Source organism: Eschrichtius robustus, chromosome 11 (assembly GCF_028021215.1).
Source record: "Eschrichtius robustus isolate mEscRob2 chromosome 11, mEscRob2.pri, whole genome shotgun sequence".
NCBI lineage: Eukaryota > Metazoa > Chordata > Mammalia > Artiodactyla > Eschrichtiidae > Eschrichtius > Eschrichtius robustus.
This window is the reverse complement of record NC_090834.1, coordinates 108,897,471-108,965,647: the sequence shown is the minus strand read 5'-3', so window position 1 is coordinate 108,965,647 and position 68,177 is coordinate 108,897,471. Positions and strand designations below refer to the sequence as shown.

Sequence of the window (68,177 nt, the reverse complement as noted above, 5' to 3'; positions counted from 1 at the left end):
TGCTTCCCACTAGCCATCCATTGTGGTTTTAATTTGCATTTTCCTAATGTTGAGCATCTTTCATGGATTTATTTGCCATTTGTATATTTCCTTTGGTGAAGTGTCTTTTCAAATATTTTGTCCATTTTAACATCAGGTTATTTGGCTTCTTATTATTGCGTGGTAAAACTTGTTTATATATTCTGGATACATGACTTTTGTTAAATATATGTATTGTGAATATTTTCTCCCAGCCTGTAGCTTGCTTTTTCATTTTCTTAATAGCGTCTTTTGAAGAACCAAAGTTTTTAATTTGATGAAATTTGATTTATCAATATTTTCTTTTATGGTTAGTGCTTTTTATATCTTAAGAAATATTTACTTACCCCAAAGTAATAAATATCTTCTCCTATGCTTTTTTCTAGATGTTTTATTGTTTTAGTTTTTACTTTAGATCTAAGATCTATTTTGAATTAATTTTCACTCTTTTGTCCCTGATAATTGGTAATTTGTATCTTCCTTCTTTTTTTCCTTAATCAGTCTTACTAGGGGTTTATCACTTTATTAACATTTTCAAAGAACCAACTTTTGGCTTTGCTAACTTTCTCTGTTCTTTGTGTATTTTCTATACAAAAGCATGAGTGAAGAGCATTAATTTCTGCTCTTCACTATCTCTTCCTTCCTTTGGGTTTAACTTGGTCTTTTACTAATTTATTTTATTTTATTTTTGAGATAGTATTCACAGAACATAAAATCCACCATTGAAAAGTGTACAATTCAATGGCTTTTAGTATATTCACTATGTTGTGCAATCACTGCCACCATCTAATTCCAGAACATTTCCATTACTCTATTATCCGTCAGTCCCAGTTTCCCCCGCCAACCACTAGTCTACTTTCTGTCTCCATGGATTTGCCTTTCTGAATATTTCATGTAAGTGGAATCACACAATATGTGGACTTTTGTGTCTGGCTTCTTTCACTTAGCATAAGGTTTTCAAGAATCATACATGTTGTAATTACTTCATTCCTTTTTATGGCTGAATAGTATTCCATTGTGTGGATATATCATATCTTGCTTATCCATTCATTAGTTGGTGGACATTTGAGTTGTTTCTGCTTTTCGGCTATATGACTAATGTTGCCATGAACATCCATGTATAACTTTTTATATGAACATATGTGGGGTATATATTTAGGAGTAGGATTGATGGATCATATGGTAATTCTGTTTAACTTTTTGAGACACCACCAAACTTTTTCTAGCTTTTTTTTTTTTTAAATTTATCTATTTTGGCTGAGTTGGGTCTTCGTTGCTGCATGCGAACTTTCTCTAGTTGTGGCGAGCGGGGGCTACTCTTCATTGCAGTGCGCTGGCTTCTCATTGCAGTGGCTTCTCTTGTTGCGGAGCACGGGATCTAGGCGCGTGGGCTTCAGTAGTTGTGGCACGCAGGCTCAGTAGTTGTGGCTCGCGGGCTGTAGAGCGCAGGCTCAGTAATTGTGGCGCACGGGCTTAGCTGCTCCGCAGCATGTGGGATCTTCCCAGACCAGGGATCGAACCGTGTCCCCTGCATTGGCAGGTGGGTTCTTAACCACTGTACCACCAGGGAAGTCCCTTTTTCTGGCTTCTTAAGGTAGAAATGTAGAATATTGATTTTAAACCTTCGTTTTTTTTCTGATATGGGCATTTAAAGTTATACATTTTCCTCTAAGTACCTTTTTAAAATTAATTATTTATTTATTTTTGGCTATGTTGGGTCTTTGTTGCTGCGCGCGGGCTTTCTCTAGTTGCGGAGAGCAGGGGCTACTCTTCGTTGCAGTGTGTGGGCTTCTCACTGCGTTGTCTTCTCTTGTTGCGGAGCACGGGCTCTAGGCATGCGGGCTTCAGTAGTTGTGGCACAGGGGCTCTAGAGCGCAGGCTCAGTAGTTGTGGCGCACGGGCTTAGCTGCTCCTTGGCATGTGGGATCTTCCCAGCCCAGGGCTCGAACCCGTGTCCCCTGCATTGGCAGGCGGATTCTTAACCTCTGTGCCACCAGGGAAGTCCCTCTCTAAGTACTTCTTTAGCTGCACTACACAAATTTTGATATGCTGTGCTTTCATTATTGTTCAGTTTAAAATATTATCTAATTTCATTTGTTCTCTTCTTTGACTCATTAGTTATACAGAAATACGTTCTTTAATTTCTAAACATCTGTGGATTTTCTAGATATTTTTTTTTCTAATTTAATTCCATTGTGATTAGAGAGCATATTCTATGAGATTTTAATCTTTCGAAATTGATTGAGATTTATCTTATGGCCCAGGATATAATCTAGCTTAGTGAATATTCCATGTGTACTTGAAAAAAAAAAAGTTCTGCATTTATTCTGCAATTATGGGGTGGAGTTTCTTTAATGTCAATTATATCAAGTTGGTTGATTGTATTGTTCTGATTTTCTAAATCCTATTGCTTTTTTGCCTAGATGTTCTATCAATTATCAGTAGAGGAGTTTTCAAATCTCTGACTGTAAGTGTGCATTTGTCTGTTTTTTCCCTTTAGTTCTGTCAGCTTTTTATTTTATTTTATTTTATTTATTTTTTATACAGCAGGTTCTTATTAGTCATCCATTTTATACACATCAGTGTATACATGTCAATCCCAATCTCCCAATTCATGCCCCCACCCCCCCCACCCCCTGCCGCTTTCCCCCCTTGGTGTCCATATATTTGTTCTCTACATCTGTATCTCTATTTCTGCCCTGCAAACCGGTTCATCTGTACCATTTTTCTAGGTTCCACATATATGCGTTAATATACGATATTTGTTTTTCTCTTTCTGACTTACTTCACTCTGTGTGACAGTCTCTAGATCCACCCACGTCTCTACAAATGACCCAATTTCATTCCTTTTTATGGCTGAGTAATACTCCATTGTATATATGTACCACATCTTCTTTATCCATTCGTCTGTCGACGGGCATTTAGGTTGCTTCCATGACCAGGCTATTGTAAACAGTGCTGCAATGAACATTGGGGTGCATGTGTCTTTTTGAATTATGGTTTTCTCTGGGTATATGCCCAGTAGTGGGATTGCTGGGTCATATGGTAATTATATTTTTAGTTTTTTGTGTTTTTTTTAAACACTTTTTTTTTTTTAAATTTTATTGATTGATTGCTATGTTGGGTCTTCGTTTCTGTGCTAGGGCTTTCTCTAGTTGTGGCAAACGGGGGCCACTCTTCATCGCGGTGCGCGGGCCTCTCACTATCGTGGCCTCTCTTGTTGCGGAGCACAGGCTCCAGACGCGCAGGCTCAGCAGCCGTGGCTCACGGGCCCAGTTGCTCCACGGCATGTGGGATCTTCCCAGACCAGGGCTCGAACCCGTGTCCCCTGCACTAGCAGGCAGATTCTCAACCACTGCGCCACCAGGGAAGCCCTATTTTTAGTTTTTTAAGGAACCTCCATACTGTTCTCCATAGTGGCTGTATCAATTTACATTCCCACCAACAGTGCAAGAGGGCTCCCTTTTCCCCACACCCTCTCCAGCATTTGTTGTTTGTAGATTTTCTGATGATGCCCATTCTAACCGGTGTGAGGTGATACCTCACTGTAGTTTTGATTTGCGTTTCTCTAATAATTAGTGATGTTGAGCAGCTTTTCATGTGCCTCTTGGCCATCTGTATGTCTTCTTTGGAGAAATGTCTATTTAGGTTTTCTGCCCATTTATTTTTTTTAGTAAATTTATTTACTTTATTTATTTATTATTTTTGGCTGCGTTGGGTCTTCGTTGCTGCATGAGGGCTTTCTCTAGTTGCGGCGAGCAGGGGCTACTCTTTGTTGCTTCTCATTGTGGTGGCTTCTCTTGTTGTGGAGCATGGGCTCTAGGCACGCGGGCTTCAGTAGTTGTGGCACGCAGGCTCGGTAGTTGTGGCTCACGGGTTCTAGAGCGCAGGCTCAGTAGTTGTGGCGCATGGGCTTAGTTGCTCTGCGGCATGTGGGATCTTCCTGGACCAGGGCTTGAACCCGTGTCCCCTGCATTGGCAGGTGGATTCCTAACCACTGCGCCACCAGGGAAGCCCTTCTGCCCATTTTTTGATCGGGTTGTTTGTTTTTTTAATATTGAGCTCCATGAGCAGTTTATATATTTTGGAGATTAATCCTTTGTCCGTTGATTCGTTTGCAAATATTTTCTCCCATTCTGACCGCTGTCTTTTCGTCTTGTTTGTAGTTTCCTTTGCTTTGCAAAAGCTTTGGAGTTTCATTAGGTCCCATTTGTTTATTTTTGTTTTTATTTCCATTACTCTAGGAGGTGGATCAAAAAAGATCTTGCTGTGATTTATGTCAAAGAGTGTTCTTCCTATGTTTTCCTCTAAGCGTTTTATAGTGTCTGGTCTTACATTTAGGTCTCTAATCTATTTTGAGTTTATTTTTGTGTATGGTGTTAGGGATTGTTCTAATTTCATTCTTCTACATGTAGCTGTCCAGTTTTCCCAGCACCACTTATTGAAGAGACTGTCTTTTCTCCATTGTATATCCTTGCCTCTTTTGTCATAGATTAGTTGACCATAGGTGCGTGGGTTTATCTCTGGGCATTCTATCCTGTTCCACTGATCTATATTTCTGTTTTTGTGCCAGTACCATATTGTCTCGATTACTGTACTTTGTAGTATAGTCTGAAGTCAGGGAGTCTGATTCCTCCAGCTCCTTTTTTTCCCCCTCAAGACTGCTTTGGCTATTCGGGGTCTTTTGTGTCTCCATACAAATTTTAAGATTTTTTTGTTCTAGTTCTGTAAAAAATGCCACTGGTAATTTGATAGGGACTGCACTGAATCTGTAGATTGCTTTGGGTAGTATAGTCATTTTCACACTATTGATTCTTCCAATCCAAGAACATGGTATATCTCTCCATCTGTTTGTGTCATCTTTGATTTCTTTCATCAGTGTCTTATAGTTTTCTGAGTACAGGTCTTTTGCCTCCTTAGGTAGGTTTATTCCTAGGTATTTTATTCTTTTTGTTGCAAGGGTGAATGGGATTGTTTCCTTAATTTCTCTTTCTGATCTTTTGTTGTTAGTGTATAGGAATGCAAGAGATTTCTATGCATTGATTTTGTATCCTGCAACTTTACCAAATTCACTGATTAGCTCTAGTAGTTTCCTGGTGGCATCTTTAGGATTCTCTAGGTATAGTATCATGTCATCTGCAAACAGTGACAGTTTTACTTCTTCTTTTCCAATTTGTATTCCCTTTATCTCTTTTTCTTTTCTGATTGCCGTGGCTAGGACTTCCAAAACCAAGCTGAATAATAGTGGTGAGAGTGGACATCCTTGCCTTGTTCCTGATCTTAGAGGAAATGCTTTCAGTTTTTCACCATTGAGAATGATGTTTGCTGTGGGTTTGTCACATATGGCCTTTATTATGTTGAGGTAGGTTCCCTCTATGCCCACTTTCTGGAGAGATTTTTTATCATAAATGGGTGTTGAATTTTGTCAAAAGCTTTCTCTGCATCTATGGAGATGATCATATGGTTTTTATTCTTCAATTTGTTAATATGGTGTATCCCATTGATTGATTTGCATATATTGAAGAATCCTTGCATCCCTGGGATAAATCCCACTTGATCATGGTGTATGATCCTTTTAATGTGTTGTTGGATTCTGTTTGCTAGTATTTTGTTGAGGATTTGTGCATCTATATTCATCAGTGATATTGGTCTGTAATTTTCTTTTTTTGTAGTATCTTTGGTTTTGGTATCAGGGTGATGGTGGCTTCATAGAATGAGTTTGGAGTGTTCCTTCCTCTGCAATACTTTGGAAGAGTTTGAGAAGGATGGGTGTTAGCTCTTCTCTAAATGTTTGATAGAATTCACCTGTGAAGCTATCTCATCCTGGACTTTTGTTTGTTGGAAGATTTTTAATCACAGTTTCAATTTCATTACTTGTGATTGGTCTGTTCATATTTTCTACTTCTTCCTGGTTCAGTCTTGGAAGGTTATACCGTTCTAAGAATTTGTCCATTTCTTCCAGGTTGTCCATTTTAGTGGCATAGAGTTGCTTGTAGTAGTCTCTTAGGATGCTTTGTATTTCTGCGGTGTCCGTTGTAACTTCTCCTTTTCCATTTCTAATTTTATTGATTTGAGTCCTCTCCCTCTTCTTCTTGATGAGTCTGGCTAAAGGTTTATCAATTTTGTTTATCTTCTCAAAGAACCAGCTTTTAGTTTTATTGATCTTTGCTATTGTTTTCTTTGTTTCTATTTCATTTATTTCTGCTCTGATCTTTATGATTTCTTTCCTTCTACTAACTTTGGGTTTTCTTTGTTCTTCTTTCTCTAGTTCCTTTAGGTGTAAGGTTAGGTTGTTTATTTCAGATTTTTCTTGTTTCTTGAGGTAGGCTTGTATAGCTATAACCTTCCTTCTTAGAACTGCTTTTGCTGCATCCCATAGGTTTTGGATCGTCATGTTTTCATTGTCATTTGCCTCTAGGTATTTTTTGATTTCCTCTTTGATCTCTTCAGTGATCTCTTGGTTATTTAGTAACGTGTTGTTTAGCCTCCATGTGTTTGTGTTTTTTACGTTTTTTTCCCCTGTAATTGATTTCTAATCTCATGGCGTTGTGGTTGGAAAAGATGCTTGATATGATTTCAATTTTCTTAAATTTACCGAGGCTTGATTTGTGACCCAAGATGTGATCTATCCTGGAGAATGTTCCTTGTGCACTTGAGAAGAAAGTGTAATCTGCTGTTTTTGGATGGAATGTCTTATAAATAGCAATTAAATCTTTCTGGTCTACTGTGGCATTTAAAGCTTGTGTTTCCTTATTAATTTTCTGCCTGGATGATCTGTCCATTGGTGTAAGTGAGGTGTTAAAGTCCCCCAGTATTATTGTGTTACTGTCGATTTCCTCTTTTATAGCTGTTAACAGTTGCCTTATGTATTGAGGTGCTCCTATGTTGGGTGCATATATATTTATAATTGTTATATCTTCTTCTTGGATTGACCCCTTGACCATTATGTAGTGTCCTTCCTTGTCTCTTGTAACGTTCTTTATTTTAAAGTCTATTTTATCTGATATGAGTATTGCTACTCCACCTTTCTTTTGATTTCCTTTTGCATGGAATATCTTTTTCCATCCCCTCACTTTCAGTCTGTATGTGTCCCTAGGTCTGAAGCGGGTCTCTTGTAGACAGCATATATATGGGTCTTGTTTTTGTATCCATTCAGTGAGACTGTGTCTTTTGGTTGGAGTATTTAATCCATTCACGTTTAAGGAAATTATCGATATGTATGTTCCTATTACCTTTTTCTTAATTGTTATGGGTTTGTTTTTGTAGGTCTTTTTCTTCTCTTGTGTTTCCCACTTAGAGAAGTTCCTTTAGCATTTGTTGTAGAGCTGGTTTGGTGGTGCTGAATTCTCTTAGCTTTTGATTATCTTTTGAAAGTTTTTGATTTCTCCATCGAATCTGAATGAGATCCTTGTTGGGTAGAGTAATCTTGGTTGTAGGTTCTTCCCTTTCATCACTTTAATTATATCATGCCACTCCCTTCTGGCTTGTAGAGTTCCTGCTGAGAAATCAGCTGTTAACCTTATGGGAGTTCCCTTGTATGTTATTTGTCATTTTTCCCTTGTTGCTTTCAATAATTTTTCTTTGTCTTTAATTTTTGTCAGTTTGATTACTATGTGTCTCGGCATGTTTCTCCTTGGGTTTATCCTGCCTGGGACTCTCTGCGCTTCCTGGACTTGGGTGGCTATTTCCTTTCCCATGTTAGGGAAGTTTTCGACTATGATCTCTTCAAATATTTTCTCGGGTCCTTTCTCTCTCTCTTCTCCTTCTGCGACCCCTATACTGTGAATGTTGTTGCATTTAATGTTGTCCCAGAGGTCTCTTAGGCTGTCTTCATTCTTTTCATTCTTTTTTCTTTATTCTGTTCCGCAGCAGTGAATTCCACCATTCTGTCTTCCAGGTCACTTATCCATTCTTCTGCCTCAGTTATTCTGCTATTGATTCCTTCTAGTGTATTTTTCATTTCATTTCAGTTATTGTATTGGTCATCTCTGTTTGTTTGTTCTTTAATTCTTCTAGGTCTTTGTTCAACATTTCTTGCATCTTCTCAATCTTTGCCTCCATTCTTTTTCCGAGGTCCTGGATCATCTTCACTATCATTATTCTGAATTCTTTTTCTGGAAGGTTGCCTATCTCCACGTCATTTAGTTGTTTTTCTGGGGTTTTATCTTGTTCCTTCATCTGGTACAAAGTCCTCTGCCTTTTCATTTTGTTTATCTTTCTGTGAATGTGGTTTTCCTTCCACAGGCTGCAGAATTGTAGTTCTTCTTGCTTCTGCTGTCTGCCCTCTGGTGGATGAGGCTATCTAAGAGGTTTGTCAGTTCTGTCAGCTTTTATTTCATTTTTTGTAGCTCTGTTACTGGGTGCATATACATTTAGGATTATATCTTCCCTCCTCAATTGACCCTTTTTTGATTATGAAATGTCTCTCCTTTTCTCTGCTAATTCTCCTTGTCGTGACATTTCTTTGTCCAATATTAATAGAGCCATATCAGCTTTCTATGTGCACAGGATATCTTTTTTCATCCTTTTACACTGTGTCTGTATATTAAGATTATACCTCTTTTAGATATATACAGGTTGAACAACACAGGTTTGAACTGCAGGGTCCATTTATACACGGATTTTTTTTCAGTAAATATGTACTACAGTACTAAACGATCATCGGTTGGTTGATTCCGTTGATGCAGAACTGAGGATAGGGAGGGCCAGCTGTAAAGTTATACTCACATTTTCCACTGCAGGGAGGGTTGGTGCCCCTTACCCCTGCATTGTTCAAGGGTCAACTATAGTTGGGTTTTGACTTTTTATTCTGACTAGCTCTGTTTTTTAATTGGAGCATTTCTATTTAATGGAATTATTAATACAGTTGGGTTTAAGTCTGTGTTAGTTTGCAAGGGCTGCCATAACAAAGTACCACGGATTGGGTGGCTTAAACAACAGAAATTTATTTACTCATAGTTCTGGAAGCAGGAAGTCTGAGATTACCGTGTTGGCAGAGTTGGTTCCTTCTGAGGGCTGTGAGGAAAGGATCTATTCCAGGCCTCAGTCTCTGGCTTGCAGACAACCATCTTCTCCCTGTGCCTTCACATCATTTTCTCTCTGTACATGTCTGTGTCCCAATTTCCTCTTCTTATAAGGACACCAGTCATATTGGATTAGGGTCTACCCTAATGACCACATTTTAACATAATACTTCCGTAAAGACTCTATCTCCTTGGAAAAGTAGGATATAATAACCAAGGACAGGGTTTATTAAAATAAAGCTGTAATTAGTATTAAAAAAAAATTGTTATAACAGCAGAGATTGGCACAACACTGTAAATCAACTATACTTCAATAAAAAGAAAATAAAATCAGAAAAAAGATTATATATCTATCTATATGTATATGTATCTGTATATCTGCATGAAATAAAGGAGTTTATCTTTAATGAAGCTTAAAAAAACCCAAAACAACAAAGACTCTATCTCCAAAAAAATAAAATAAAATAAATTTTTAAAGACAAAAAAAACAAGACTCTGTCTCCAAATAAGTCACATTTGGAGGTGCAGGATTTCAATATATGCTTTGGTGGGGGACACAATTCAACCCATAACAAAGTCTATCATCTTGCTATTTGTTTTCTATTTGCCCCATATGTTCTTTTTTTATTATTGTATTTTAAAAATTAATTAATTTATTTATTTTTGGCTGCGTTGGGTCTTCGTTGCTGCACGCAGGCTTTCTCTAGTTGTCGCGAGTGGGGGCTACTCTTTGTTGCGGTGCGCGGGCTTCTCATTGCGGTGGCTTCTCTCGTAGCGGAGCACGGGCTCTAGGCGCACAGGCTTCAGTAGTTGTGGCACACGGGCTCAGTAGTTGTGGCTCGTGGGCTCTAGAGCACAGGCTCAGTAGTGGTGGAGCACGGGCTTAGTTGCTCCGCGGCATGTGGGGTCTTCCCAGACCAGGGATTGAATCCATGTCCCCTGCATTGGCAGGCGGATTCTTAACCACTGTGCCACCAGGGAAGGTCTGCCCTATATGTTCTTTTGTTCCTCAGTTCTTTTCCTGACTTCTTTTGAGGAATTGAATATTATTTTTATATTAATATCATACATAATTAATATTATAAATGTAATAGTATTAATTTTTAATATAGATATAATTGTCACACATTATAATTCAATATTAAATATAATTAATATTATGCTTTATTTCATCTCTTTGCATTTTAGCTATACCTTTTTATTATTTTTAATGATTGCTCTAGAAATTATAAATATGTATCACTAATTTCTCACAGTGTAATTGAACTCCACATTTCACAAAAGAAGAAACTATAATATAATCTACTCTCCCATTTTTTGTACTATTATCATATATTTTATTCCTACATATGTCATAAACTCCATCTTACAATTATATTACTTTTGCTGTAAACAGTCATTTGTCTTTTATGGAAATTAAGAGAAGAAAAAAGCCATTCTTTTATAATTACCCAGAATTATCAATTCTGTGCTCTTCATTCCTTCCTATAGATCCAAGTTTCCAAATTTCCTTTCAGCCTAAATAACTTCATTTAGCATTTCTCACAGTGCACGTCTGCTGGCAATAAATTCTCTTATCTTTCATTTTTCTGAAAAAGCCTTTATTCCTCTTTCATTTTGAAGGATATTTTCATTGGCTATAGAATTCTAGACTGAAACTCTCCCTTTGTCAGCAATTTAAAGGTGTGATTCCATTGTCTTCTATCCCCCTTTTCTTCCTATCATTGTACCCCTATATGTAAGTTGTCTTAGTGGTTCAGCATCAACACTAATGAGATAAAGCAATACTAAATGATAGAAAACGCAAGAGAGAGCATGTCCCTTATGTGGTATTCTTGCAAAAAGGTTTAACCTGAATCTAATTGTGAGGAAGCATTCAAAGAAATTCAAATTGAGATATTTTACCAGAAAACGAGCTTCGATTCTTCAAAAATATCAATGTCATGAAAAACAAAAAGGCAAGAAGACTAGTCTAGATTTTAGGGCTATGTGGAGAAATGTAATTATGGCCTAATTAGTCTAGATAATAATACTGCACTGGGAAATTTCTTGGTCGCCATGGAAAATAGTTTGCCAGTTCCTCATAAAGTTAAACACAGACTTAGCATATGACCCAGCAATTCCACTTCTAGGTATATACCTGAAAGAACTGAAAGCAGGGACTCAAACAGATACTTGCACACCCGTGCTCCTAGCAGCATTGTTCACAACAGCCAAAAGGTGGAAACAACCCAAGTGTCCATCAACAGATGAGTAGCTAAACAAAATGTGATATACACATACAATAGAATATTACTCAACCTTTAAAAGGAATGAAATTCTGACAATGCTACAACATGGATGAACCTTGAAGACATTATGCTAAGTGAAATAAGCCAGACACAAAAGGACAAATATTGCATGATTCCACTTACATTAACTACCTAGAACAGGAAACTTCATAGAGACAGAAAGTAGAACAGAGGTTACCAGGGGAGGATGGGACATTTACTGGGTACAGTTTCTTTTCAGGATGACGAAAAAGTTCTGGAAGTGGATAGTGGTGATGGTTGCATAACACTGTGAATGTACTTAATGCCACAATTGTATACATGGTTTTTTTAACATCTTTATTGGAGTATAATTGCTTTACAATGTTGTGTTAGTTTCTGCTGTATAACAAAGTGAATCAGCTATATGCAACACAACTGTATACTTAAAATGGTTAAAACAGTAAATTTCACGTTATGTATATTTTACCACAAATTTTTAAAAAGGATATTGTGGTTACATGAGAAAATGTCCTCATTTTTAGGAGATACGGGCCAAAATATTTAGGGGTGAAGTGTCTTAATGCCTGCAACTTATTTTTAGTGGATCTAGGGAAAAAAGAGAGAGAAAAGGGAAAGAAACGTGGCAAAAGGTTAACAACTGGTGAATCTATATACATGTTCATTGTACTACTCTTTCAACTTTTCTGTAAGGCTGAAGATGTTCAAAATACAAAGAAGGTGCTCAATAAATATTTTAAAATGAATAAATGAATGTGAGAGAGGACCCTCCCAGACAGAGAGAAAAGCAGGAGCAAAGGTTAAGAGGAAGAAAAAGTGCTTTCAAGAAACACTGAGTAATCTAGTTTGATTTGAGTCAAAGGTGCATGCTAGGACGTTCTGGGAGATAAAGCCAGAAAGGTAGGTAGGCTGTGTGCCAAACTGGGAAAGGCCCTGAGCTAAAGAACAGAGAGCCTGTACTGTTCCTGGCTAGCAACAGGGAGCACCACGGAAGGCAATAAACATGGCAGTAACATGTGAAGTGATGCAATTCTTCTGCAAGATTAATCTAGTCATGATGCCCTGGACAGACCAAAGGGCATCACAGCTAGGAGGCTATTACATTAGTCTAGGCATGGGAGCAGGTACTTGGGCTAGGTGGAGGAAGTGGGAATAAAAGGCAACTGTTTTGTGAAGGACCTTCAGAATCTGATAACTGAGTAAACGTCGGGTTATCACCCTGAGGTTTACACCTGGGTGTCGGAGAACACAGGAAATGGGAGAGTCAGCAGGAGAGGCTAGTTTGCAGCTCAAGGCTCAAAGACATGAACTATAAGAAAAAGGAGTAGGTTTGGTTTTATCCCTGCTTTCCTGTCAAATGGATCCTTCACAGGCCCTCAGGCTGTCAGACAGGGTCCAATCAGAACCAGAACTCTCCACTGGACCCGCCTCACCTGGCCCCACAACCCATCCCCGGGACCAGCAGGCCCTTAGAGCTGACTGGTACCCTGAGTCCTTCTCTGGTAGTGTCTCTTCAGCATCTCCCCTGGTTCCTTTCTACTTAGCCCGCACATAGTTCGGTCTTCTTGCCCTAACTTCCCCTCTTTTCAGAGTCCTTTTTCCTTGGTAAGAGGAGAGGAATCAAGTGTCTGCCCAAGAGCACCAGTCCTGCAGCATGCAGGCCAAGATCGGCACTCCTAAGCAGCTCAGGTGTGGGTGGGCCAGGGGTGGAGGGAGAGAGGGAAGAGATGACAGAGCTGGGCTGAGGGGGAGGCCAGCACAGGGTGGTGGGTGGGGCAGCAGGGACCGCCTGCAGCATATCTGGCTGCAGGGAGACCCAGGAGGCCTTGCTCCATCCAGCCCCACCTGCCATACAGGACACCCAGCAGTACTGGGGTTGGTGGAGGGGGTCTCTGCTTACCAGCTCAGTCATCCCACCGATCCTCAGATAATTCCATTTGTTGCCCCTAAACCACTTACTCTATCCCCATGGCACTCAGCCCTCCTCTCCCAGTTTCCCATTTCTGTGTAGAAAATAAAAGCTCGAGGTCGGCAGGAGTGTGGACATTCTGATGAGGCAGAGCTCAGCCTAGCACAGGAACATTTAGGACACGGAGACAATCAGACTGTGGACAGGGCTGGAGGAGGCAGCTAGCTGAGCCACCAGTGAGGGTGGAAGCTGTGGAGAAAGTCAGAGGCCTTGGAGTCAGTCCACCAAACCAAGAGGTGAGCTGCACAGCAGAGCGCGGCCTGCAGAGGCAGGTGGCTGCTGCCCTGGGCACAGCTGCCCAGCTCCACGCCTTCTCAGGCCGCATGAAGATCAATTATGTGGGGTGCATATAATCAGCTCCTTCTCCTCGCCCCAGCCTCCAGGGAGGGGCAGCCTCCTTCACCCAACCTGTCACCTGCCACCACAGTTATGTCTGGCCTGGGTTAGGCTGGCACGTGGGGTCTTGCTCTAGCCCGGGCTTGCTCTGGGTGACCCTCCCTGCCACACCTGCCTCCCCAGCTCTACCTCCCAGGCTCACGGATCTGCCATCAGGGGTGCCGGGGGCTGGGGGTTGGTGTCACGACCCAGGCCAGGGAATCCCACTGGGCAGCCTTTGCCAACTTGCCTCCCTACCCACTGGGAAAACAGCTTTTGTATTCTGGGTCCTCAAGCCCAGATACAGAATCCCCTAAAGTGTGCCCGCTCTCCAGGGCGTCTGCCTGGGAACGAGCAAACCTGGCAGAGTAAGGGGAGAAGTACCAGCTCTGGTGCGACCTGCTGCCATGGAAACAAGTCAGTGACTAGCAAGGGCGTGAGAGTGAGAGGCTCTGGTCAAGTGTGTCCAGCGACGGAGAAGCTGGGCTGGAAAACTGAGGGAAATGGGCAGGGAAATCTGGCTGAAATGGGAAGGAAGGAAAGTCCTGGTTTAACTGCAGGTTAGCCCTACTGGGAGGCAGATGGCACACCTTTAGTGACGGCCAGGGCAGCGGAAAGATGACTGGTCTCAGTGCCACCACTGGCTCTCTGACCTAAACCTAAACATTCATATCCCTCAGAAGGGGAAGTTGAAGTCGCAACATAAGACTTCCCAGCTGTTGTAAATTGCAATGGGTCATCTTGCCCCTGAAGTAGGCTGATGTAGGCCTCCACGGCAGGCCCTGAGCTGCGCCAGGTCTGCGGTAATTAAGGCTTCCCGGGGCACTTCGCTACACAGGAGTCCTGACACACCCACAGGCACTTACCTGCAGCCAGTGGAGTAGAAGCAAACTGGAGAGGCAGGACAGGGAAGAAGCGCAGGATTCCGGGGTGGGAGCACAGGCTGCCAGGAAGAGGCTGTAACAGCTCACCCTGGGTCACATCTCCGGGAAAAGGAGCACTTGTGGCCCCCAGAAGTCCTGCACCAACCTACATCTAGGGACAAAACAGACAGTCAGTTGTGTCCCACCCCTTCCTTCGTTGTACTCTTAACCTCTCCCCAGCTTCCTTGTTCTGAGGACGACTGCACCCTCTGTGAGCAACAGAGGGTCCGAGGGGACGTCTAAACAGGACTTGGGAGGCTTTGCCCTGTCCTCAAGCCATTCTCCCTTCAATCTTCTCTGCTCTGCCTTCCTCAAGTCACAGCTCCGTCCCAGCTCCTAAGGAAGTTCTCCACCCCCCAGGTCATGGGACAACTGCTCTGAGTGGTCTGCTTCAGCGCTAGCTCCTGGCGCAAGTTCAGCCCTAGGCAGGCCTGTGGAAGGGCAGGGCCTCGAAGTCAGCCTGAAGATGGTGCTGCAAGCCAGCTTCATTCCTTTGCAGCAGCTGCAGGCCTCGGCAGTCTGTTGGTGTGGTGCACACAGCTTCCCACTCCCAGGTGGGTCACAGCTGGGAGAGAAATGTCTCGGCGGAAGAGTGGGCCATTGCAAAAGAAAAGCCAAGAACAGACACAAATGCCACAACAGCCAAAGGAGTGTCCATCATCGGTCCTCAAGATTGCTTCATGATCCTGTGCTGTACTTTCCTCCCCTTGCAGCTGTTCAGCTCAGTTCCAGGGAAGGAGACTCACAAACCCTCCTACCCATTCACGAGACCCTGTTCACTCTGCTACCAATTGGCTGGTCCTGCACCAAATATGCCAAAGATATGGCCCTTGCCCCATGATCATCTGCCTCTTCACATTCTTCCCCTGGAAGAGTGGCTGTAAGAAGCATGTGAGCCTAATAAAAGGGCCTCAGGGTAATAGACCACATCTCACTTCCCCTCTGCAGGAAACTCACAGCTCCCGTTCATTCACTATTATTTACTGTGTGCCATCCATGTGCCAAGCTGGGAATAAAAACACTGACCAAAACCCAGTCCCTGTCTTCTAAGAGCTCAGTATCTACAGACATTTCTCCCCCATGTCTCAGGACTGTGGGGAGGGTGCCCAGAATATCTTTTCCCTAATTCTTAGCATATCCACATTCTCCACATCCTTCACAGCCCAGCACAAATGCTGTCTGCTCCTTGGCTCTCGTCATATAGCCACTTCGCAGTGGTGTCTCCTGTCTCTGAATGTTCACAGCACACTTACCTGCACCCCTCTCAAGACATGTCACTTTCTACTTATATGTGTTTTGTATGCATAGTTGATCTTCTCTACTAGACTCCATGTTTCTTGAGGGCAAATATCATCTTATACATCTTTGTATCCTTTGGAGTTCCCCCCAAAATACCACGTGCATAACAGGTGCTCAAATAATACTCATGGCATACGGCTTCCACATAAAGATGGCTGTTGGATGAGTGAAGTCTTGTTTGTGAAGCTACTGGGAGTTCTCAGATTTAAAAATAATACATTTTCATCACTAATTAAAAACTCCTTATTAGAATTTTCCCAATTAATACAAAGCTTGAACTCAATGTAGGCAACATAGGATTCTTATGTATCCCTTATAACTGTATATATATCCAGTCTTATGTAAATGGTATATTATGTAAATATTATAATTCAATAGTCAGCTGTTTCTGCACTATAACATGTAAGTGCTCACATCCTGTGTGTATCTTATGCAAGGAAAGTATCTTCTGCACTACGTGGTGTCCAGCTTTGCACTCTTTCTAATGCTGTGTGGTAATGATATAACCCAGACTACAGCTGAACGGAAGAGATACCCTGGCCATGAGCACCCAGCCTTGGGTAAGCAGGCTCAGGTTTCCCCATCAGAATCAGCCTATAAAACCATCCTTCCTAGGAGGACAGATTTGCCCATCAACAGAGGAAGTGGGGACTTCCCTGGTGGTCCAGTGGGTAAGACTCTGCGCTCCCAACGCAGGGGGCCCCGGTTCTATCCCTGGTCGGGGAACTAGATCTTGCCTGCCTGTCGCAACTAAGAAGTTCGCATGCCACAACTAAAGACGCTGCATGCCACAACTAAGACACGGTGCAGCCTAAATAAATTAATTAATTAAACAGAGGACGTGACTCCAAAAGTTAAGAAAAGTTCTCACAGTGGCTAAGGGATGTTTTTGAAAATATCAGAACTGATGGCTGGGACTGGGATAGCGCTTATTACGGGAAGGCTAAAAACTTACTCCATTTAACCATCAAAAACCTGAGGTGGTTCTATCATTACCCCCAGCTTTGCAAATGAGGAAACTGAGGCTCAAGAGATGTAATCACTTTGCCCAAAGTCACATACCCAAGTGTCTCTGACTCTAGATCTTGAGCTGAGATTCTTGCTCGAACCATCCAGGTCCCTTTTTTTCTTTTTGCACTTGGTGTGCTATGAGGGGCAACGACCCCATATCCACTAGAAGAGACCTTAGGGATCATCTGCTTCAACCTCCTTACTTTACGGACAGGAAACTTGGGCTCAGAGAGATAAAGGGACATGTCCCTTAGGTCACACAGAGCCAGGGGCTGCCCTGCAGCGGAATCGCAAGGTGCACAAGAGTACCAGTCCAAACTCCATTTTACAGAGGGGGAAATGAAGCCCAGAGCGCTGAGCGCAGGTCCCGGGTCCATCACAGGCAGAGCCGTATCCAACCCTGGGCGCGCTCGTTATCCTGCCCGGCGCTACCAGCACCTTCACCTGGGGCGCCAACCATCAACTCACCGGCCCGCGCCTCGGGAGTACTTGTCGGCGGCGCGCAGCCCTTCGGCCGGGAGTGACAAAACGCTGACGTGGAACGAGCGGGGCCGGGCAGGCCAGAGCCGGACATGGCCTCGCTAACCCGGGCCTCCCCTGGCCCCTTCGCCTCAGAAGGCCGAGGCCCCAGGAGGGCGCGGACGCCCGGACGCCGAGCAGAATTCGGAAGCGCTGGCCCCGGAGGGAGGCAGGGTCGCCTGGCCTCCTCTCCTCAGGCTCCTACTTTGCCCCCTCAACAGTCTGTAGACCCGGTCCTGGCGCCGGGGCACCGGACGGGGAGCAACGGCTCGACCCTCAGCAGAGTCTAGCCACCTGGAGCCAGCAGAGCGAGGTTGCCCTGGAAACGGAAAAAAAAAAAAAAAAAAAAAAAAAGAGGCTCTTCGCGCCTGCGCGGACGCGCTAGGCACAATGGGAAATGTGGTTTCCGGGCTGTCACCTGGTGGCCAGAGGAACGGACGCAAGATGGCGCTCCAGCGTCGCGGTCCGTTCAGAGCGGCAGGGTTCCCCGGCCGCCCTGGGCCCTTTCCGGGCGCTGCCGGCGTAGGAGAGGCCGCGGAGGCCGGAAAGGTAGTTTCTCTTGAGGGGACGCCCTGGCTCGTGACTCGTCCCAGGCCGGGTCGAGCCGGCCCCGACGGAGGGAGAACGTTGTGGAGGTGGGAGCTGGCCCAGCAGGGACCAGCTGCCCGAGGGACCCGAGCTCCTCGTCGCGCAAGTGTTCCAGTCGGTCCGGGCGACCACTCCGGCCCCTAAGAGGCTCCTATATGGGGTGGGAGTTAAATTGGGACCCCGTGAGCAGGGCCTGTCCTGACCATCCCTCCGGCTTCCCTGCCCAGTGCGTTGACTGCCCTGGAACCACCTTCTCCATTCCCGAGTTAGGCCTCTGGACTGAGATCTAGAAACCTAATTCAGGCTCTGTCAGAGACCCAGTTACTTCTCTGAGCCTCAGTTTCCTTATTTCTAAAACGGTGGTAATTGTAATGGCTCCCCTTTCTCCCCTGAGAGTGTTGCAAGGCTCATATGAGATGACTGATGTGCAGGTTGGACAGTCCTTTAAGAACATAAACAGGCATTCCCATTCGTTGTAAATTAGTGCAACTTCTTACAAGGAAATTAGGCAGTGCCCTTCAGAATTAAAAACGAAGAATGAATTTGCTTCGGCAATTCTAGCAATATGTCCTATGGAATTAGTGGCCATGTGTGCACAAGGAAGTATATACAAGGGTACTTAAGCATTGCTTGAAATGGAAAAAAAAAAAAACCACCCAGAACAATATAAATGGCCATCAGTAGATGACCACCTAAATCATGATGGATTCCATAAAAGAGAATATGTGTGCTTATTTTAAAAATTAGGCAGAGCTTTCTGTACTGATGTACAGCTCTTCTGTGATATGAAAAAATTTTTCAAAATGCAGAATAGTATGTTAATATGCTTTAATTTATATTTTAAAAAGAATACACAAATGTATTTGATGACTTAAGCATGGAATGTCTTTGGAGGGCCTTAGAAGCTGGTAACAATGGTTGCCTGTGAAGGATTGGAGGACAAGATCGGAGGGAGACACTCTTTTCATTTTATATCTTTTTTTTTTAGACTGTGTTTTTTGCCCCTTTAGCAATTTGTATGAGCTTTGTCTATACATACAGTTCTTTCTCTTTTCTTTTCTTTTTTTTTTTTTTTTTTGGCCATGCCACGCCTTGAGGGACCTCAGTTCCCCAACCAGGGATTGAACCCAGGGCCACAGCAGTGAAAGCCCGGAATCCTAACCACTAGGCCACCAGGGAACTCCCAGTGTACATATAGTTCTTAATCATTTGTCTGTATTTTTGATGCAGATAATTTCCCCTCCAATTTTTGTTTCTCCTCGTGCTGAATTCTTACTTCTCAGAATCTTCCATAGATTCTAGTGGGCCCCACAGCTCTGAGTTCATGATTGGGTCCTGCCTTCCCAGCTGTACAGAATGCAGGAGGGCAGGGCCCGACCTTGGCTTCCCTCCTGACATTGTCACCCCCACTGTCCCCGAGCCCCGGCCCAGAACTGCTGAAAGGGCAGTGTGGGTGGGACTCATGGGTGGCTGTAGATGGCAGGCAGCCCCCTCCCTGCTCAGCAAGGTGGACCAGCCAAATGCATCAAGAATCACATCTAGCTTCTCTGTACCCCACCTTGTGACCCTGGGCCTGCTACCCACAGACAGGTACAAATGATTCCTCTTCTAGAGAGCCCGTTGAGGCTGAATTCTGTTGGAGTACAGAGGACGCGTATTGTTAAAATATCAAAGCAGGAGGTGGGGTCTAGGGATTTCCTGGTTTAATCCTTTTGTCTTACAGAAAGAAACAGAGACTTAAGATGAAGTAACTTGTAAGTGATACAGCTGGGGCTAGAACCCAAGTCTCCTGCTCCTCCGTCCACTAGGGTTAGAGCAGTGCTGGGGGTCCCACCAGGGTCTGGGTGAGAGATTCATTCCTAAAACTGGGCATGAGATCTCAATCGACAAGAACATTTGCTGCCAGCTCCTATCTGAGGCCTGCTTTGAGGGAAGGAGCTGCACCCACCCACTCCCAACCCCCAACCAAACCAGAGTGTTATAGGGCAGAGCATATGATCTTGGGACGAGGGGAGAGAAGTGACAAAGATGGACCCACTTACTCTTCTTGAACATTGTAATTGGGCAGAGGGAACCCCTAGGCAGAGGGGAGGGCCCACCGAGGGTCCTTCTTCCCTGGCAGTGATAAGTCTGGCTTGGAAAGTCAGGCTCTCTTGCATTGTTAACAAGAAGAAGATTCTTGGGACCCAAAGTGTGCTCAAGAACTAGCATCAAGTGCCCAAAAGGAGCCTTAGCTTCTGGGACGGGCTTGGTCCTGTCCACATAGGCATCGACAGCTTCCATTTCCTCATGGGAAACTCCCTTCCGCTGCCCCGGCAGAGCCCAGCACCTGCTGTCCAGTGTAGACTTGTTCCCCTGCCGACCTGCCTGAGGGGGGCGGGGCAGCTAGCATTTACCCAGGCCCTGCCCCGGGAGATGAGGGAGATGGCGCCGACCTCCCCTCTTCTCTTCCCCATTCTTCCTCCCACCGCACCCCAAACACACCACTCCCCAAACCGGCCTGTCGCAAGATACCTGGGAGGTATGAAGAGACTGGAAGGGGTAAGGAGAGGCCACACTCCTTGTGCAACCAGAGGAAGAGTGGACTGACAAGCTTTATCATAAAATTGAAAACAATTATGAAAATGTTTTTTCTTTCTAAGTACAAAGCCAGACACTATGAAGACTATGAAAAACTGGCCAGAGGCCACGAAGCTCAGAAAGAAGACTCTCTCTTTGGTGTAGTGCCCTGTGCTCCAGTGCAGTGCTTGCTGGTGGAGGGTGCTGGGGGCAGCAGCAGAAGATTCAGGCTGCTTATGGGGGGTGTGAGGGAGGCTGACCGGCCAGCCCCGTCAGAGGGGTCTGGCTCCCCACTCCTCAGAACCTCCCAGGTTTGGGGACTGAGGTTACTCTCGGCCTTTGGGGGCCACTGGTTCTCTGCAGAGCCCCAGGAGTGAAATGGGGTCGGGGGGATGAGGCAGACAGGAGCAGGGGAGGGAGGGAGCATGAGCCTTTCTGCACTGAGAAACTCTGTCTTTTATTCCATGGCTGCAAGTGTGTGTTTCAGGCAGCAGTTGAGAATGAAGCTAGGGTACCGTTGCCCCCAAAGGCACCTTCAGTCTCTCTACCACATCCCCAAATGTGGAGGAAATCTTGAGCCCTTGGACAGGTGGACATGGGTCTGAGACTTAAGGCTGTAGGTGCTGAGGCTGTAGTGACGGGAGTCTGGGGCCTCCTGGGGAGGAGCTAAGAGGAACGTGGACAGGCCGACAGGAGTGAGGGGTGCTCATCCCAGGAGCTGTGTTCCGGCGCCTCTGTTCGTGTCTAGCGGGGCGTTAGGAATGTGTGTGGGCTCACACCTCGCCCTCCTCGCCGCTGTCATCCACGCTGGCCTGCCTCACCACCTTCTGGTGCCTGGGTGTGGACGGACAGCCAGCCTTCCGCTGCTCCTGGAAGGCCCGGGTCCGGCTGGCCACCAGGGCGGCGTTGTTGAGGGCAACCACAGACTGGCGGGACTTCAGGGCAGGCCAAGGCCCCTCGCGGGCCTGCTGGCCTCCCTTGGCGCTTGAGGGCTGAGGGAAGGGCTGTGGAGGGTCTTCATCTGAAAACTCCTTTGGAGAGAAAACCTGGAAGGATGAGAGTATAAAGAAGAGTCACGGGGAAGTCGTTCCAGGGCAGGGGCACGGAGCACAGAGCCTAGAAAAGGGTAGATGCAGAGCATCTGTTGAGTGAATACAGAAAAACTGAGCTACTCACAGGTCAGATTTCCCGCGAAGGGAAGGCAGCACCCCAGCCCTACTGCCACTGCTCCTCAGCCCTCACCTGTTTGGCCCCCAGAAGCCCTCCTTAGCTCCCCTGCGCCCGCCGCGTCCTTGGGGTCCTCTCCTCCTCCTCTTGCCCCCCAACTGCTTTGTACAGTCAGTCCCATGAGCCACAAGGGAAACATCTTCCGGGCGCTGGGCCCTGGGCTGGGTGCCGAGTGAGGACGCCCTGCCTTTAGGAACACACACGCCCACCCATCAACCATCTGTTCCTCCCCCCAGCCTTCCACACCCAGTGCCACCTCCTCCAGGAAGCCTTTCCCAAATGTTCCCGTCCTCTGTGAGGTGAGCTCTCCTTCCTCCAAGGGTCAGCCACCTTGGCCTCAAGTCACATGGGGGGGCCTGACTTCCTAAGGCAAGGGCCAGGTCTTACACTTGTGCCCTGCAGCGCTTAGCACAGAGAGGCTGCTTAGCTACCCAGCCAGCACTTCGGCTGTGTGAGTGCTATGACCCCTCTGCACGCCATCCTTCGATGGGCTGCCCTTCCGATTTGGGAGGGGGTGCTGAGATCATCTTATCCACACCCATCTGGGGTCAACAGCTGGTTGCGCAGCTCCTGGCCTGGGGAGGACGCTCCTTCCAAGGCTGGGCAGCCCTGCCGCTCAGGAAGCAAGTCCTTTTGTCAGGCTGAGAGCTGCCTGCGGCCGCCAGCCTAGGGCTGGTTTGGCCGTGGAGCCCACCAGGTGGCCCTGTCCCGTGACTGCTCTCCAGCTCCCGTGGAAGGCAGAGCTCGCCTGTCCTCATCGGGTCTCCTCGGCTACTCTGAGGGGATGAAAAGGAGCTGCCCAGGGTGTGGTCCCCCTGCTCAGGTGCCCCCCCCCCCCCCCCCCCCCCCCGCTCAGGGCCAAGCCGAGCCCCAGTCCTGGACCTTCTCCATCCTCTGGCCATCTGCCCCCTCCTCCTTTTGGCCCCCACTCTGCCTCAACCTGGGCTCCTTCCTTAGTCCCAGCCTCACCTCTGGCAGGTCACCGTCCCCTGAGGTGCTTTCCAGCTCTGAGGATGGCTCCAGGAGGCTGATGGATCTCATAACCCCGCGGAGGTTGATACGGGGCCGTGACCCAGGCTCTTCTTCTGGGGCTGCCTGGCTCTCCTCCGACCCCACCACGTCCAGCTCCCCACTGCCCCCGGGTTCTGGCTGAAGAGGTGGGAACGGTGTAGAGACCTCGGGGGCCAGGGGCTCCTCTGGGGAGGCCCCACCCACTTTCTGCTCCCAGACATGGCTCTGCCGGCTGCGAGGGGGTGGCCCTGAGTCAGCTTCCAGTGACCCAGACGCAACCTCCAGCACCCACGCCCACCCACCCCCTTCCCCTTGCCCCCCCCACCCCGTACCTAGCAGTCAGGATGCCCTGGTAGGTCTGCAGCTGGCGCAGGAAGCCGGGGTTGGGGCGGGCGATGGGCCGCAGCTCCTGCACGTGGCGCAGAGCTTGCTCCAGGCTCCAGCCGTACTGCTTCATGGCGTAGGCAATCACCGTGGCGGCCGAGCGGCTGACGCCCATCTTGCAGTGGACCAGCACCCGGGTGCCCTGCGCTCTGTGGAGGCCGAGCCGGGTCAGCTTCCCCCTCCCCCGCCCCCTTGCTGTGCCGTCAGTGTCGGGGAAAGGCAGGTAGGTGGTGGGCTCACCGCCCAGAGCAGAAGGGAAAGGAGATAAGGACCCTGAGGGCCAGAGAAGCCGAGGGCAGAGCAGGCAGGAGGAGGGCACGGGCCGCGGACAGCAGGAAGCGGGGATGGGGCGGGCGGAGGGGTGGGACGGCCCGACCTTGCAGCCTCCACGAAGCAGTGCGTCTCCTTCCAGTGGGACAGCAGCTGGGCCGACTCCTCATCCCAGAGGCGCACGTTGTGGTAGGTGAAGCGCTCGGGGTAGAAGTTGTCAATCTCGCGGGCCATGTTCAAGATGTGGCTCACCCTGCGGCACGGGGCACAAGGCCAGGCTGACGTGGCCACGGGCACCAGGCCCGTTGGCCAGCGGGGCCGGCGGACCCTGGGTGTTAGTTTTCTTGGTTCTGAGGGTCCGGTGGGGGCGGCACAGTTGCGGTGGGAGGAGGAGATGACGGTGACCTTGAGCAAATCGGTTCACCCCACTGGGCTTGAGTACTGTCCCCCCGCCCCGTCCCCACCCCGCTTCCAGGTAGCTGCTGGGCGGCCTGCAACACATGCCCTTCTGTTACTGTCAGAAGTCAGCTGGAGAAGGGCTTCTGAGTTGAACCGAGATGGGGTGGGTCTGCGGCAGCTGGATGCCAAGGGTCTCAGCAGGTTTCCCGAAAGCCCGCGGTGGACAAGTGACAGGAACTGATGGGAGCGGGCAGCCAGGTCTCCCGTGGGAGAGGGGCCCTCCCTCCTCCCAGACACGTGCTCAGGCCAAGAGGGGCTTTTCGGCTTTCCAGCTGGGGGAGGTGAAGAGGGGGCCAGGGAGCTGCCAGCAGAGCAGCAGGGTAGCTTGTTCCCCTGTCCCCGCCTGAGCCCATGCGAGGCGAACGGCCCCAGGAGCGGAGCTGGAAGCAGAGCTAGCTGCTGCTGAGAGGGTTCTGGGGGTTTCTGGCCAGGTCTCCCCACGGGGGAAGACAGAGGGCGGGCAGTCCTGGGAGGGCTCGAGACCCTACCTGTTTCTCTGCAGCTCCTCCAGGTTCGCTGCATTCCACTCTGAGCCCTGTGGACACGGAGAGAGCGTCATTGGCCCTCTGCCCCAGCTGCAGCAGGCCCCATCTGCCAGCCCGCAGCCTGCAGCTCACCAGGTAGAGGTGGGGGAAGATGCGGGACGCCCGGTCCTGCTGGGCCACGAGGAGCAGCATCTGGTTGTCGACGAAATCGCGGTACCGCTGGAGAGGGCGTCCCAGGCGCAGCTCCAGGGCCTGGCGGATCTGCAGGCAGGAGGCTGAGGAGAGGCTGGGGGCGCCTGGCGAGGTTCCTGATGCCCCAGCCTTCCCTCTGGGGCCTCTGAGGACAATACTCTGCCCCATCAAGGCAGAGAAGCTGAGGCCCCAGGCATGTGGGAACAGCTCAGACAGGAGGAAAGCTAAAGCGGGAAGGCTCCAAGGAGAGGACCACCGGGGGGGCCCCGCCGGAGGCCCCCGCAACCAGGGCCCAGCTCTCCCCCTGGTCCCCGGCACCCTGCCCACCTCTTTGGAAGTGATGCTCTCCAGGTCACTGGAGTCCAACACCTCCCACAGCTCAGCCCGGATCGCCTCCTCCATCTGCTCCTGTCCCGAGGTCCTGGGAACCGAGCCCGTCAGTCCAGGGGCCCCTTCCCCGCTCTGCCATGGCACAACACCGCCCCCCCCCCCCCCCCTCCTCCCCTCCCTGTACTGACCGGCCGGGCTCGATGCTGGGAGGCCGCAGAGACTCCAGGTCAGCCATGGCCATCCACTCGTTGAGGCAGCTCTGATCAGAGCTCAGTCTGTCCTGGTAGTGGCTGGCCCAGGCGAGGGCACTGCCCCCTGGCACAAGACCACTGCCTAGAGCCGCCTCACATGCCTGGTGCAACACCTGGAGCGTGGCCCTGGGACAGAGGAGAGGCTGGGTCACGCTGTCCTCCCTGCTGCCCCTACCCAGACCCTGAGCCATCTTCAAGACCCAGCCCCTTACCACATGGTCTGGATGCACACTGGCTTGAAGATTCGACTCTGCCCACCAGATGTCACACTGAAGCCCCTGTGGGAGACCAGGTGGGGGTGGAACCCAGCTCCTGGCTCTGGGACGGGGCCCCCTGAGAGGCCTACCCACTAGCCACCTCATAAGGCTGGTCCTCAAAATATAGACACATCATCTAAACTTCAAAATAAGCCCTGTTTGCCAGATACAGGGCAGCTGAGGCCCAGAGCAGTTAGGCGACTTGCCCAGGATCACACAGTGAATCTCAAGTGGAGCTGAGAGTAGGCCCAGCCTAGAGCTCTGCGGTTGCTCCCCAGTACCCACCACACCCCTGCACCCCTCCCCCCCCCATACATCACACTTAGTTATTCCACCCTCTGGCCCCTCTCCTTTCCCTTCCCTCCAGTTGCCACCTCTTACCCGTCTCCATCTAGGTACACCTGGGTGTCACTCCAGAGAGGCAAGACCAGGCCTAGGGTGCAGCTGGGGGAGCTGGCAGGGACAGAGGGAAAGCTGTTGTCGCCCAGCATCTCACTTCCTTGCCCTCCCCCCTTCCTCTCCCTGCTCCCACCTGCTATCAGGGAAATCCACACCCAGAAGGACTGTCTCATCCTGGCTCAGACGTTCTCTTGTGGAAACTACCAGCAGGTAGCGGAGCCTGGCGGGCCGGGCCGCCTCCAGCTGGGCTGCCTGGGGAAGATGGGAAGGGAAAAGCGCGGGGTCACAGTGGCCCAGAGGACCCTGCTCCCCCGCCCCGCACCTGACACACATCCGGGTCTAGGACAGACCTGCCACCTGCTCCCTCCGCATCCATCCCTCTCTTCCCAGATACCAGATCAGTGGTTACAATCTAGTGGTTCCCAACTTTGGGACCGCATGGTCCAATAAAATGTTTAAAAAGATTTTTCTCAGAGAGGGTGTGTGTGAAAAAAAGGGGAGAATGGGCATGACAGATTGCCCTTTTTTTTTTTTCTGCCTAGGAAGGAGGTTTAAGAAACACCTTTCCACTTGCCATTACCATGATTTGATTCAAGGAATGTTTTTCACCAAAGAAGTATTAAGGACACAGTTTCACAATAAAGGATGGTGCGTCTGTGGAATTAATTCTGCCTTACAAAAAACTGACTGCATCTTGATTTTCCCATTTTGCTGCAGACAGTGAGATTGTTCCACAGGCATCTGGGAACCGGTCCTCACTTTCCCGCTTGTGTCCCATTCCTGCACGGGGCTCTCCAGCACACCAGCCCACGGTGGGTGCTCAGCAGGCCCCCCTGAGCACCAGTTCATTTGTGGGCAACTCACATAGTCAGGAAGGTCTTGTGCTGGTTGAACAGAAACCCGGCTCTGGGTAATTCCCAGCTCTTGGACCTAATCTGACCCTACAGGCTCACATCGGACAGACCTCCCCATCCTTTCCAAGCCCTCCAGAGACCCGAAGACATGACCGGATCGCCCTGTTAAGACAACTCTAGCCGAAACAGCAGAGTCATCGGGGTTTGGGTAACCGCTACACTCCCCAGGGGGCCCCCTGCTCTCACACCACTGCTCCCCAAACACACACACACACTGGCCCCATTCCACCCTCTCCTCCCACCTGGGGAGTGGCTCTCTGCCCTTTCAGAGGGCCAGAGGGCTCTGGACGGGGCCCTCACCAGGCGGATGTCGTCTTGTGGCCGTAGCAGCCCCACCATGAGGCACAGGTGCTGACTCTGTTCCTGCTTCCTGGGACTGTGGGGCCCATGCCCGTCGTCTGTCTGGTCCCCGTGGGGCTGCTCCTCCCCAGGGGGTTCCTCCACTGGCTCAGAGCTGGCCTTGGCTGCATCTCCATCATCGCCTCCATCCTGCAGTCCCAGGACAGCCCCGCGGAGTACTGCAAAGCTCTGCCTGGCAGGGGAGCAGGGAAACCATTATGGCCCATCGTAACCCTCAGGACAGGGGTGTGTCAGAATCACCTGGAGGGTTTGTCAAAACAGGTGTTGGGCCCCATCCCCAGAGACTCAGTGGGCCTGGAGTGGAGGCCTAAGAATGTGCATTTCTAACCAGTACCCGGGTAATGCTGCCCCAACACTTTGGGAAGCACTGCCTTGGAGGCTCTCAAGCCTCCAGCCCACCTATTCTTGTCTGAGGAGGGGTGGAGGTTGCTTCCTTTTCCTTCCCACCTGCCTAACTCAGTAGATACTGTGAACCTGGTGGGGACTCAGGAGTCCTCGGGCCCTGCCGTCCCATGCTGCCCACTGGCTCGTGACCACTGGCCAGAGCCAGGTCCAGGACAGTGGGTGAAGGAGCTCCAACTGACCAGGGGGACGATGAAAGCAAAGGTAGCCAGCTGTGCCCACCGGCTGTGCCTACTGGCAACACTGCCCCACATAGTACGTAGTGGGCTTTGGCTGCAAGTCCTCCAGGATGGCGGTGGCCAAGGCTGGCGGCTGGACGGAGGTGCGTGTGTTGGGAAGAGGTGCTCACCTTCGCTGGAGCCGGCTTCTGCGCTGGGACACCTGGTCCTGCTGAGAAAGCAGCCCCCAGGGCAGAGTGAAGTGGCAGGGAAGGAGTCTCCTCTCCCCTGTCTCAGGGCTGCTGTGGTGGACGGTGGAGGGATCGCACCCCCTCCGCGCACACCGCCCGCCCCCGCAGTGGGCAATGGAACCAGAAAGGGGGTCAGATCCCCTTCGCGCTCCAGTCCTCTCTCCACATGGAGGCACTGGGGGAGCCCGGGCCCGGGTTCAGGTCCAGAGGCCGGAGGTAAGGGGGCGGAGGCGGGGGCGGAGGGGGGGGCGGGGGGGCGGGGCGGGGTGGGCGTACGGCCGGCCGCGGCTGGAGACGCCTGAGGCTTTGGCCCCCGTCTGGGCCCAGAGCGGGGTAGGGCCTCCGCAGGCGGTCACGGCTCCCGGATCTCGCCTTGGTCCGAGTTCCTGATTGCCTCAAGATTCCCCCCAACCCCTCCCCACCCCAGCCTGAGACTTGAAGTCCCCCTCCGCACACCCCCAGGCTTCAGGGGAGGCTGCCCGTAGACAGCAAGCACTCCCCCAGGCCCAAGTGGCAGCCAGCTGCGTGGGCAGGACCACAGCAAAGCCAGACTCACCGTGGGCCCCACAGGCGTGGAGTGGCCGCCGGCCGGGGGCGAGCGGCTCACTGTGACCAGGGCCATGGAACCAGGCCGGGGGCACCTTGGCCGGCAGGGCCACTGCACCCTCCCGCAGCCCCACGGACAGTCCCTGCCCCGCAGGACCAGGAAGGAAAGTCCGGAGCCACCAGGGCCTGGCACCTCCTCGAGGGCGGACCTTAAAGGGCCAGACACCCGTCCAGCCCGGCCTCAGGAGCCCGCAAGCGGTGGCCACCGCCCCTCCCTTCGCGTCTCCACAGGTTCGGTCCGCCTCGTCCCCGCCCCCCCCCGAAACACGTTGGGGGCGGGGCGCAGGTGCGGAGCCCGGCGACGGCGGCGGCGGCGGCGGCAGCGGGAAGGGGCGGGAAGGGGCGGGAAGGGGCGGGAAGGAAGCGGGCAGCCTACGTTGGGTTCAGGGTTCGGTCCCTCCTCACAGGAGGCGCCCCTGCCCCTGTCCTCCCTGCTCCGCCCAGTTAGGTCACCTGAGCTGTGCTCTGGGCCTCAACCGTTCTGCTACCAGCCGAGATGGGACCTAGGGAGGAAGGACTGAGGACCCGGGGCTTGGAGAGGACCAGAAACCGTGGGTCTTCAGTGGGGAGCACCTCAAACTTCTCTCTCCCTGCCGGTCGGCCCTGGCGCTTCCACTCAGCATGAATGACCGAGAGACACTCGAAGCTTCAGGGGATATCAGGGTGGGTTTAGAACTAACCCATGAGGCTCACAGCAGGTTCTCAGGGCCACCTCGGAGGTGAGCAGGGCAGGGCTGCGCAGGTTCACGGCGGTGGCAGAGGGAAGTGACTCGTCTAACGTCACGGCCGTAGAACCTGCCGGAGTCAGGTCAGGAACCCAGGCCTGGGGTGCAGGGCCTCCTCTGACCTGGCAGGGTCTGGAGAACCAGCCTCTCCCCGTCCCTGACACGAGCAGGGGTGGGTTCCCGTAAAGCCAGGCTGTGTGGCCGGAAGAACCGGGGTCTCCAGTAGGTGGGACAGGGCTTGGGGGAACTGACGTTCACGGAGCACCTACTAGGGCACCTGACACCTGTTGGCTCATTTTACCCTCCCAGAAGCCCTGGGGGTGGGAGGTGCTCTCGTTTACAGCTGAGGAAACTGAGGCTCAGAGAGGCTAAGGGGACCACGGTCAAGATTCAAACCCAAGTCTACGGCCACTGCCCACAGCGTCTCCCCTCGGTGCCCCCCAGCACTCCCCCCCACCACAATGAGCGGAGCAAGCCTGCTGCCGAGGGTCTCTTTATTTCCATCTCCGTCTCCAATGCAAGCCCACCCCCAGGGCTCCAGGCCCCAAGCTCCGCAGCAGCGTGTTTATAAATAAATAAGTTACAAAAGTGGGTGGAGGCGCAGCCGAGGGCCGGGGGGGGGGGGGGGGGGGGGGCTCAGTGCTCCGTGAGCGAGAGCTGCAGGACGCGCTGCAAGTCCTCCTCCTCCTGCCGCCCCCGCCGCTCCCGCTCCTCCTCCTCCCGCGAGGACAGCTCCAGGGCCAGGCGAAGCTGTTCCTCGAAGCTCGGGGGGGCCGGGGGCGTCCCGAGAGGGGATCCCGGGCCCCCGGGCTCTATGGACATCTGCAGGCTCTCCTGGAGGGCCCTTCCAGGCGAGGCATAGGGAGGGGAGAGCAGACCCGTGAGCGCTAAGGCTGGGGAGGAGGCCAAGGGCTGGGGCGTGGCTGGGGAGGCCGAAGATGATTGATTGATTGATAGGGACGGGGAGGCTGGGGCGTGGCTGGGGAGGCCGAAGATGATTGATTGATTGATAGGGACGGGGAGGCTGGGGCGTGGCTGGGGAGGCCGAAGATGATTGATTGATTGATAGGGACGGGGAGGCTGGGGCCCGAAGACCGGAGAGCCGAGACGAGGCCGGGCCCCGTCTCCCCATCCCTCACGCCGCCCTCGCTGGTGGGCAGCACGGAAGATGGAGGGTGGCCTCAAAGAGGATGTGGGGTCCTGGGGCCGGCACCTCCCTGCTCCTTAACCCCACCAGCCAAGAAGCCCCCGGCCGGCAGGGTCCTCGAGGCAGGGCAGGGCTGAGACATGGACCTGGCAGGTCCTGGAGGGCCTCACCGCTCCAGCTGAAGTTGCTCCTCGTACGCCGGGACCTGGGGAAGGTGGGCACCAGGCCGGGTGTTGGTCAGGGCTTCCCAGACAGTCACCTGCAGCAGCCAGAGCCCAGAGCTGTCACCTCTGCCACCCCTGCCCACGCCCGGGGCCCAGCTCCTGCCCGCACCCCACCTGCTCCGCCTCTGTGCCCGCCTCCAGCAGGCTCTGCCGGATGGCAAACTGCAGCAGGTCGTCGTCCTCGTCGCGAAGGGGCTCGCTACGCTCTGCGCCCAGCACGCTGTACCCGTCGGGCACCTCAAACACGGCGGGGTCCACCTCACAGGGGAAGGGGCTCGCTGGGTGCGGCAGAGGGGTCGTGCTCGGCCCCTGGTGCGCAGAGACCAGCGAACCCCACAGCCCCGCGCCCGCCCACGGCGGTACCTGAAGCTGCGATGGCAGAGCCCGGCGCTGGCGCCCACACCGAGCTCGGGGGCTCGTCACAGCCACACAGGTTGCCGAAGGTGATGCGGGCGTTGAGCACGTGGAAAAGGGGGATCTCTGTGAGGAGACGTCGAGCCTGAGCCAGCCCTGCAGCCCGTGCCCACCCCGCTCCTGGGGCCCTCCTGCCGCCCGGCCCACCCTCTCACCAATCTTGACCGGGAAGCCGGGCGGGAGGCGCAGGTTGATGAAGTCGCGCAGCTTGGCAAAGTGAGCGTTGCTGATGGCCATCAGGTCGATGATGGGCATCACCTGGTCACCCAGGGAGAGCGGGTGCTCCTCGCTCAGCCACAGTGTCGCCTTGAACCTGCCCGGCCAACCGCAGGACATGGGTCAAGGAACCTCTGGTGGCCCCTCTGCTAAGGCCCACCTACCCTGGACATCTGCCTCTACTCCTGCTCTCCACCTGGCCTGGGGGATACCCTCTTCTCTGCTCAGCTGCTCCTGCCTGCCTCCCCCAGGAGCTTATGTCCTTCTGGCCCCAGAGCCTGAGCTGCCCCCAGGCCCTGGGCTCAGGCTGGGCCCCGGGTGCTTTGTGCCAGCTCAGCTCTCCTGGATGAGGAGGGCAGGGCTGAGCTCCTGGCTTCAGTCCTGCCTCGTCCACGGCCCTGTCGTCCTCCTCGGCCCACAGCCAGCCAGCACGTCGCACTTCGCCGTACTCTGGGGTCCAGCACAGCCCGACAGTTCAGGACCGCACTGCTGGGGTCGCATCCCAGCCCCGCCGCCGCGTGGCGGAGGGAGTCCACGTGAGGTTTCTGGCACAGTGCTGGGCCCACCAGACGCGCTAGAAGTCACGGCTCATCAGAGCCTCACAGCACCCTTGTAAGCAGGTGGCCAAAGGCAACTGTTCTCATTTTACTGAGGGGGAGACTAGACTCTCAGAGGGGAAGGTGATTCCTTGGGCCACGAAACCAGGAGGTCTTAAGAGCCGCGTGCCCTTCCTGTCTGCCACAAGCTGACCCCCCACAGGTGCTCGTTCAGTTGAACAGAATACCATACATGGGTGGTGCTGCCCATTCATTCGTTCACCAAGAAGAGCGACCAGTCCTCTGAGCCAAGCCCCGAGCTGGGTGCCAAGGACCATGGCTAAAGCAGACCTGGCCCCGGCCCCCAGAGAGTGAAGTCGAGACGGCAGCCAGCTGGGTGAGTGAGTCCCCCACTCCAGGGGGCCCTGTGTGTGACAGGGTCTGCAAGGGCTCGGGGGCACCAGGCAGGGGCCCCTGGCCCAGAGGGAAGCCCCCCGCCAGCCCCCACACCTCACCTCTGTACTTTGCTGGACATCTCAATGGGGCGGCCGATGTTCCTCGACTCCAGGCTGAAGTTGGGGTCAAAGTACTCGTTGGGGGAAATGGCGGTGGGGTTTGTGGGGCTGGCTGCCTGCTGCACAGGAGCCTGGGTGGCCCCGGGACCAGGCTTAGCGCTCGGGAAGGCGCCGGCCCGGCCCCGCCCAGTGGGCCCTGCTAGTCGGCCCCCAGCCCCCGCCCCCCAGCCCCGGCTCACCCCATTGTGGGAGGAGTGCTGCTGGGCCATCCCCAGGAAGGACTGGAATGGAGTCTTCCCCCCTAAGGAGAAGGGGTGGAGCCCATGAGGGGACCTGGGGCCACTGCCCCCCCAGACTGCCCACACCTCCTCTCCACCCTGGGAGCCTCCCCTGTGGTGGAAGCCTTCCAGCTGGTCCCAGATACTCTGGCCCTGACCCCAGACCAGGGTGACCACCCCGTACGGTGTGACTGGGCAGCAGGCAGGCGCACCTGGGTTTACCTTTGCTCCTCGACTTGTCCTGATCGGAGAGGTGCTCCGTGCGTGTGCGTGTCACCAGCTCCACATTGGTGGCGCTGTACACCTGGGGAGCAGGGGGGACACAGGGGGAGCTGGGGGCTCAGAGCCTGCTCCCCACACTCAGCCTCACCAGCACAGGACCCAAGTCCTCCTGTCCCCAGGGACAGACAGGATCCCGCTCCCCACAGTGGAGGGGGCGGGGTCTGAACCCCGGGGAGTCACTAATGAGGGTAAAATGCTCCTGGCTTCATCTCGGTGATCCGGGTGTGGGCCCGTGCTGTGGGTAACCCCTGCGTGCTCAGCAGGGGCTGGGCACTCGGGCCCCACTGAGTTCCCATGGCCACACAGGGCATCCGGAGCCCACGGGCTGCTGGGTCTCTCCCTCCACACAGGGTGGATGCGGAGAAGGGGCAGAGCTCCTGGGCCTCGTCTCCTACCCCAGCTCCCACCACTAGCCTCTCCTGCCTTGGCCTCGTAGCCGCTAACGGTTTCCATCTTCTCAGACCGCCAGCCCCAGATACCACATTTGTTCCTGAAACAGACCAAACAGGAGCTCATGAGGACCCACACCCCCCAACTCTGGCCAAAGTCGTCCCTTCCAAAGACCCCCTCCAATTAGCCTTCCCGCTGTGAAACACACAGGGGCCTTGAAGAGGCTGCCTGGACAGCTGGGGACAAATGAACAGAGGACTGAGAACTAGAAAGTACTGGGGAATTATTAATTTTTGCTACGTGTGATAATGGCGTTGGGGCTCGGTTTAAAAACATCCTTATCTGTTAGAGTCACACGCAGAAGCATTTACTATTGAAATGATACGACATCTGGGATGTGCTTTAAAATAGTTGGGGGAAAAAGAAAACAGGAAAAAAGTGAGGAAGGGTGGATTCAACAAGGTTGGCAAAATGCTGGGAACTCCCTGGCGGTCAAGTGATTAGGACTCAGCGCTTTCACTGCTGAGAGCCCGGGTTCGATCCCTGGCTGGGGAACTAAGATCCCACAAGCCATGCGGCGTGGCCAAAAAATTTTTTTAAAAAGATGGGCAAAATGTTGATAAATGCTGAAGTTGGGTGATGAGAACATTATACTAGTCTCTGTTCTTTCATATGTGCTTGAAATTTTCCATAATAAAAATTTAAAAATAAAAGTATGTCTGATTCAACAATAATAGTTGGAGACTTCAGTACACCACTTTCAATAATGGATAGAACAAGTAGACAGAAGATCAACAAGGAAACAGAAGACTTGAACACACTATGAACTAGACTTGATGGACGTCCTTAGATCACTCCACCCAACAACAACAGAATACATATTCTGCTCAAGGGCAGGTGAAACATTCTTCAGGACAGACCGTAGGCTCGGCCATAAAAGAAACCTCAATACAACTGAAAGGACAGAAATCATACACAGTGTGTTCTCCAATCACAACTGAATGAGGGCTTCCCTGGTGGCGCAGTGGTTGGGAATCCGCCTGCCACTGCAGGGGACACGGGTTCAAGCCCTGGTCCGGGAGGATCCCACGTGCCGCAGAGCATCTGGACCCGCGAGCCACAACTACTGAGCCCACGTGCCACAACTACTGAGGCCTGCGTGCCTGGAGCCCGTGCTCAGCAACAAGAGAAGCCACCGCAACGAGAAGCCCGCTCACTGCAGCGAGGAACGGCCCCTGCTCGCCGCAACTAGAGAGGGCCCGAGCGCAGCAGCGAAGACACGACGAGACTAAAAATAAATAAATAAAATAAATAAATAACAACAACACCAAAAAGCAACCTTAATTTAAAAAAAAAAAAAAACTGAGTGAAATCAGAATCAGTAACAGGAAAAAGATGACTTGGGAAATTCATGAATATGGGAAGAGTAAACAACATACTCCTAAATAACCAATGGATCAAAGAATAAATCAAAAGCAAAATCAGAAAATACTTTGAGATGAATGGAAACGAAGATACAACATACCCAAACTTATGGGACACAACTAAAGCAATGTTTAGAGGGAAACTTATAGCTGTAAATAACTATATTACGAAAGAAGATCTTGGGCTTCCCTGGTAGTGCAGTGGTTAAGAATCCGCCTGCCAATGCAGGGGACACGGGTTCGATCCCTGGTCCGGGAAGATCCCACGTGCCACGGAGCAACTAAGCCCGTGTGCCACAACTACTGAGCCTGCAAGCCACAACTACTGAGCCTGCGCTCTAGAGCCTGCAAGCCACAACTACTGAGCCCATGTGCTGCAACTACTGAAGTCCCGCGCCTAGAGCCTGTGCTCCGCAACAAGAGAAGCCACCGCAATGAGAAGCCCCTGCTCGCCGCAACTAGAGAAAGCCCGCGCGCAGCAACAAAGACCCAACACAGCTAAAAATAAATAAATTAATTAATTAAAAAAAAAAAAAAAAAAGAAAGAAGATCTTAAATCAATAAGCTAACCTTCCATATTAAGACACTGGGAAAAGAGCAAACTAAACCCACAGCAAGCAGAAGGAAGGCAATAATAAATATTAGAGTGAAAATTAATGAAATGGAGACTAGAAAAACAATAGAGAAAATCCATTCAACCAAAAGCTGGTTCTTTGAAAAGATCAATGGAATTGACAAAGAGGGAAGACTCAAACTACCAGAATCAGAAATGAAAGAGGGGGCATTACTACTGACATTACAGAAATAAAAAGGATTATAAATAAAAGACTATGATGAACAATTGTACCCCAACAAATTAGATAATTTAGATGACGTAAACAAATCCTAGAGAGACATGAACTACCAATACTAACTAAAGAAGAAGTAGATAATCTAACAGACTTGTAACAAGTAAAGGGACTGAAGCAGTAAAAACAAAAACAAACCAAAAAGAACCCACAAAGAAAAGCCCAGGCCCAGATGGCTTCACCAAAGAATCCCACCAAACTTTTAAAGACGAATTAATACCAATTATTCACAAACTCTTGCAAAAAAATAGACAAGGAGGTGACACTGCCTAACTCATTCAATGAGGCATTGCCCAGATACTAAAACCGGGCAAAGACATTACAAGAAAACTATAAACCATTACCTCTTAGGAATATGGACACAAAATAGTAGCCGACCAAATCTAGCAAGATATGAAAAGAATTATACACCACGACAAAGTGAAATTCATCCCAGGGATACGGGGTTGGTTCAACATCTGAAAATTAACTGAGCGCAACACGTATCAATAGAATAAAAATGAAAGTCACATGATCATATCGATAGACAAAGAAAAAGCATTTGACAAAACCCAAACCCTTTCACGATAAAAACACTCAACAAACTAGGAACAGAAGGCAACTTCCTCAGCCTGACAAAGCATACCCACAACTAATGTCACACTTAATGATGAAAGACTGAATGCTTTCCCCCTTGTTTCTTTATCAGAAACAAGATAAAGATGTCTGTCCTTGCCACTCCTATTCAACATTCTACTGGAGGTTCCAGACAAAGCATTTAGACAAAAAAAAAAAAAAAAAAAAAGAAATAAAAGGCATTCGGATTAGAAAGGAAGAAGTAAAACTATTAACAGATGACACGATCTTACATATAAAAAATATGAGGAATCCACTAAAAACCCATTAGAACTAAAAAATGAGTTTGACAAGATTGCAGGATGTAAGATCAATATATAAAAATCAATTGTATTTTTATAGATTTGCAATGAACAGTTCAAAAATGTAATCAAGAAAACAATTCAATTTATAATAGCATCAAAAAGAATAAAATACTTAGAATAAATTTATTTACTGTAAGTGTAAAACTTATACTCTGAAAACTACAAAACATCACTGAAAATAAAGATCTAAAATGGAAAAATATCCAACGTTCGTGGCAGAAGACTTACCATTATTAAAATGGCAATACTCCCCAAACTGTTTTACAGATTCAACACAAACACTATCAGAATCCCACCTGAATTCGTTGTAGAAATTGACAAGCTGAATCTGGAATTCATATGAAATTTCAAGGGACCCACCCAGAATACGTAAAATAATCCTGAGAAAGAAGAACAAAGTCGGAAGACTTGTACTTTCCGATATCAAAAACTTACTACAAAGCAACATGTGATTAAGACGGTGCACAAAGAGAGTCATACAGATCAGTGGAATAGAATTGAGAGTCTAGAAATAAACCCATACATCTCTGGTCAACTGATTTTTCCACAAGGGTGCCCAGACAGTTCAATGGGAATTAATAGTCTTTTTAACAAACAGTGCTGGAACAAGTGGATAGTCACATGCAAAAGAATGAAGTTGAATCCTTACCTCCCACCATATACAAATATTAACTCAAAATAAATCCAAGAGCTAAGTGTAAGAACTAAAACTACAAAACTTTCAGAACAAAACATAGGGGAAAATCTTCATGACTTTGGATTTGGCAAAGTATTGTTAGATACGACACTAAAAGCACGAGCAACAAAAGGAAAAATAGATAAACTGGACTTCATGAAAATTAAAAACTTTTGTGCTTCAAAGGACACCATCAAGAAAGTGAAAAGACAACCCACAGAATGGGAGAAAATATTTGCAAATCATGTAGCTGATAAGGGATTTCTACCTAGAACATACAAAGAACTCTTGTAACTCAATAATAAAAAGATAACCCAATTTTTAAAATGGGCAAAGGGGGACTTCCCTGGTGGTGCAGTGGTTGGGAATCCGCCTGCCAGTGCGGGGGACACGGGTTTGATCCCTGGTCCGGGAGGATCCCACATGCCGCGGAGCAGCTTATCCCGTGCGCCACAACTACTGAGTCTGCGCTCTGGAGCCCGCGAGCTGCGACTACTGGGCCTGCGGGCCACGGCCCTCAGCGTGCACCTAGAGCCCGTGCTCCGCAGCAAGAGAAGCCACCGCAATGATAGGCCCGCGTGCCGTGGTGAAGAGTGGCCCACGCTCGCCGCGGCTGCAGGGGGCCCGTGGGCGGCAACAAAGACCCAGTGCAGCCAAATTAATTTAATTAATTTAAAAAAAAAGATAAAATGGGCAAAGGATCTGAATAGACACTTCTCCAAAGAAGATATACAAATGGCCAATAAGCACATGAAAAGATGCTCAACATCATTAGTCATTAAGGAAATGTAAATCAAAACCACAATGAATACCACTTCACACCTGCTAGGATGGTTATAACCCCAAAATAAATAAATAAATGAGCGGTAAGGTTGGTGAGGATGTGGAGAAATTAGAACCCTTATATACCGCTGATGGGAATGTAAAATGCTGCAGCCCCTTTGGTAAACAGTCTGGCAGCTCTTCAAACAATTAAACATCTGTGTTTAATTACCACATGTCACCACAGGACCTAGCAATTCCACTCGCAGGTAAATACCCAAGAGAAAGAAAACGTATGTCCACACTAAAACTTGTACACTAATGTTCAGAGCAGCATTCTTCATAGTCAAATAGTCAACAGTCAAAAGGTGGAAGTAATCCTTATGTCCGTCAATGGACGAATGAATAAACAAAATGTGGGATACTCGTGCAACGAACCTGGCCATAAAAAGGAACGCAGCAGTTACATGCTACAACTTGGATGAACCTTGAAAACATTACGCTAAGCAGAAGAGGCCAGTCACAAAAGACCACACATATTGTATTATTCTATTCATATAAAAATCCAGAACAGGAAAGCCTATAGAGACAGAAAGTAGTTTAGCTGGGGGGGAGGGGATTGTTGATTGTTAAAGGGAGTTGATTGGGAGATGATTGTTAAAGGGTACAGGGTTTCTTTCTGAGGTGACGAAAATGTTCTAAAATTGGACGGTGGTACCGGTTACATATCTGTGAAAATACTAAAAACCACTGAATTGCATACTTTAAATAGGTGAACGGTACAGTATACAAAATTATATCTCAAGAAAGCTGTTTTTTAAAAAAAAAAGTGTTTCTGAAGTCTGTTATTGGAACTGGGGCACATGTTGTCAGAGAAATAACACCCTGCCGGAAGGGTGGGCTCCTAGGCTACCCACAGAGGACTCTGGCCCAGACGCAGCTGCACCGCTGAGAAGCCGGCGCTGCTGCAATCAGCTGCCCTGCACGGCAGCCTCAATCCTTGTTTTTATGGGAAAACACGTGAGGTCAGAAGTCAGGAAACTGGGGACTCCCTGACCCAGCCTCCTCCCAGGGAGACAGCTGCCAGTACAGACAGGCGTGCAGGAGCTGGAGGGTGCCACAGGACCCAGGACCAGCAGGTGGTCCAGAAGAGACACTGGGCCTGCAGGAACCCCCTCCCCCTCCCCAGCAGCCTCTGCGAGGGGCTCAGCCTCCCAGAAGCCTGAACTAGAGGCTCGAGGGCACTGCCCACGGTGTGGCCAGGCCCCAACTAACCTCTCGAAGGCCACATTGCGAGTGTCCAGGTGGGTGGAGACGATGGGAGAGGTGAGGCGACTGGCCACATGCTCCTCACTGGGCCGCATGGTGGCCAGCAGCGCTTCAGGCTCGTGCAGCGTGAGCCCCAGTGTCTCCGTGTGCACCAGCTGCCGGTCGTGGTCAACTTCCATCACCAAGGCTCCCGCCTCTGCCAGCCGGCGTGGGGGTGTGAGGGGGACAAATAAGTGCCAGGCCCAGACAGTGGCCAGAGGGCTATCGTGCTGCCCTCAGCTGCCTCCTGCTACGGGGTGTGGCCTCAGCCTCCGGACGCCCTCCACCCCCGCCTCCATTTCCACATCTGGAGATAGAGACAGAGGACAGCACTGTCCTCACAAGCCACGGGAGAACCTGGGGGCGCTGGTCTGCTGTGTGCCTGCGGGGAGCCCCCCAGAGCTCACCCTGGCCCTTGAAGATGAAGCTTCTCCGGCCGCGCTGCCAGGTCATGTGCTCAAAGCCCAGGAGGCTGGTGTCCACCCGCAGGTTCTCACCCCGCTTCCACACGCGATACACATCACTCGGGCACATCTTGGACACGAGGGGCACTGCAGGAGGCACAGAGGTCACCGAGGTTCTTTCCCAACGGCCCCAGCCCAGGCCCCTGAGAGCCAAGAGGTCCCCACTCACCCCAGCTGGTGAACTCCCACTTCATCTCCACGTAGAAATCGGGGGCCTGAGATAGACCAGAGCGCCGATCAGGGCCCTGCCTGCAGCGGGGCCCAGCGGGCCTGGGAAGCCCCTTGTCCACAGGCCCCCTTCTGGGAGCCCAGCCCTTCCCCAACCGGGGATCAAACCCAGCCCCCCACAGTGGAAGCACAGAGTGCCAACCAGGGAATTCCCTCAGCGAGGCGCGATGTGCCGCCGTGGTCCAGCTTTGCCCCCAACCCAGCCAAACCCCACCCAGGAAAGGGTGGGCCAAGTGGGGCCTGAAAGGTCTGCAAGTCATCAGGCTATAAGCGTCTGCAAGCTTGGGGCCAGGCTCAACCTGCCCACTAGCCCGCTGGGGGTCCCTGGGGGAGCTTCTGCCCCCTCTGGATCCCAGAGTCCTCATCAGCAAAGGGGGCACAGTGACCCCCTGGGGGCCTGCCCCTGGGGTGGAGGGCACAAGGTAGTGTGCTCTCCCAGTGGGGGCCCCCCCTGCCCACCCACTGTGTGCTTTGAGAAAGGTGGACAGGAGCCCAGGCCGCATCCGCTAAGTTGGATGAAATCCTCCTTCCAGGAAATCTGCATTAACCAGGAGACCCATGATCTAAAGCTCTGTTGAGATTTCTAGCACCAGAGGACCCTCTATGCTGGCAAAAGGCTTTCTCCCCAAAGGGCCCACTCTCATCCATGTGGGCCCGGTTGCTTCTCATTACTACATGACCCTGGGCTGGGGTCAAGAGAGAGGGAAGTCACTGACAGTGTCAGGAAAGCACGCTGCACAGGCTGGGTGCCCTTCCAAGGCCAGGCCCGGCAGGGTTACCCCACATAGTCTGTCATGGTCCCCTCCATGGCGCCCCACACCCCCCCCCCCCTTACTGGCCACACCTCTACGTCCTGCTGTACCTGGCGGAGTTTGTTGAGCAATTCCGGAATGCCAGCCAGCCTCTGCGTGGCCCTCTGGTAGTCCCGATACTGGAGTACCAGCTGCACCATCTCAGGGTCCCCAGTGCTGACTGCCTCCTGCAGGACTGGGGGCACTGGGCTGCTGAGGGGAGCTCTCGAGATGGCTCCAGGCCTGGCCATTCACCCCCACACACCACCCCCCCCGCTGCCAGCCTCAGGGGAGCCCCTTTGCCCTCTGCAGTACCTGCCCAGCCCTGGCAGCTCTCTTTGCCCACGTTGGCATTGTGTCGAAGGAGGACTCTCACGGACTCCAGGTTCCCCAGGGACACGGCCAGCTCCAGGGGGGTGCGCCCCCGGGGGTCTTCCTGTTCAATGTCGTGCTGGGGGAGATGAGACACTCAGCACAGGGCAAGTAAGGAGAGGCCAAGGCAAGAAGGCCACTGGGATGAACAGGGTTGGGAGTCACTGCAGGAAATAAGGACAGCACACAGGTGGTGGAAATGGCAAAGGGTGGCCTGAGTGTCCTGGCAAAGGACGAGAGGGGTTAGGTGGGAGGGGCCTGCCCACCTCTCCTGCCCTCTGCGAGGGACAGAGCTGGGGGCCCGGTGGTGGTGGGCAGGGGCGGGGGTGGGGTGCGGGGAGGGCCTGGTCAGGTAGAGGTGCAGCTGCCGATGTCAAGAGTTTGGACTGACTTGGGGATCAGGACCGGGCTGCTTTTCTCAGCCTGGCTTAGGGGTGGTGCGGCGCGAGTTCGGAGGCTGGATGCAGTGTGAAGCGGGGAGACCGACAGGGCAAGGCCCAGTGCTGGGAGCCGAGGCCAGAAGCCCAAGATCGAGGGGCAGGTGACCTCTCTTCTGGGCCAGGGAGAGGGAGCCAGGCAGGCGGCCTCCCGATGCAGACCACAGATTTGGGTGGGGGACCAGGAGGACGGCCCGGGCGCCCGATGGGCCTCACCTGGCGGCTGTTTAGCGCGGCCTCCAGTTCGCGGTGCCGGTTCGCCCAGACGAGCCGATGCAGCGGGAAGGTGGGGCCCGGGCCTGCCATGCTGGGCCTCAGCGCCTCATCCCGAGCGGGCCGGCGGGCGCGGCGGGGGCGGCCCGGCTCCGCCTCGGCTTCGGGCCTGGCGCGGCCCCCTCGCCTCCCGTCCGCGCCGAGCCGGAGCAGCGCCCACCGCAGCCCCCGCGCCCCCGCGGCAGTGGCGGCAGCAGCGGCGGCGCAGGCAGAGGGGAGGGCGGGTTCGGCGGGCCCGGCGGGCGGGGCTGCGCCGAGGCGGGGCGGGGCGTCGGGCCTGGCGCACCCTTGCTTCGCCGCCAGGGAAACCTCAGCCGGGCCGGCGCTCGCCGGGGGCGGGCGAGGGGTGCTGCCCAGCAGCCCTGGTGACCACGTGCGCCAGGGCAGAAGCCAGGACCCGGGTCTCAGCCCGGCTCTCAGCCCGGAAAGGTCTGCGGAGGGCGTTCCGGAGGGCGGGGCCTGGATGCAGCTCCGCCAGCGCCCTGCAGGGGGCGCCTCAGACACGGCGCAGACCCATCCTGGCGGGTCCGGAAGGGGAAGGAGGGAGTCCGGAGACTGGGCGGTTCGGCGAGGGGCGGGGCCGGGGTCCCCGGGGCGTGCGCGCGGGTGTGCGCGTGCGTGCTCAGCGGGCCGCGGTCCGGTGGCTGTTGGGTTACGCGCGTTTGCCCGGCAGTTCCTTGTCTGTGCCCCCGTCTTCTTACCCCAGACTCCGCGGGTGCCGACCAGGCCTGTGTGTGCGGGTGGGATGCGAGGTGCTGGCTTGCCTCCCCACCACCTCTGAGATGCCCCTAAATGCTGACCAGCTTAGCCTGAAGCACCTTCCTCAGGGACCTGGGCCAGTGTATGCTGGTGGCACACCATGGGCTGGACCTTGCCCTGGGGTGGGGGGTGCACTGGAGTCAGGAATGGGGGTACGGGGGGGGTGGGGGAGCAGGCCTGGCTAGCTCTAGATCTTCTGGAGGGCTGTTCACCGTGAGTGGCTGCTTTCATCCACCGCGTGCATCCCTTTTGCAGAGGCTGCACTTTGCTGCCAGTGTCAGGAGAGGAAGGAGAGTTTCGAAATCAGGGCCAGCCCCTCCACCCACACCGGAACCAGGGCGCAGGGCTCCGCTGGCTGAGCTCTGGTGTCCTTACCCTGGCCTTAGCCTGGGTTTTGGTCCTGGACTTGGTGAGGCAGCCAAGGCTGACCTTCTAGTTTCAGTCTCCCTATTTAAAAAATGACCAGATAGTTTGATGTAGGTGTTTGAGCTGCGTCTCTGGGCTGGGAGGCCCTAGTTGCCGTTTTCACCCTGCCCTCTCACTGTGGCCAGGTGGCTCCTGTGCTCTCTGGGATCACTCTGCTACCCTACGCTGTGGTGTCATCAGGTCACTGTAATGTCCTTGGGTCTAGGACAGCTTAAAGGCCTCTGAATGTCCAGAACTCTAAAATCAGTCCCTGCCGGCTGCCACTGCTGCAGCCTTCTCTAGCCTCCACCTTCCTTAAAAGGGGCCACCCTGTCTCCAAGCCCTCTTCACCCCAAATCTAAAGGGACTGTCTCAGGCCCAGCCTCTCCTGGTTTCTGCAGCCTTGGACACGACTCCCCCCACCCAGCCCTTGACTCCTAATTCCACTGTCTTCTCAACCCTTTCCCGGGGCCCCTGTTGTCCCTCCCCGACTCCCAGTCGGTCTTCTCCCAGCTGAAAGCCTGTCTGTTCCCACTGTCACCCTGATGCCACCTCCAGGACCACATTTCAGCTCCCTCTGGGACACCTCCGTGCCCGATGTCCCATGCAATCCATCAGCAGGTTCCAAACCAGATGCAGCCACGTTCACCCTCTTCCCTTCCGGCCAGCTCTGCTCCCTGGCTGTCGTGACTCTGAGTGATAGCACGGGCCTCCTGCTGTGCCATTCTGGACTCCCACCTCTGTCTCGTCCCCAGGTCCCGCCCATTCCCACCGGGCCACGTTCTTCCCATCTGACCCCTTTGCATCTCTTCCTTTACCACCACCATCATTATGACATCTCTTCCCTGGACAGAATCAGTGCCTGCACCAGTCTCCCTGCCTCCTGTCCTTCACCTCCTTCCACACATCCTGCACGTGGTAACAAGCAACTTGTTCTACAGCCAGCTCTCATCACCCAGCCCCTGTCCAGAGCCTTCAAGGACTCCCCAGAGCCTATCCAGGTTCAGACTCCATCTCCATTCCCATCTTCGTCGTGCAGTCACTAAGTGCACCTGGGCTCTGGGGTGGGTTCAGCCTGGCATTCAGGGCCTTCCAGGCCTGGCTCCTTCCCATAGTGCTCCTGCCAACCTGAGCCACTCCTGACTGCCGGGCCCTTCCCTGCATCGGAAATGCATCCCCACCTCCTCCACCCCAATGCTGGAGGCCCAGCTCAAAAGCCATTTCCTCAGAGACTCCGTGGAGCCGAGTCCTTGCCAGCAGAGTCCTGCATGGAGCGGGCAGCAGCGACATCACCCATGGGGGCCCGGATGGCAGGGACTTGGGGAAAAGAAAGTTGAACAGAGCCTCTGGGTACATGAGGCCTGGTGCTGGGCTATCCCTCAGGCTTCAGGGACCTCTACTGGAGGCTGCACAGCAAGGCCAGAGGTGAAACCAAAGCCAGAGAAGACTAAGGCCAGAGCCTGCGGTGTGGCCCCAAGGGCAGAGGTGCTCATCTGTCCACAGGGGTGTCCTCAGCATGGGTCCTGGAGGGCCAGGTGGGCTCGGTCAGTCCAAACATGACACCAAGCACCAAACGGCAGGCACCTCCTCCTGCTTCCCTGGCAGTGGGCGGAAGACCCCCTCTGCTCCCGCAGGGTGGGAGGGGTGGAGTGGGAGCCCCTCCCCACCCCGGGGTGCTTGGGCCTGGGCTGGCTGTGGATGCCTGCCGTGGAGGTGGAGGGGATCTGGCACCACCAAGACCTTCTCTCCTCAGGCCCCAGCCCCGTGGAGACTGAAAATGACCATCGGGCACAAAAGAGTCTGACACAGCCAAGGAGTCAGGCACCATTTTTTATAAAAACGCGTATATCATTTTTCACTCTTTAAAATCACATTCAAAAATCGGCAAAGAAACGCCCCGGGGGGTGAGTAGATGGGAGGGGAGGGCCCGCTGACCCAGCCCCAGGGGAGAGGGCGCGACACCACACACGGCAGCGACTGGCATGAGGGGGCATGCTGCGGGCGAGGTGGCGCCCTGTGGGCAGTGGCACTGACGGGACACGGGGCTCGGGGGCTGGACGGCCGGGGGCGCGCACGGAGCGGCCTGGCGTGGGGAGGGCTGCCCCACCCGGCCCCCTCTCACTGTGCTGCCCGGCCAGCCCAGGCCGGCCCCCTGTGGTCCTGGGCAGAAGAGGCCCTGCCCAGCCCAGGGAAAGGGGGCTCGGGGCCAGGCGAGGCCAGTGTGGCACAATCCACAGGTGCCTTTCTGTGGTCCCTGAGCCTGGGCGCTTGGGGTGGGAAGAAGAGGGGGCTTCGGTGAGGGCAGCGGCAGCCGCTGCCAACGCCACCTCCTGGCCAAGCCCCGTGGTGTCCAGGGAAGGTGGGAACGGGGGACTCTTCCCAAGAAAGGGTGCAGGAGCCTAAGTCACGTGGGAGGCCCTGGGGTCAGGGAGACAACGGGCTCCCTTGTCTACCGACTAGCTGGAGGGCACGTCAGTGCAGGGCTGTGTCCCTGTGACAGGAGGGGCCGCGGTGGGAAAATTCAAGTAGCATCCCTGCCCTGTGGCCTCCCCTGGGCTGGGGAACGCCGGGCCACCCAGCTGGGCTGTGGGCACAGAGCTGGAGGTGGCCCAACTCCACGTGGCACCATCCCTGGGGAAGGGGCAGGAGGGCCGCTGGGGGCGGCTGCTCTCCCTGCACGGGAGGACACCGGGGGTGGGTGGCCCCTGGGGGCGGGGCCGAGGGTGGCTGGGTGGGCGGCAGCGGGAGCCAAGGCAAGCGGGCCCCTCCCTGGGGGCTGGGCCAGGCTGGGGCCACAGGAAATCACAATAATTACAAAATAAAACCTTTTCCGCTTGGCGGGAAAACAAATAATAAAAATTCAACAAAATAAATTAGAGGTTTATAAAAGGCGGGCGGGCAGGAGGGCGGCCGGGCGGGTGGCGGCAGCAGGTCAGAGGCCGTTGGCGCTGCCGCGCTGCACCAGCGGCACCTTGCTCAGCTCCACGACGGGCGAGCGCGGCTTGTTCTTCATCTTGGGCACCCGCTGCACCAGCTGCTGGGCCTCGCGGTAGGCGTCACGCAGCTCCTTCTTCCACTGCACCAGCTCGGGGTCGCTCTGCACACACCCCGAGGTCTGTCAGGGGAGCCCCGAAGGCCGCTCTGTCCCCGCCCCCGCCCACCGCCCGGGCCCCCACTCACGTCGCACTGCAGGACGAACTGCTTGCCGCCGCGGATCTTGAGAAGGAGGCACTTTCGCTCCTTGATCTGTGTCTCCTCCACCGACTGGATCTCCTCCATGGTCAGCAGGCTCTGCTGCAGGGCGGGGAGCGGGCGGTGAGGGCGCGGGACAGGCCCCGCCAGCCGCCAACCCCAGGGGCTCCCGGCCCCGGCCCGCTCCTTACCGGGGCCTCGCCCTCGCCCCGCCACTCGAGCCGGTTGGGGAACAGGTAGAAGTACCGCCGCTGCCACTGGGTCAGGAAGGGGTTGCCCATCTTGGACATGTAGCCGTGCATGATGCAGTCCTTGCCCAGGGCGTAGTCTGATGCAAGAGAGTAAGAGAGGGGGACTCAGCCGGGCCCGCTCCGCCCGGGTTTGAATCCTGGGTCGGCTGCTCTCTGGCTGTGACCTTGGCTGAAACCTGAGCCTGTTTCCGATCTTTAAAGCAGGCACTGGGCGCCCACGGCAGCCGCCGACCCTCACCTTCCTCGTGGCCCAGCTGCTTGTTTTTGGTTTTCTTGCGGGCCTCCAGCCGGTCCGTCTCAACGTTGATGGTGTCGAAGACAGTCTCTGCCACCTCCTGCTGCCACCGCTCCGAGATGGTGAGGGGGAAGTTGCGGTAGAGCTCCTGGTCGCTGTCCAGTAACTTCACCGCAGGGACAGGGAAGAGACATCCATCAGCCACAGGCCTACCTGGCCGCAGGGCCCCAGGGCAGGGGGGTCTGGTCCCACCGCCGCCCCCAAGGATGTTTGGGGAGGAGAAGCCTGAGGCCCAACAGGCAGACGGGGCTGGCGTTGGGTCTCACGGGGCAGAGGAGGGAGGAGGATGCCAGCGGGCTGGGCTCAGAGCTCAGGGCTGAGAGGCCAGGCAAGGCCCAGTACCTTGATTCCTTTTGTGTCCTCCTCATCAAAGGAGCCAATGTCGAAGGCATCTGCCGCATTCACCTCCCCTCGTGGGGGCATTAGCGGGGGAGGGTACTGCAGCAGAACAGGGGCTGACCATCAGCACGGGGCGGGGGCTACAGAGGGCCCCACCCGGCCCCGGCCTCCAGGCTGTTACCTTCTGCAGGAAGACCATCTGCCAGTCCAGGGAACGGAAGAAGGGGCTCTCCTTCACTTCCTGGGCCCTGCAGGGAGAGCGGGTCATCGGGGCTCGGCACCACCCAGGCCGGGGGGCGAAGCCTGGGCTGTGGGGCAGGTGGCCCAGGTTAACTCCTGGTTCAGCCACTCTCTGGCTCTGCGACCTTGGGCAAGTTCCTTAAACCTCAGCCGGCTTCCCCATCTCTAAAATGGGGAGAACAGCAGTTCCCACATCGTAGGGCTGGCGTGAGTTTTAACATTGTGAATCTTGCAACATCGTGCCCAGCGCTTAGTAAATGTTTAATAAACATAAAAAGCTGCTGTCCTCATCATTTGTGTTACAAGGCCCCTCGGGAAGCTGGTCCACACCCACCTCCAGCAGCTGCACGGCAGGCAGCCCTCCCCCTGAGAACACTGGGCAGGGCTGGCCACGCCTCAGCTTGTGAACTCTTCAAAGGAGGCTGGGACCATGGAGGAGGCTCCAGTGATAGGACACAGGCCTTGTCTTCTTAGGGGCACAGGCAGAGGCTCGGGCAGGCTGGCCCAGCAGCCCACTGCAGAGGCCTGGACACAACAGCGTGGACACCACCCAGGGCCCAGCAGGGAGGGAAGGCCTGGGACAACGGCCCTGGTCTCAGGCACTCACCCTCGGCCCAGGCAGCCTAGCCTCCTGTTGACGTCCCTCTGTAGCAGCCCCTCCAGCAAGGAGCGGAGCTCGGGGGAGAAGGAGTCGGGCAGCTCCACAGCCTGCAGGGAGGAGGTGGGGGACGTTGGCAGAGGCCCGGGCCCCATCCCAGCTCTGGGGCTCCTGAGGCTGCTTGGGGCAGGGGCGGGAGGGTCCAGGCCCCCAGCAGAGGGAGAGCTTCCTAATTGGCCCCTAGCAGGCATGTCTGCTCTGACGACAGAGAGAGGAGAGCCTACAGGGAAGGAGGCCAGAGTGGGGTTAAGCAGCTGGAGATGGCTGCTGGCCGGTGAGACCCTGATGCCCGCAGGAGACCCCAGCCTCACTGTGGCCACCCATGGACTCCGCCCAGCCTCCCCGGGCTGGGACCCTCCACGCACCATGGTCAACGTCATTCTGTCGATCTCATGCTTGTCTTTGGTCTTGTGCTGCCGGAAAGGGCTATGCCTGGGCAAGAAAGGCCGAAGTCCAAGGTCAGAGGACGGGAATGGGGAAACTGAGGCAGGCAGCATGAACGATCCTTGCCAAAGCCAGGGATGGTGCCACCCCTAACGCCCGGGCAGCAGTGGGCCCCCTACCCCCCCGCCTCCTTCCTGGCCTGGGGAAGAGCCTGTCTCTGTCCTGTCCCACCCGCCCTGGGATGGCCCACTCACCCTCGCAGCAGCTTGAAGAGCATGCAGCCCAGCGAGAACCAGTCGGCGCTGCTGTCGTAGGCCACGCCCTTCTGCAGAACCTCGGGGGCCATGTACCCGTGGGTGCCCCTGTGGGAGCGAGGAGGCCGTGAGTGGGTCCGGTGGAGGGTGCGGGAAGGGAGAGGGGGCTGGGGCACTCACACGCTGGCGTGGGGCTTCTTCTTGGAAAAGTCGCAGGCCAGGCCCAGGTCTGAGATGCGCACGTGGCCATGCTCGTCCAGCAGGATGTTGGCTGGCTGTGGAGGAAGCCCAGTGAGCCGTCCCCCGAGCAGCTCAGGACAGGGCCCGGCCAGGCAAGACGCCAGCTGGGGCGCTGTCTTTGCTCTAGAGGGTATGGGTGTCCAGGGACAGGGCCCTGGGTCGGGGGCGCGGAGGCGAGGAGCCGGGCCGGGCCTGTCTTGGGAACGGGGGCAGCCGTGCTGGGAGGAGGGCGGGGCGCCTCACCTTCAGGTCCCGGTAGACGACAAAGCGGTTGTGCATGTGCTCCAGGCCCAGGATGATCTCGGCCGCGTAGAAGCGCATGTCGGCCTCGGAGAAGACCCCGTGCTGGGACAGGTGGTAGTGCAGGTCCCCGCCTGAGGGAAGCAGCCGATCAGGGGGGTGCTCAGCTCCCACCCCGGCCCCCAGCCCCGAGATCCACCTGGGGCCAGGCCGGGCACCCACCGTTCATGAGATCCAGGATGAAGCTGAGCTTGTCTGGCGTGTGGAACGCGTACGACATGCAGACGATGAACGGGCAGTCCTAGGAAGGGGTGGAAGAGGAGGTCAGCAGAGGCTGTGCCAGGTTCGGAGCCAGAGGCTGAGCTGGAGGCCAGCTGCCCGCTCACCCCGGTGCTGACGAGGGAGAGCATGATGCGCTCGTTCAGGGCCAGCGTCTCCCCTTGCTTCATCTTGATGCGCTTCTTGTCCAGACACTTCATGGCATACCTGCGGGGGAGGGGCTGGTTGGTCAGGCGGTCCGCTGGTACCTGCAGTGCAGGGCCCCAGGGGCGAGGTGGGGCGGGCAGTCCTCAGGGCCCTTGTGGGGAAGACTAGACACCACGACAAGCGTGTGACACACAGAGACAGAGAGAGGGCAGAAGCGCTGGCGGGCCGGGGCTCCAGGGGCCATGGCGGGTACCAGAGCAAGAACCGTGTGTGGCCCTCTGCGGACACCTGCCCATTCAGGGCCCTGCCACCTGCCTTCAGGGCACCCCCCGTGGCCCTCCTCTCCCTCAGGCATGCCACCAAGTGCTCACATCTTGCCCGTGTCGGCCTTCCGGCACCCGTAGACCTCGCCGAAGCCCCCTCGCCCGATGATGCGGTGCACGCTGAAGTCGTTCATGGTCAGCTGCGGGGACGGCGGCAGCAACGGGGTCACTGCAGGCTGCCTGGGCCCCGCCCTGGGGCCACCGTCGCCATGTGCTTCCCTGCCTTGAGCTGTCCCCGCTGGGCTCCTGCACCAACCCCACAGCCACCCCCTGGGGGTTGAAGGGTCGACTCCCCTGGCCTCCCCAGCCCTGGCCCAGCCCTGGGGCCCGGGTCCCTGGGGAGGAGCAGCAGGGAGAGGGCTCTCCACTCCCACCCAGCCCACTCACATGGATGTTGAGCTCCACATTCTTCCACTGGCAAAATCGTGTGAATTTATCGCTGCGAGAGAAGAAACCAGGCTCAGTTGAGCCTTAGGAAGTGAGTGAAATGACGCTGGGGTGAGCCGGCCTCACCCACTACCATTCCCTGGGCTCCCGAGCCTCAGTGTCCTCTTCTGGGGTTGCCCAGGAAGACTGCCAGCCCGAGCTGCCCCCAGCCCCACCAATGCTGGCGCTGCTGTCTGTCTGCAGGTTCCTGCTGGGATGAGATAAGCTTAGGGGTGAGGTCTTCCAGTCTGACCCCGACTTCCTGCTACCACATCCACAACAGTGCTCAGCCCGTCCCTGCTTGCATACTTCCAGTGACACACCACTCACTCCCTGTGGAGCCCCCACTCCATGACGAGGCAGCTGGGACATTGAGAAAGCTGCTCCTTGCACGGAGCTGAAATCTCCCTACAACTCCCACGCACCGTGAAGGCCACATTGGGCAGCGGGGTGGGCAGTGTGTCCTCTCGTGCCCATCCCTACCACCAGCCTGATGCTTCTCAACCCCAACGGGCCCAGCGAGGGGCTAGACAGTCCATGGGAGGGAAGACGCATGGGTGGTCCCTCGCTCCCTTTCGACCCTCCCTGGACAGGCTTGGAGGTGCTTGGTGCCGAGAAGGATGGGGCGGGAGTGTCGGAGAGGTGACCTCTTAGGATTGCCCGCGCTGGCGTGTAGACAGCCCCAGGGGCCCGCGCGCTGGGGACTCAAGCAGGCTGGCTTCTCTCCTCCACGCCATCCACACCCCTTCTCAGAGAGCCTCTTCCCCACTTTCTGCTGCCGCTCACACCCCGCTCTCACCTCTCAATGAATTTCTGGAACACATCTCCTCGGAGGTTCTGACAGATCTCTTCGATGTATGGCTAAAGGAGGAAGCGGGAGGTTGGTGGCTGAGCCAGAGCGGGAGCCGACCAGGCTCCGGGACGTGTGCTGCCCAAGGGGGACTCCGGCTGGGCTGGGCGGCAGCGGGGAAAAGCCCAGCACACACCTGGAAGAGATCCGGAGGCACCTGCTTCCTCACCAGATGGCCCTGGACGTGCTCGATGGCACTTTTCGAGAAGGGCTGGGGAAGAGAGAGGTGTATTCATTCTCCACGGGTCCGCCCCTCCCGTCCCCACGCCCGCGCCGGCACGCGGGCCCGGGCACTCACGTGTGAGCAGGCCAGCAGCTCCTTCATGATGTAGGTGTCAAAGATCTCCCGGCTGCAGGCCAGGCGCTCCTCCTCTGTCTCCAGCTTCTCGTATTTCTTGATCTAGAGGACAAGATCCCCACAGGTGAGCTTTGGCCCAGCGGGGTGCGGGGGTGTCTTACAGATTCAGCGAAAGCAGCCCAAGCCCTGCCCCTTTCTCCACGCACAGCATGGCCAGGCTAGCCCAGCCTCACCCCCTCGTAGAACTCCACCAAGGGCTTGGCCTCCTCCAGGTGCTTCAGGCAGAAGTCTCGGAAGAGCAGGTACCCTGAAAGCAAACATTGTGCATCACGCCGAGCCACACACCCTGCAGAGGCCTGCCCATCCTGGAGGGTGGGGTGGGCTTGGGGCTTCCTGGGCAAAACTGGCCAAAGAGGTGGCAGAGGTGATCTCTGCCCCAGGCAGAGGCTGGCCAAGGTGGCCTCGGAGGCTGACGCCAACCGAAGATTCTTGGATTCGGGGTCGGGGCGCCTGCATCTCTACCCCTCTCAGAATCTGCTTCCTCAGATGGTGGCCGGAAAGTGACAGGTGCCCTGGTGAGGCAGAGGTGGGGAGTAGACTCTGGCGCCCAGGTCCCCCACCCTCTCACTGCAGTCTGGGGCCTGTAGCTCCTCAAGGAGGGCGACACACCCACTGGTCAGGCTGTGCAGGGGCAGTGAGATCCACCCGGCCCAGGCCAGGGCTGCTGCGTGGGGGCAGGAAGGCAGCCTCCGGGCGGGGGGCGGGGGGGGGGTGTCCCTCTCCCTGGGCCTTACACCCCCCTCCGACATCTGGCTGATTCTCACAGCAGCCACGAGAAACAGGCAGACAGGGAGGGCAGGTCCAGCTGGGGAAACCGAGGCTCAGGGAGACCTGTCAGGCAGGCGGTGTGTGGCAGCATGAGTAGAACTCAGGGCCCTTCTGTCCAGTGGCAGGTCCTGGGAAGGACAGGCCAGAGAGTGTGGCCTCGGTGCAGGGGGCCTCAAAGGGCATGGGCCTCTGGGCAAGGGAAGAGGTGAGACGGGCTGCAGGAAGGGCTCACAGGAGGCCTTGCGTGGGCTAGGCCTCATCCTCCCCAGGGGTGGGGGCCGGAAGCCTGGCCCCAGAGCAGCCCTGGAGGGCAAAGCAGAAGGAAGGGTGGTCTCTACTCCCTCCAGCCCAACATGGGTGACCAGGCTCGAGCTGGGTGGCTTTCCACACCTCTTGGGGGCACTGTCCCCACTGCCTGGGCACCTCTGCCAGAGCTCACGGCCAGCACTTCTGGTAAGGGCAGACTGGCCTTTCGATAGTGTGACTTTAGTAACTTGTGACCAGGGCTTCCCAGTGGGCCAGGGGCTTTCACTGCCACCGCCTCACCCGGCCCTCCAACAGTCTTGGGCAGCGGGGCTCCTGAGTCCTAGCTCCCAGGTGAGACTCATAGAGAGATGAAGCAATGTGCCAGGTCACAGAGCACAGGCAGGGGACCCACACTGCGTGCTTCCCGACACACTGACTGGCTAAGCCTGACCTCCAACGCCCGATCCTGCCAGGCCGGGCCACTCCCATTTCAAAGCCGAGATCCCGTTCTCCGGAGCTGTGTGTGTGTGGCCGGACGGAGCCTGCTTCCCTGAGCCCCGCCTCACCCTTCCCCCCTTCCCTGTGTGCCAGGTCCGTGGGGTGGACCCACGATGCCTGTTAAGACACGGGCACTGAGGACGAGGAACGGAGGGGCCGGCCAAAGCAGGCTGCTCACAAAGAGGGCCCGTGGGGGCGGGGTGGGGGCGACCACAGCCCGGCGGGCGCCACAGGAAGGGCCCCGCCCCTTCCTGTCAGTTCTACCAACGGCCCCGAGCAGCTGTGCCTGCACCAAGGGGAAGCTGCAACTCTCAAAAACAAACCCCAAAGGAGGAACTCCCCTGGCGGCCCTGGGAGACTGCTGGCCCCGCCCCTTCAGGGGGCTCCGGGGCCGACGGCCAGGGGCTGGGAGGGCACTACATCACCGCCCTGCTGCCACCCTGCTGCCACCGGGGGGCTCGCTGGCTGCCCTGCCCCCTGCCCCGGTGGCTGGGAGGCCAAACCTCCTGGGAGAGGGGAGCACAGCCCAGTCGGCTGGGGTGGGGGCAGGAAGGTGGCCCCGGCGTCCTCCTGCCCCCATCCCCCGGCCTGGGCAGCTGGACAAGTGGCAGAAGCCCCAGGGCCGGCAGAGTCCCCACCGTACTCACCCAGCTTCTGGGAGAAGATCTTCTCGAAGGTCACCTCGCCCCGGTCCTCCAGGTACTTCTGCATGACGCTGCGGATGCTGAAAGACACAGGGGCCGCGGTGACCTGGAGCCCCCAAGGCTCCTGGCAGGCCTGCTGGCCCTGCTTCCCTGGAAGGTCGCTGCTTCCTCTCCCAGAATCCAGAGTGGAGGGCACTGCTGGTGGGTGTCATCGCTCCCTCCAAGAAGGCAGCCACCCCTGTTGGACCTGACCGTGGCCACACCAGAGGGACCTGAGCAGTCCTGTGCCTGCCTACCAAGGCTCTGTCCCCCAAAGCTAGGGTGACCAGCAGGTGGGTGCTCAGAAGCCTGGTCCCAGCGCTGCCTCGTCTGGCTTTAGGAACTTGGCCAAACCTCAAAAGCCAGGACTCACCCATCAGCTAATGATGGGTCACGAAAATGTGGCCCATCCTGACAATGGGATACTACTTGGCCAGGAAATGGAGTGAAGTGCTGGTGTACGTGTGTGTCACGGTATAGATAAACCTAAGAGTATTCTGCTAAGTGAACAGAAAGTCACAAAAGGCCACATATTATATGATTCCATTTATACCACCCTTCCAGAACAGGCAAATCTACAGACAGAAAGCAGATTAGTGAGTGTCAGGCTGGAGAAGAAAAGGGGAATAACTTCTAATGGGCACAGGGTTTCTTTATAAGGTGATGGAAATGTTCTGGAATCAGGTAGTGGTGAAGGTTGCACAACACAGTAAATGTACTAAAATCCACTGAATTGTACACTTTAACATAATGAATTTTATGTTATGTGAATTATATCCCAACATTGAAAAAAAAAGCCAAGCCTCAGTTCCCGTGTCCCTGATACCCGAAGTAAAAACCCCTGCCCCTGGGTCGCCTGGGAGGGCAGCGGAGCAGAGGCCGCTGTTGTGACCACGGAAGCCCAAGCCCACACTCCCCGCCCCTGGCTACCTCCCCCCACCGCCGAGCGCTGTCTGGGAAAGCCACACCTGGCCACGCTTCACGCCTCAGTCACCTCTTGCTGTCCCTTCCTCTCCTTTCCTGGGCCACCTGCAGTCCCGCCCTGCCAACCGGCTGTGGTCCCATTTGGACCTCACTAGCCTGGGCTCCTCAGTGCTCTCAGCTGCCCATGCTGAGGGCCGTGCTGGGCAGTCACACCTGAGCCCGTGCGATGCCCACAGACCTCAGGATACGTGGGGCTGCCAGCAGGCCACGGATGAAGAGGACTCTGTGTGCCCACCTCTCTGTATCCCCGCACCCCTGTTGGAGCCCAGCACAGGGTCCTGCCGCCCATCACCTACTGGAAGGTGCCGTGCAACCCTGCCCCCCCAGGCAGGCCCTCCCAGTCCTGCACCGGTGGTTCTGTGACATTAGACAGCATGAGACAAAGCCTGAGTGGGGCCCCGTCATCTGGAGGAGACTCAGGCAGGAAAGAATGTTCCGGGTCATTGGCAGAGGCCGTGTGGAGAAGGCAGAACCTCACTGGGTTCCTCAAATGCAAACAGTATGTCACCAGGTGACAAAGCCCAGGGCAGGTGGGTGGGCATGGGGGCAGGCAGGGAAGACCCAGCCAGGGATGAGCCACGGGGCAGGGAGGAGGCTCAGCGGACAACACCTGGGAAGCTCGGTCCAGGGCGGCGGGGGGGCGGACAGACTCTGCTGGGGGCACGCACAGGAGGAAGCCCAGGTGGCTGATGACACTGGGCCGGGAACGAGGGGAAGAAACAAGGTGGGGTAGGAGCAGGCTCGCCTGTTGGATGGGTGGATGGAAGGACAGAAGAAGAGCTGACGAGGCCAGCTGGGGGTCTTGAGGCCCTGGGCCCCATCAGAGAGGGGGCCTGAGGAGAGAAGGCTCCAGGCAGGGCCAGTGCAGCCAGCAGACGCCGCCCGACCCCTGGCCTGGGCTCGCAGGCGGGGCGACTCCTGCCCTGTCCTGCTCAGCACTTTCCTTCTTAGGTGGTCTGGGTGGAGGCCCAGACCCTGGCCCTCCCGGGCCCTTGTCCCCATTCGGGCCACGCAAGACAACATGGAAGCAGGCACAGCCGGTGTGAGCAGTCCTGGAGCTGTGACCCCTCCCCCCAGACGCTCGGAGATGCCGTGACCTCCTCCGAAAACTGTCTCCACAGGAAGAAGGGTGCCGATGACCTGGACAGCCCTACTGTGTCCCCATCCTGTGACTCCAGCCGACAAGAGAAGAGCGCCAGCTGAGGGCCAGCGGCCCAGTGGCCCTGCACTGCCACGGCAGAGCCGGTTCCCTCCCGGAAAGTGAGGACGCCCTCCACAACCGCAGGGACCCCAAGGCCGCGACGTGGCCCTCAGCCACGCTGGCACACCCTCCCCTCCTGGGGGCCACACACCTGCTCACGTCCACCAGCCACCGCCAAGGACACATCTCCCTGGCCCCGTGGGACTCCCAGGGACTCAGGAGAGGAGACCAGACCCCAAGTCCCTCATGCACTTCACACACATCAGAAGCTAAAAAATCTGTGACACTGAGCAAGACACAGCCCCCGCCCTGGGGCCTGCCGACTGGAGACAGGGAGCCCAGGGAGCCTGTGGGGCGCAGTCTGTGCCGACCTCTCAGGGCTCCCAGCTCTGCGAGGGACAGCTTGGGGCCTCCCGTTCGGATAGGGAAACAGGCCGGGGGGTGTGCCGGGTCGAGCACAGCAGGGTGGGCCCAGTCCAAGGTAGCGAAGGCTCAGCAGGGTCAGGAGACCAGGCAGCCGGGAGGTAGGGGTGTGGAGCCCGGGGACCCTGCGAGGGCCAGATTTCTCCTGGGAGGTGGACAAAGCAATAAAGAGGGAAGAAATATCACAAAATGTCGATCTTCCATGGAGCTGGATGGTCAGAGGGAACGCCCAGACAGGTAGACGCAGGTGACAGGCAGGGTGACTCCGGTCTGTCAGATGACCCCATGGGGCAGCTGGGCGTGGCCCCTGCAAGAGTCACTGGGAAGCCCCCTGCCCCTGAACCAGCAAGACTGGCGCCAGCTCAGCCAAGGCGGCGCGATGGGAATGCCCAGCCCAGAGCAGTGCCGCCACTTCCCGCCGCGGGGCTCGGGGGCTGGACGTGCAAAGGCCGGGAGACGCGCTCGCAGAGGGCCTGCCCACGACGAGAGAGCAGAGCCGGTGTCTCCTCTCCAGGCTCCGCAGCTGGCGCAGGCCTCCTCCCCTCCTGGGGGCTCTGCCACCGCTCGGCCCAGGGTGCGGAGGAAAGGCCCGGGCTCCGCGCTGCTCAGCGGCCAGACCCTGCCTCCCTCGGAAGGCTGCACGGGGTGGATGGCCACAGCATTCTTCCCAGCCCGCAGCACTTCCACTTTCTTCCTTAAAAAGAAAAAAATGTTTTCTAAATAAAATAAACACCTCCCCCCCCAACCAACATGAGGTCAGACTCAGCGGAGTCCTTGAAGGAGAGGCCCCCAAGGCCGCAACGTTAGGGTTTCCTGTCCATTCCCACGGGGCTGGGGCCCAGGGAGCTGGCAGGTTAGAGGAGTGTGTTATGGGGGATGTTCCCGCCAGGGTGGCAAATACAGGCTGGCACAGGAGGCGGTGGCGGCCTCCTGGGCTGGGTCACCTTCATCTCCCGCCCCCCTCTCCCTGATGCTGGCGGAGTCTGAGTGGCGGCGGGCCCAGAGCAGCATTCCTGTCCCCGCCCAGGTCAACGACTCTGATATCCAGGAGCACGTGGTCCCCAGATGGACTCCAGGTTGTCCGGAGAGCCCAGTATCTGCACCCTCCCCGCCCCAGCCCCACCCCCGGCCCCCGAAGGACCCAGCCCCTCCGGGGAACGGCCTCAGTGGCCTTTGTTGCTGCAGTCGGACGGGTACCCAGGCCTGGGCTCCAAATGGCCCTCCCCACCTCCCTCCCTGAGGCCAGGCCAAGTCACAGACTTTAAATGTCCAGTTTCCCCACTTGTAAAATGAGGATGTCAACAAATGCTGAATGGCCAACACTGAGCTGGCCACTGAAAAAGGCGGAGAGGACACAGCAAGAGGAGAACGCAGCCCTGCTGCGAGGGCCATCAGCTCCCTCCCTCTCCTGAAGGGAGCCCTCCTGCCGGAACCCCCAGCATGCGCCTCCTTCTGGAACGTGATCAGAAGCTCCCCAGTCTTGCTCGGGTCTCAGCCCCACACCTGCCGCGTCCTCAGAGGGTGGGGCTCTGACTGGCGAGCCCGCCCCGCGCCTGGGCCCACGAGCACCCCCGAGCCTGAGCGGCCGCCACTCCACTCTGCTCACAGACCAGCCTCACGCACTCGTGCCGCACAGCCTGGGGGCCCCAGTGGGCAGAGCCCGATACCTGCCCTGCCAAAGGAGCAAGGGCCCCCTGGCAGGAGCTGCCCGGCCCCGTTGCCCAACAGCCAGGGCTGCTCACTCTGGCTCCAGCTGCTCCGAGGAGCAGGCCCAGCCTGACACCAGGGGAGAGAGCACTTCCGCCCTCCCAGCCTAGAGCGCGGGCTGGGGTGATGGGACGGCAGGGAGGGGGTAAGGGCTGAGGGGGAGGACTTCCGGCACCTTCCGGCACCACATGGTTCAAAGGGAAAGCTAAGTCCTTCACTCTGTGGCACACGGGCCTCACAGATGACACCCACTCAGGGTCACAGACCGCAGCTTGTATGGACCGGGCGGGACCGCAGGGTCAGAAGCAAACACTCATCTTGATGGTGAGGAAATCGCGGCCAGAAGAAGCTGAGTAGCTCACCCTGAGTCCCAACCAAGTTAGTGGCCAGAAAATGTCCAGCCCTCCCCGAGAAAGGGCCTCCCACCAGGCAAGGGCCTACCCCAGCCTCTGCCGGAGAGCTGGGTGCAGAGTCCCAGGGGACCCCGGACTCGTGCCCTGCCTGCCTTGCCCTCCACCCACTGCCAGTGGCTGCGGGAGCCCATCAGGCTGGGGGCAGCCTTGGCCGGCACCTGGCTGGCCAAGGGCCATGGTCCCTGTGCTCCCGTGTGACAGGAATGCCAGAGCCACGAAACCTCAGGACGGTGCAAGCTGGCCCGGGGACTCTGGGCCTGGCGGGTCTGGTGCAGCCACGCCGGGAACCGTCACGCTCTGGGAGACGACGACGGTTAAGCCAGCAGATCAGAGGCTGCAGCCGCGGCGGGGGCGCTCCTCCGTGGCATTTCCAGGAAACCTGGCACCGAGGTGGCAGCAGCACAAGGAAGTCCCCTGGGGCTTCTTATTAATATTTCTCAATGACTCTCCTTGGGGCTGACAACATCCTCTGAGCTCGAACACAGGGCCACACACCAAATGGGAAAGACCAACCCAAACGGCCAACTCTGGAGCAAGTCCCGGGCCAGGGAAGAGAAAATGACAGCACGGCGCACCACACACATGAGCCCACCACGAATGTCCGCAGCGACCCAGGTTCCCCAGGGCACGGTGGCCACAAAGTGACAGCTTGCAGGATGTGCGGGAAAAGGCACTCCGGCGGCCTTGTCACACATCACGCCTTCTACCCCCCACAGTTCACTGCTGCCATCACCTCAGAACAAACCCAGAACAACTTCCAGGGCTCCGTGCCCTGCAGCTCCCAGAAAGGGGGCTATCCCCGACCCCAAACCCAGAACGGCCTCCAGAGTCAGAGAACTCCCTGCTCAGAGAACAGAGCCGCTAACACGTTCACACCTGAAAACCCACTTCTGAAACCCCGCTCTTTGGCCCGCGGAGGCGCCACCCTCCCTGTTAGCAGCGACGCAGAGAGGGCAGGTTATTGTTTCAGAAAAGGCTGCAGCCAAACGCCTCATTTTTAGTACCTCCTGTTTGAAACAGATTAGTGAGAACTCGAGTGTGACTCTGTCTTATGTGTCCAGCAGAGGACACCGGCCCCTCGGGGCCACAGGAACAAAGGGCAGGTGTGCTGGAGGCTGTGCGTTCCTCAAAGACGCTCACGTGCTCGTGGCTTCTGCTGTCTGTTCTGAGGCGGGAGCGTAGTATCCTGGAAGCACCAGCCGTGTGCACGCAGCCTGACCCCACCGGCTCCCAAGCGCTCGGCCCCCCTGCAGAGCCTCCCTGGGTGCCCGGGGCAGGCAGGAAACACCGCTGCAGAGCCTGCCTACACCTGATGTCACCGGGAGTTTACTACTAGGAATTAATCGTGCATTAATAGGACACATTTTTCCTGGGTTGACAGAGCCCAGATTCCCCGACACGGATTCCAACCTGTCATGCTCACGCGCCCTTCAAATCCTTTTACGGAGGGAACGGCAGGCGGGCGAGCAACTTAATGGCAAAAATGTGAAACCCCATGATCTGGAAAGGAGAACAGATGGGAAAAGATGTCCCGGAGACCCATTCCTGGGGAACGCGGGGGCTTCAAAGGCCCAGAGGGAATGACTGCCCAAAAGAGGATCTTGTTTTGTGGGGGGAGGCGGGGGCGGAGAACGCTGCTACTGGAGTGGAAAGTTCTGGGTAAGGGATAAAGGCTGAAAACAGCAGGGTTTCTCCTGGTGATGCAGAACTGGAAGGAGAAGGAAGGGAGAAAACCACTCCTTGCACCTCTTCCCTCTCCACAAATCAAGGGCAGGAAGGAAGTCCTGGGAGCAAAGAGTTAACAGGAACGAAGAAGCAGCGGAGGAAGAGCTGCGGGTCTGGGAGATGGGGAAGCCAGAAAAGGGCAGGAAGGAGGAAATCCACGGTGGGGGAGGGACCAGGAAAGGAAGAGCCGAGAGAATGGGAGGCTGCAAGAGGCACCCGGCTCTGACATCTGCCGCTGGGGCTGCCACTGTCACCAGGGAGGGCAGGGACATCTCCTGGGACCGCCCAGGCCGGTCTCCTCCGCCAGGAGCCCAGAGATTAATTACACGAGGCCTCCGTGGTCACATGAAGCAAATGACGCTAATTGCAGGACTGCTGCCGCTGCTGGGAAAGCGAGACAGCGGCTCCTTCAGGGAGAGGCCCAGACCACAGACCCCGAGGGCCGAAGGAGCGGAGAGCTCACCGGTGAAGGGCAGCCCCTCATTTTACCGAGGTGGAAACGGAGGCAGGCTGGGCCAGCATAAGGGACGTGCTGGGGCCCATGTGAGCTGGGACTGCGGTGGGATTAGAAGCCGGTCTCCTGATTCCAGCTGCACAGCTGCCTCTCTCCATGAGAAGCGCGAGAAATGGGTCTGTTTCCTCGGGTTCTATAGGGTGACAGAAGGGAAGGCCCCCGTGCCAACTCAGAGTGGCACTGTGCCCAACAGCTCCTGTTCCGCAGCGCTCAGAAGTCAGAGCTGTGATGCCAGCCCCAGCTCCCGGCCAAGCCACAACCTGGGCACCAGCCGCAGGGAGGCTGCCAAGAGGGACCACCCCAAGGTGGGAACGACTCCAAATGGCACCTTGTCATAGACAAACCGCGGCCTTCGTCCCTGGCCCTGACCTCGCGGGTGAGGGGAAGACGTGACCCCAGGCGTGGAGCCGTCTCCTCCGTGCACTAGCTTTACCAGAGCAGCCCAGCTCTGTCCCAGCCGACGGCGAGGGGCTGGGCCTTGATGGTGCCGGGGGCTGCCCTTGTGCTTCCGGGCCAGGGGTGCCAGCTGGCACATTCCACAAATCAAGGACCGGGCTGAGAGCAGAGGTACAGAGGGGTGTGTGGAAGAAATGATGTATAGCAGGGACAGAGCACTCGGGAGTCCAGAGACCCCAAGTTCAAGTGCCACCTCGCCTCCGTGACCAAGTCTCTTCCCCTCTCCCAGCCTCAGTTGCTTCAACTATTAAGTGGGAAAATACCACCTGCCATGCCTGTTTCCCACAGTCGTGAAAAGGATAAAATGGAGTAAAAAGCACTTTGCAAACCGGGAAGTGCCAGGCAGACGTTAAGATACAGTCATAATGATCTTCAGGGCAGGAGACATCTGACCCAGGGGGTGGGCGAAGCATCAAGCAAAGGGTGGCATATCCTCCGAGGTGGGAGGCCTGGATTCCTAGGCCCCTCCCCGGCCTTAGCTCACTAACAGTCACTGCTAGGGCCTCTGGTCCATCTCACAGGTGTGGGCAATCTGCCCAATGCGGCGCCGCCAGACGGTGACCCTACCTGAGAACCCATGACACCTGGCTCCTGGTCTCCTGCTGTGTTCCCCTAAAACTCACAGCTCACCTGGTTTCAGACACTATACACAGTCCTGATGTTTCTTGAGCAACTACTACATGCAAGGCATGGCCCTGCCAACCTCACAGGTCGGTTTTTGGATCGACTGAGATGACAAAGGTCAAAAATAAATAATTATAAGTTCCACCATTATTCCTATCACCACCATCAATATCACGGATGTAAAGGGGACAGGAAAAGAGGAACATCTTGTTGCTCACGGTTCTAACACCTGCAGCGCCAACCCAAGGCGGGGCCCCATCAGGAGCAATGCATTCTGGGGCGAGATTACCCAAACGCAGAGAGTTCCAGAAAAGGCCCCGCCTCATACTTTGCAGAAGTCCAAACTGCCAGAGGGTCTCGAGGCCACAGCCACCAAGGAGAGCCGCTGTGAGCCCCAGAGGGTGACTCCCCCATTTCCTCCCTCGTGGCTTTGTCATTTCTGAACTCATTTTTGTTCTAACTGTCGCCGCTCCCTGGACAGCCCGCAGCTGACAGTCAGTCTGGTTCCCGTTTTGAGAAATCTGATTGCAAATCTCTTAGAAAAAAAGGGCCCTAACGGCCTTTTCAAAACACAGGCCAATTTTCCTCTCCCAGGCCTGGTGTTCAGTCAATCTGAAACCCAGAGAACAGGTCACAGAGGAGGGCACCAGAGACGTGGGCACCGCACCCCCTCCCCACCGCCGCAGCCTTGGGTCCCGCTTCAAACACTCAGGGTGCCACAGAGTCACGGTCCTCATTTCACACCATCCACATTTCACAGATGAGAAAACCGAGGCCCAGAAATGGGAAGGGACTTGCCCAAAGTCACATGATTAGACCAAGAGAGCTAGGACGGGCCCAGGCTCCTGGGCTGGCAGGGAACCAGCATGGCAACTCTCAGGCAGGGATGGAGGAGCTTCTGGGGCTGGCCTCACTACTCAGCATGAGAGATCGTGGTGGGCACATGGCTCCTGTAGATGCAGAATGGCCAGGGCCCCCTGGCTCAGACCACAGTGGTGGACACAGTGTGGAACCAGAAGCCGGAAGCCCAGATCTGGTGGCCAGCCACCACCCTGGATGCCGGTGACACTGGGCAGGCCACTCACCTCCGGGCCTTCAGCTTCCCCACCTGTTCCACGGGGACAAAACCACACCTGACCTACCCGCCCATGGGCTGCTGTGAGGCTCAGGCAATGGGAAAATACTCTAGAAGCCGTAAAACGCTGGACAGCCTCAGCTATTGTCCGTATCCAGTCCACTCCTGTGCCCAAATCCTGAACAGCTGAAACTTGGATATCAGGTGCAATGATAGCAGTTACCTCACAGAGAGGTGGCAGCTGTGGTCCAGCTGCTGCAGGGGTACTGGGACGTCCCCTGGCAAACAGCACCCACGGGGCACCACAGGCGGGCCTCAGCAGAGGAGGGCTTCGAGGGGAGAGGGACGGAGGGATGTGGCGCACACCATACCCTGCTCCCCACGCTACCCCGGCCCCCAAAGCACTCTCAATCCCCACCCCAGGCCAGTGACCCGCCAGAAGAATGGGGAAGATCTGGGAAGACTTGTCTGCCCCAAACCTCACAGAAGTGTCCACCCGAGGGGAGCCAGGGGCGGGGGTGGTGGAACCCCAAGGCGGGGATGCTGAGAGTAGGGGCAGCGAAAGGATGGGCGATATAGTCAGGCCAGGTAGATGGGCAGGCAGAGGAGGGGACTCCACGGGACCCGGGGACACCCGGAGGAGGAGGAAGGGGAGCACAAGGGCCCTGGGGAAGAAGGCAAGAGCGACGGGCTGACGGAGAAGGGGGCCAGGCGGAGTGTGTGAAGGGAAAGGCGGCAGAGTAGGGCAGGGGCACTGAGCGGGTCGGGGAGCCAGTGCAACTGGAAAGCCCCGGCGTTGGGGCGCTCCGGGTTCAGGTGCACAGGGCCTGGGGCGCAGGGGTCCGGTCAGGGCTGCGGGACGCGGAGAGCTGGCGGGGCAGAGGGGTTCTCGGGGCCAGTGCCCGGGTGGTCTGGGGCTGCGGGGTCGGGGCTCGGGGAGCGGGGCCGAGGGGCCGGCGCCCGCCTCACCTGGGCTCGGGCAGCAGGATCTTCTTGCTGGCGCGCGCGGCCGGCGTGGCCTTGCTCTTCTCCATGGCCATCAGGTAGCTCACATCGGCCAGCACCGCCTCCAGGTCCGCCATCTTGGCGGCGGCGGCGGCCTCTCCCGCCGCTCGGCTCCGCTCCGCTCGGCGCGCTCGGCCCGGCCCGGCCGCTCCGTCGGCCTCGGGCGCCGCCGCCTGCCTGGCCCCGCTGGGCGCCCGCGGCTCCGCTCGCCGCGGCTCACAGGCGGCGCCGCCCCATGGCGCCGGCTCAGACCCGGCCCCGGCTCGCTCGGCTCCCGCCGGGACTGCAGTCGGGCCGCCGCCGCCGCCGCCGCCGCCGCCGCCGCCGCCGCCGCCGCCCGCGCCCCGGAGCCGCCGCCGCCGCCGCCGCCGCCGCCGCCGCCGCCTCCGACCCCGCCTGCCGCGCACAGCGCCAGCGAGCCCGCGAGGGGCCGGGCGGGCGGGCGGCGGCGCCCCCTGGAGGCCGCGCGGGCTGGACCGAGCCTGACCCCCGAGGCACCCAGACCCCGCCTCAGCCCCCAACCAGGTCCTCGGCTCTCTGACCCTGACCCCCAGCCATGACTCTGACCCCAGACTTAGAACACGACAGGGACCCTGGACAGAAGACCCTAGACCCAGACCTTGACCACAACTCAGATCACAACTCGGATCCCAGACTGCACGACAGACCATGGCTGTGACCCCAGACTGCCATTGCAGAACGTGATCCCAGGGACTTGGGTCTCAGACTCTAGCTCTAACCCCTGACCCCTGACCTTGGACAGAGTCAGAAACCTGACTCCAGACCCGGATAACATTCCTGACCCCAGACTCTAAACAGGACCCCAGACCTAGACCTTGGACCACAACCTCAGACTCTGACCATGACCTCAGATCACCACCACCCTGGGCCCAATCCCCTTCAAACCCAGATCCTGACACTGACCCCCGACCCGCAACAGGACCCCAGATCCAGATTTTGGACCATGACTTCAAACACTGATCCCAACCACAGACCACCACCTTGATCCCATCTTGGTTACTGACCCCAACCTTGATTCCACCCCCAGACTCAGACCACTACCATGACTCTAAACCCTGGACTTAGGGGCAGGACCCAGACCTGGGCTTGGACCATCAATCCCAGACCAGGGTTCTAGACCCAACACCAAAAACTCTGGACGCGGACCCAGGACCAGGACATCAACCAGGACCCAGACTGGACCTAGAACCCTTAACAGGCCGCCATGGACCCGGGACCTGACAACTGCAGTCAGACTCCAGGCTTACCCCAGTCCCAATCCCCATTCCTCCTGCTCCAGACCCAATCCAGGCCCCCAGGACTCCCACTCAGGACCAAGGACCCTGCACCAACACCACTCCCCGCCCCGGACAAGAATCGTCATGATTCCACAAAGTGGGCTCAAACCTCTCTCAGCCTGGGAGGGCACCCGGGTCACTGTACTGCCTGGCAAGGGAAACATACTCTGCTGAGAGCCCACAGTGGGGGGGATCCATGTATCTCAAATCGGCACCCCTTACTCAACACGCCCTCGAGAGCCTCTCTCTGCTTTCCAAGGTGACAAGATCCCCTCCCAGTCCTGGACACATGGAGCCAAAGCCTCATGCCAGTTGGTGGGCCAGTAATCAGAACCCTTTTGCAAAGCATAGGATCCCCACGCCCCGCCCCCGCCCTTTGCACTTCTCAGGCTACCTTCTGAGATCAGCCTCGGCAGAGCCTGGAACCAGAGCACATCAGGATGGTGAGGTCTCCTCGTCAGTGGGCGACACCACCATCCACCCAGATACTCAAGCCGGAACCCCAGGCATCATCCTTGGCTCTCCAACTCCCCCTTCCCTAATCTGTCACCACAGCCTCTTATCTGGCCTCCAGATAAGAATCTTCTTAAACCTGTCTGCTTCTGAGGATCCCCACAGCTGCTGCCTTGATGCAGGCCCTGACCAGAAATGCCTCTCCCAAATCTAGATCTGATAGGGTTGCTGCCTGCTTAGCACTGAGAAGCAGTGCTCCCGGCCTTCTGGGGCTGCTGAGAGTGGGAAATCAGAGGGGGCCCACTCTGCCCAAAGCAGATCAGGTGAGCAAGTTCCTTAACCTGGAAGTCAAGGTCTTGGATGACTGGGTCCTGCTCCCCTCTCAGGCCTGTGTTGCCACCATCCCCTATGCCTGGGGTCCCCCCACCTGCCTACCCATCAGTTTTTACCTCTGTGCCTTTGTTCTTCTGCCCTGTGTCTGGAAGCACTCTGTGTGCTCTCTTCCCTGGCTAACTCTTGCTCATCCATTAAGACCCACCTCCTCCAGGTAGCCTTCCCCAATCCCCTGCCTCCAATTCTGTTCATCTCCAGTTCTGCACTTACTGTCTACTTCCTTGATTTGAAAACATCATCAACTGCAAGATGCATCATTTCAAGTTTTTGACAGAGGGGTGGGATGTGTGTGTGTGAAGCTGTATTGAATGTTTGCATCCATTGGAAAACGCGTCCTGATGTTAGAAATGCTAACGTATAGAAAAAGGGTTCCTACCTCCTCCCACTGTAACTGAAGCTCCCAGTTCACCTCTTGCCCCCAGTGCCCACCATGGGACTTGGCACAGAAAGGTATAGTCAGTGTTTGATGAATGAATGAGTGACTGAGTGAATGAGCTCCACAGCCCAAGGTGGCACATGGAGTTTGGGGCAGAAGACGGCCAGAGGCACAGAAGGATGCGCCAGAAGGCCTCTAACTTCCTCTCCTCCCACCTCTCCCTAACTCTTCGGCACTCTAACTACGGCCACCTGGGGTTTCTGGAACCACTCCTATTTAAAACATCCTGTCCAAAGAACTCATCAGACCAGAGTCCCCATGAATTCTGAAAAGCCAGCCATCCTGCTCCCGGAGGTGGCCCTACCTCCCCGACACCACCTGAAAGCCCAGAAGGCCCTTCCCAGCCACTGCCCAACCGGCAACCCAGGCAGGCCTGAAGCTGGGGTTGAGGGAGGGAGAGAGAGAGGGAGGGAGGGAGAGAGACAGAGAGACGGGGGGGGGGGCGGGGGGAGAGAGAGAGAGTCTCCAAGGCACCCCTCACTCATTCCTGGGACCCTGGAAAGCAGCTCTTGGAAGCCCTGTGCTGGGGAGAGGTTGGTCCCAGCGCGGGCCTAGGGAGGCTTTTTTTGGGTAGTGCTGCCCTCTGGTGGTTGAGGGAAGGTCGATTGTCAACTTGCCTTTTCAGGCTGGCTTCAGTCGTTCTCAACCAACTTTGGTGCCTAGACCGTGCCAGCCTCTGGCTGGAATGCTGGGAGTGAATGAGGAGTGGAACCCCAGCTCTGCCTAGCTGGCAGGACTGCAGATACATCATTACCTAGCATCTCGCCCAGATGACTAATAGGTGTTGCAAATTTAACGCGTCCCACACTGAGCTCTGGCTCCGCACCCAGCCCGGTCCCACCTGCTCCTCTCCCGCCTCCCCATCTCAGTAGTGGCTCCTTCGTCCTCCGAAAAAACCCAGGAGTCATCCTCCATTCCTCTCTTCCCTCACTTGCCTCTGCCGCGCCCCCCCGCCCCCACATACACATGCTGTCACCCAGCCTGTCCTGTCGACTACCTGGTGTGTCACCCCAAATCCTTCCACTGTGCCCTGCTAAACCCGATCTGAGTCCCATCACCTGGCGCTGCCTGGCGCTGATGCCTGCACCAGCCTCCTCCCTGCCTCTCCTCTAGCCAGAGTTTTTTTGTTTATTTATTTATTTATTATTAAATAAATAAATTTACTTATTTATTTATTTTTGGCTGCACTGGTCTTCGTTGCCGCGCGGGCTTTCTCTAGTTGTGGTGAGCGGGGGCTACTCTTCGTTGTGGTGCACGGGCTTCTCATTATGGTGGCTTCTCTTGTTGCAGAGCACGGGCTCTAGGAGCGCGGGCTCAGTAGTTGTGGCTCGCAGGCTCTAGAGCACCGGCTCAGTAGTTGCGCTGTGGCATGTGGGATTTTCCCGGACCAGGGCTCGAACCCATGTCTCCTGCACTGGCAGGTGGATTCTTAACCACTGCGCCACCAGGGAAGTCCCTATTTATTTGTTTATTTATTTATTTATTTATTTTATTTATTTTGGCTGCGATGGGTCTTAGCTGCGGCGGGTCTTAGCTGTGGCACGCGGAGATCTTTAGCTGCAACATGCGGGAACTAGTTCCCTGACCAGGGATCGAACCCGGGCCCCCTGAAGTGGGAGTGTGGAGTCTTAACCACTGGACCACCAGGGAAGTCTCTAGCCAGAATTTTTACAGGCCTAAATCTAACCCCGTCTCCAGTGACCACCCCTGCACTTAGGAGAAAACCCACCCCTCTCTGTGGCCTGTGAGACCTGCAGTCTGGCCCCTGCCCATCTGTCTAACTCAGTCCACTTGCCTTTCCCTGTGCCCTTTATTCTCCAGTCTCTCTGGTCTTCCTTCTGTCACTACAACAAGCCAAGTTCATTTCCACCTCTGGGTGTTGACTTTAGAATTCC

The 68,177-nt window shown here is 55.5% G+C and overlaps 3 protein-coding genes across 7 annotated transcripts; all 3 read right to left on the bottom strand.

The window, feature by feature from the left end:
- Positions 1-20,986: 20,986 nt before the first annotated feature.
- SSH3 (slingshot protein phosphatase 3) lies at positions 20,987-28,745 on the bottom strand. Of its 3 annotated transcripts, none has more exons than XM_068555580.1 (14): positions 28,461-28,731; positions 27,845-27,885; positions 27,034-27,265; positions 25,953-26,071; positions 25,802-25,873; positions 25,376-25,441; positions 25,101-25,289; positions 24,910-25,003; positions 24,523-24,651; positions 24,394-24,440; positions 23,553-23,699; positions 23,125-23,325; positions 22,751-23,024; positions 20,987-21,600 (listed from the first exon to the last, which is right to left on the bottom strand). In XM_068555580.1, exons 1-14 carry the CDS (start codon positions 28,524-28,526, stop codon positions 21,328-21,330), a joined length of 1,950 nt encoding a protein of 649 aa, XP_068411681.1. In that variant the 5' UTR covers positions 28,527-28,731; the 3' UTR covers positions 20,987-21,327. The 3 variants fall into 3 exon arrangements, with proteins under 3 accessions (XP_068411681.1, XP_068411682.1, XP_068411683.1); XM_068555581.1 differs by having other exon boundaries at positions 27,845-27,882; XM_068555582.1 differs by lacking the exon at positions 20,987-21,600 and adding an exon at positions 22,051-22,557 and having other exon boundaries at positions 28,461-28,745.
- Positions 28,746-29,715: 970 nt separating this feature from the next.
- On the bottom strand, positions 29,716-42,146 carry ANKRD13D (ankyrin repeat domain 13D). 3 transcript variants are annotated; one of them, XM_068555844.1, is made up of 15 exons: positions 41,684-42,146; positions 40,974-41,109; positions 40,730-40,854; positions 39,809-39,854; positions 39,583-39,726; positions 39,143-39,332; positions 33,271-33,337; positions 32,788-32,869; positions 32,527-32,588; positions 32,288-32,418; positions 31,176-31,333; positions 30,970-31,086; positions 30,721-30,884; positions 30,553-30,641; positions 29,716-30,079 (listed from the first exon to the last, which is right to left on the bottom strand). In XM_068555844.1, exons 1-15 carry the CDS (start codon positions 41,771-41,773, stop codon positions 29,872-29,874), a joined length of 1,809 nt encoding a protein of 602 aa, XP_068411945.1. In that variant the 5' UTR covers positions 41,774-42,146; the 3' UTR covers positions 29,716-29,871. The 3 variants fall into 3 exon arrangements, with proteins under 3 accessions (XP_068411945.1, XP_068411946.1, XP_068411947.1); XM_068555845.1 differs by having other exon boundaries at positions 30,553-30,587; XM_068555846.1 differs by lacking the exon at positions 29,716-30,079 and having other exon boundaries at positions 30,363-30,587; positions 41,684-42,145.
- A 2,575-nt stretch (positions 42,147-44,721) lies between these two features.
- Positions 44,722-63,859, bottom strand: GRK2 (G protein-coupled receptor kinase 2). The gene is made up of 21 exons (XM_068555257.1): positions 63,667-63,859; positions 53,540-53,616; positions 51,554-51,627; positions 51,321-51,422; positions 51,159-51,233; positions 50,972-51,033; positions 50,134-50,185; positions 49,795-49,886; positions 49,384-49,483; positions 49,220-49,298; positions 49,001-49,131; positions 48,698-48,792; positions 48,518-48,625; positions 48,245-48,311; positions 47,829-47,929; positions 47,163-47,229; positions 46,985-47,080; positions 46,586-46,748; positions 46,288-46,424; positions 46,085-46,198; positions 44,722-46,001 (listed from the first exon to the last, which is right to left on the bottom strand). Exons 1-21 carry the CDS (start codon positions 63,777-63,779, stop codon positions 45,837-45,839), a joined length of 2,070 nt encoding a protein of 689 aa, XP_068411358.1. The 5' UTR covers positions 63,780-63,859; the 3' UTR covers positions 44,722-45,836.
- Between the last annotated feature and the right edge of the window lie 4,318 nt (positions 63,860-68,177).

Bases quoted from the DNA above. Each gene is read 5' to 3' on its own strand.
- SSH3 (XM_068555580.1), bottom strand. From the start codon at position 28,526: ATGGCCCTGGTCACAGTGAGCCGCTCGCCCCCGGCCGGCGGCCACTCC. The intron at 24,652-24,909 runs GTGGGCAGGGTG...TCCTGCCTGCAG, and splicing joins AGAGCATCACTTCCAAAGAG to ATCCGCCAGGCCCTGGAGCT. The intron at 21,601-22,750 runs GTGAGGCTGGGA...TCATCCTTCCAG, and splicing joins GGGACGGTGACCTGCCAGAG to GTTTTCTCTCCAAAGGAGTT.
- ANKRD13D (XM_068555844.1), bottom strand. From the start codon at position 41,773: ATGGCAGGCCCGGGCCCCACCTTCCCGCTGCATCGGCTCGTCTGGGCG. The intron at 39,727-39,808 runs GTGAGTGGGGAC...TGCCTCCTGCAG, and splicing joins GTGGGAGTTCACCAGCTGGG to TGCCCCTCGTGTCCAAGATG. The intron at 30,080-30,552 runs GTGAGGCCCTCC...CTCGCCTGGAAG, and splicing joins GAGCAACTTCAGCTGGAGCG to GGCCCTCCAGGAGAGCCTGC.
- GRK2 (XM_068555257.1), bottom strand. From the start codon at position 63,779: ATGGCGGACCTGGAGGCGGTGCTGGCCGATGTGAGCTACCTGATGGCC. The intron at 47,930-48,244 runs GTGCGTGGAGGG...TCCTCCCTGCAG, and splicing joins ACAGAATGACGTTGACCATG to GCTGTGGAGCTGCCCGACTC. The intron at 47,081-47,162 runs GTAACAGCCTGG...GTTCTGCTGCAG, and splicing joins AGATGGTCTTCCTGCAGAAG to TACCCTCCCCCGCTAATGCC.